We start from the raw sequence: 72089 nt of genomic DNA on the forward strand, positions 1-72089 counted from the left end.
TCTCTCAAACCGCCCGGATGGGACCGCTTTGACTTTGCGTTTTCTCTTTTTTTCCCCAACCTTACTCCCTTCCGTTTCTATTTTCTTTTAAAACTACAGGACGGATATAGGATGCTCCAAACCACTTTCCTAAATGTCCCTTCACCTCACCGAAGGCAGATAGTTAAGGTGGCCCCCTCCCCTCCAATGGCGCTTTAATTTTAAATATGGAAGCAGAATAAAATTCCTACCCATCTGAGGGCAACTTACCTGCTTCTAGTTTTTTAAAAGAAATCATTTGCTTTAGCTTTTCAAATACCTCTCTTCTGCCCTCTCATCCCCGCCCAGAGCTGCCTCCGACCTTCCCAGCTCCTGGGTATCATGAATGTGTTTTCGTTTATAAAATATCTCTTAATGTCTTCAGAGCCCCGAGAGAGAAGGGAAGAGACCGGCTCCAGATCGAGCCTGGGAAGAGCGAAGCGCGATTCTTACCCATTGCTGTTTTAGCCATTGTAGGGATGTGCACGGCGCGGAGCGGTGGCGAAGGCAAAGAAGAAGGGTCCAGCTGTAGCCGCGGAGAGAGCGAGAGAGGAGTCTGAGTAAGGCACTGAGTCTGCAGAGGGGGACCGTGCTAGAGAAAGAGCAAGAGGCAGGAGCCCATGAATAATTATCACGCAGAAGCTCAAGCAGATTGGCTCCCAGGGTCCCCTGACATGACTCCCGCAGAGTCAGAATCTCCAAGCATTAAATATTGATCGGCCAATGGTGCTGGAGCACAAAGTACCAGAATGCAGTTTGAAATGGAAATCAAGACTTGCTTGGAAGCTCCCCCCCAGTTTGGAGCCGGATAGTACAGTCCAAGTGGAGTGGTGCCTTAGCCTGGGAGCCTCCTAGGAGCTAAGGATTGGGCTGTATCTACCTGTACCCAAGAGGCTATACTCTGCTCACACTTGTGCCATTGCATAGAGTGACAAAGAGAAGGAAAAGACCCAGGGGCCTGAGAAGTCACCCCAGTGTGCTGAGTGGTGGAGAAATGTGTTTGAAGTGTGTGTGATTACTGTTCCTTGTTTTTTTTCTTCCACCTTTGGCCCTGTCCTTGGTGCATGCTGGACTCTCTCATAGATGATGGATTTCCCAAAGCAGCCGAGGTCTGGCTGTGCTGGCAGCTCAGAAGTGATGACCAGGGCTGCTGTTTTTCCTTCTAGCATAGCTGGGCTTCAAAGTCCATGAACTCAGGAGGGTCTCAGAGGAGAGGGAGGCCTAGCTTTACCTCTTCTTAGCACAGAGGAGGGAACTGTTGGCTACTTGGGCACGCATATATGTTCCATCTATGGACGAAATGCAGGAGAGTAAGAGAACCTGGCCTACGGATGACTTTCCTGCATTCACAGTCAGATTAAGCAGTATGGCATGTAAGGGCCTTTGAAACAAGTCAAAAAAGGCACTCATTCATTCACTCATCTTTTCTTTTTCTTTCTTTCTTTCTTTTTTTTTTTTACATTTAGTCAATGTCCATTATTTCTCAATTCATATATTTACTGAGCATGTGCACAGCACTGAAGAAACAGCAGCAGAGATATTTTTTTGGACTTGTGTTCATGGAACTTTTTTTTTTCCAAGGCAGGGTTTCTCTGTGTAGCTGCTTTGGAAACCAGGCTGACCTCAAACTCACAGAGATCCATCTGCTTCTGCCCGCCCGAGTGCTGGCATCACAAGGCATGTACCTGGCTGCTCATGGAACTTTTAATTCACACAACTGAACTCTATTGTACTGCCATTGGATTGGCCTTAGTGCATGTAGAAATTGTGGTGGAGGTATTTAAAAATAGCAAGGAATAGCTAATTCCATCTCAGAGATAACACACACATACACACACACACATACACACACACACACACACACACACACACATACACACACACACACCACACCACACCCCAGAATATTGTTGCAGTCATGAACACGTAGGAAATACTGTCTCATTTCAAAAGTATTGAAAATTAAGATTTCTCCCATTAGCAAGTTTTTTGGTAGGTACTAAGTTACACTTTAACATTTCCTTTTAGCATCCTGCACAGTATGACATGCAAATGTATGGGGGTGAAAAAGGCAGAGCACTCTCCGTGGTGCTGAAATGGCTCTGCACTTCCTATAAACTTGTACAGGCATTTTAATACTCTGGATGACTTGCTGAATGAGATACGAAGCTACTGGAACAGCACCCTTTCTGACCTGCTGAATCACGGAAAAAATAAAAAAAATAAAGTGAAGATCAATAAAATTATTTCTTGAACGGGAAGATCAGAAATTATTGTTCCTGTCATCAAATAGGCCCATGGTTATGATACAGCGAGAGTACAGTATAGAAATTGGCAGGGTCTGGAAATAAATTACCATTTTCTCCCCCTCAAAAGCCATTTCCAGTATAAATGTGAGAGCTTCTTCCTTCTCAGTAGAGTAGTTAGAAGCTACAAGATGAGGAATCTTCAGCATGCCTGTGTGACTAATGTTTCCCCAGCACCACACCCCTTTTCCCCAGGCTGTGTGTCATGTCTATACATTCTTCAATATCCTTGGAGGATAGGGCCTTCAGACATGACATCATGTCTTTAACAGCTACGATTGGCAGTTCAGGGAGATCTATTGCACTTGTGGGCACAAAACAAAACACTTCTTTTACTGTCCTCATTTATTTGTTTTAAGTCTCTGGTGAGCATTCTTTCCAGATGGACAGGAATGTGAGAAGGAGGTCAGTGTTTGCAGGGGTCGTTCTTAGATGAGTGCCTCTTTAAAAGAAAACTTTTGGCTTTTTGGGTGCTAGCCACTTCACCGCAGCCCTATATGGATTTTCCAGTAATGCCAAGCAGAATGATGATAGGTTAATATAAATTACTGTAAAACAGAAAGATAGTGAGTTATTGTCAACTGGATAAGAGGGTGAAATGAATCAAAAGATCTGGTTCTATGTCAATTAATGCCTTTTGTTTTATTCTGACATTGCAATGTGCTATCGTGCTTCTTGTTCTGGGAAATTATAGCAAAATGGGAACAGGAAAATTATTTCATATCTGTACTTTGTCCATTAACTCACTTATTCAGCCAGTTCATCTAGTCAACAGCTACTTATTCAATGAAGTTTGGGCTGTTTATAATACCACCTCAACTAAGTGTCTCCTTATTGTATAAAAAGTGTAAAGAAAAGCATAGACCCATCTCCTGCCATACAACAGTAAACTTTGGAAGACAATGACTATCTTTTGAATCAGTTAGGGCACATTTAGTTGTAAATAATACAAATAAGACCACAACCGAACAACCACACATTACCTCTGAAAATAAAGTGGCTCATGTAGCTTTAAAAACAGAGTGAGCTCTAGTCATCCTTTCCAGAAGCAAATGCTTTTCATGGTTGTTGATAATCACTCAGATTAAAGAGCAGGCACCCTAAAATTCCACTGTAGAATAAGGAAAGCGGCACAGGGATTTGGGTTAATGGGCAGATTATCATATATAAGTGTCCTGCATCACCATAGATGTACAACAAATTATAGGTTCTGTGACTGTCTTATAGCTTCTAACACATTTAAACATTTTAAGAGCAAAGGCTGAGTTGTGGATGTCTTTTGTTTCCTAATTTCACTTGGATTCATGATTCGCTTGCTATGTCAATAAATGCTTAAATAATAATAATAACAACAATAATAAAAACACATTGCTGAGCTCTATGAAGCCATATCAGTGTTTATAATCACTTTTGCTGAGTCCATGTTGAAAGCATGTACCAGACCATCCGCTGTTGTCTAATTATGTCTTGCCCATTCTTTAAAGGGCAGAAGTGGTTAGGACTCACATCAGTAGGAAACCAATGGCAATTTTTTGTTTCCTTCAATGGTAAAAACCTGAAGCAGTGGAAGCCAAAGTTGTATTAACGATATTTAATATTTTTCTAGTTCCTATTGCACATTGTCTCTGAGAGGAGGTCTGAGGGGTTGGATTCCTTCCAAACTGGAGGATAACAGTTGCTTTGGATGCTGATGTCATCTGATACAGTCATATGATTTTGCTATTAATAAACCAAATGTCTGGGAAAAATCTTATGCTAATTATTAAAAGGCACCAATATAGGAAAATCATTACCACTCTTGAATTGTTTTGATTTGACTTAATCTGACTACAAAGAAAACTTGAAAGGAAAGAGCCACAGAGGTTTTCTAGGTGGTTAGAAATTTAGTTTTTTTTATAGTTAACAAAAAGAATACATGAAGAAATAGTTGGCTAGAAGGTTTATTTTGTAGCATATTTATAGCCTCATAGATTAGTAGGAAACAAAAAGTATATCTTTTAATAGAAATGTACAATATGGCTTATTTGATAAGAACGTCAAGCCAAGGAGAGAGGTCTGCTGTTCCTTGTTAACAATCTGTATTGTTTAGCATTATTCTTCCTCATTTTTGTTAGCCCTTTAAGAATTTAATACATTATATTTTGCTTATATTTACTCCTCCACCACTTTTTTCAGATCCACCCCTTTCCTTCTTACCCAACTCTGTGTCCCCCACCTCCTTTTTTGTTTTAACACACTGAGTTCTATTGTGCTGCTCAAGTACTCTTGGGTGTGTGACCACCCACTGGACCTTGGTTGACCTATGAGGAGCCACATCGCTAAAGAAAAATGATACTCCCTTTTCAAGAAGCTATCAATTGTCAATGGCTCCTCATCTAAGGGTGGGACTCTGTGCCTACCCCCTCTCTCTGCACTGATATTCCATCTAGTTTAGGCTTTTGTAGATCTTCTTTATGCTGTCAGTTGACCTGTGAGTTTTTATATAAACTTCCTTGCTTTGTCCAGAAAACATGTTTAATTATCCTCCATCTCTGGTTTACGCACTTTCACTGTTTGCCTTAGAACTATTTTGACATGCAGAATAAGTGACATTTTATTGTTTTCTTCAGAAATTACCTATCTACAACTGAAGGATATATAGTTATCTTCTTAGCTACTTTCTGTATCCAAAGTTTTCTTTATGTTTATGTGGGAGTTGTACATATTAATAATTAATATAATCCACCCCAGAAGCAAAGGGCCTTACTGAAATTAGTAAATCTTACTGCTGATTTTATATTTGAACTTCTGGGGATGAACTTGCTCTAATCATAAGAAACTGGCAGAAATTTAATAAGCTTAATATACATTAAATTGATGATGTTGAAAAATTGTTTGCCATCTTGTCAGTCATTGCTGGTACATTTTTCCCCTCTCTTTTGAGTTGCTTTACAGCTTACAATCCAGGGAGAATATTAGTTGGACATTATTGAAGCTAAGAAGTTGGTTACGCTAGGAATTCCACTCAGCTTCTTAGTTTAGAAGCCTTGAGTGAGCACATGAGTGTGATGGTTCTTAAAGTGCCTAGAAAAGAAATCTGGAAATATGACCCAGTCTATTTTGTTCTTTAAAATAGGAGCCCTACTATAAATGCCATGATATTTAACTAGCACTAGTTGTTAGTTGCTTAAAAACTCCCCTGTGTCACAGTATGGGGGAAAGAGGAGACTTAGAGAAAAGGACCCTAAGCCTAAAAGGGCTGCATGGTACTGGCTTCCAGATAGACTTTCCTGTGAGAACTTTATTAACTCATTTTTGACCCTTTCAAACTCTCCACTCATTCTTAGTCTATTATCAAATAGGATTAAATTAACAGACATAAGCGGTAGTTTGAAAAATTCCTTGATAAAAAATTCAACTCAATAATAACATAGTCTCAAATGAAACTGCAGAACATAGAATATCATCCCAATTTTCCTTGTCTCTTCATATCTTGAAAAACTCTTTTCTTTCACCTTAAAAAAATTGTTCGTTGTTTTTGAATTATAGGCTGAGAAACATTCCTAAAGTTTTTAGGATTCCATTCAGCAAAATGAGAGCAATGTGCCACTCTCTCCCACTTATTGTAGTATCTATATTGCCGCTGTATTTACCAGATACATTGTTGAGTTTTTAATGAAAGGTGTGCTTCTGAAAGAACACGTCAAAAGAACTGTGAGCTGTCAAATATTTATATCAAAGCATAAAGGCATCACACTTAAAATTTTGTCACAGTCTATTTGAACTGATCCGACGAAGGGCAGAAGGGCAGTATTGGCAAAGTCAAAAGGTTGCCAAGGTGACTCAGATGACCTTTGCCCAAAGCCACAGGGTATGGGGTAGAGCAGAGGACACTCAGAGGCCTGGGAGCCATGAAGATGAGCAAGTAAGTGGTGGAGAGAAGGGAGAGAAAAAGAAGCGGAATAGTGTATGCACAATGAAGAGAGGCCGAACTGGAGACTTGAGGGTAGAGCAGGACAGCCGGATGTGAGTAGCCTGCCCTGACATCTGAGGCCATGATGATGTCCTTTGCTGCCAGTGAGGACCAGGTCTGGCTCTGTGGCCTTGCAGTAGCAGTGGAAAGCAAGAATCTGTTTCGACATTACCACCATAGGCCATGAAGATGTCCCTGGTCTGGTCCGCTGCCTGGGGTCAGGTTGATGTCTGTGGGCAGTGCAGAACTAGCTATGGCACTCAGGAGATCAGCAGGTGAACTGGCCCCACCACTTGATGTGGCAGTGCTGGAGCGCTTCTCCGAAGGTCATGAGAGCTGGAGATCTGGCCCTGCATCTCACCAGCTGCAGCACTCAAGAGAGTGGGCCCCACACCTTTCCTGGACAGCTCTGGAGAGATGGCCTTGATGGTGTGAGTATTGGAAATCTGGCTGGCTGACCTGCTCAGGCCTAGATCTAGGCCTAATTCTACGCAGGTCTAGATCTAGAGGTTTGAGTTGGCCCAACCCAACACTTATGCCATCTATGAACTGCTGGAGCATGTGAATGGCCTGGTCCTGCAGAACCAAAGCTGCAGGATCTCCATGACATAGGGCAACAGCAAGGTATCTGAGTGGAATCCCAGCGAGGATCCAGTTTTGATAGTGTAGCAGAAACCAGAGGCCTCGAACCAGACCAATGACTCATTGCTATTAAATATTTGCAAGTAAATGATGTGATACACCATGACATGCCACTGCTTCCACAGCTCAGTTTTGTTAATTTTAATTTTTTGTTTTCTTTTGTGGAAGAGGTTGCAAAGGCAAAGGGTGGATATGGAGGGGCGGGGAAGATGAGTGGGATGGGCGTGCATGATGTGAAATTCACAAATAATCAAAAAGGCAAAAAAAAAAAAAAAAAAAAGTCACCAAAGTTTCCTTGCTCTCATTAATTTTCTTTCTTATCTTTACAGCATCCTTTAAAAGAAAACTTCAGGACTGGGCCTAGGTCATCTACATAGATGTAGGCAATGGCAGCTCAGGCTTCACGTGGGTCCACTAGTAAGGGGAGTGGGAGCTGACTCTGGATAGAGTCTATTGCCTGCTTTTTGATCAATCCCTCCTAACAGGACTGCCTTGCCGGGCCACAGGGGAAGAGGACCTGCTTAGTCCTGGTGCAACTTGTTGGGCTGGGGTGGGTGCATGGGGGGGGCTCCCATTTTCCAAGGACTAGGGGAGAGGGGATGAGGGAGGGTGGGTGGGACTGGGAGGAGAGTGGGGGCTACAACCTGGATATAAAGTGAATAAATAAGTAAATTAAAAAAAAAAACTCAGACACCATTTAAGTTAATTCCTAATTTATATCCTTAACATACCCACCTTTCTGATACAAAGTATAATTTATTGATAACATCTAACACCCAGTCCACAACCACCTTTCTGTGATGATTTCAACAATGCTATTCTGTAGAAGCCTTGTTTGGTACAGGATCCAAATACCACCCAGTGTACATCTCAAATCATGTTATTCTGTAACACAGACCCCTTATTTTTTAGATTTCTGTCAGTTGTTTACTACAGCAAGTAGGTTTACTGAAACTTTTTATACTTTGGATGTGTCTGTTTGCACATCTAATTTGTCGCCATTTAATTTGTTTCAATGCTTTTTGTAAGTGGAAGCCAACCATTGAGGTTTTAGAGTCAAGATCATTTTATTAAAGAATGACTCAGGTGTATTGAACTTAATTAAAATACAGCTGACATTTAGTCACATGTGCCAAAAGTCGGCTGTGCTAAAGGAATCAAGGAAAGGGATTATAATGCAAAACTCACTGCAGACATAGGAACACTGAGGTGTGCTTTTGTGCATGGGCAAGCTGGTGAGTGCAAACTGATTAGGGGAAGTGCTTTCTATGAACTCCCTGCATTTATCAGGGAGTTGACTGCAAAAGACTGTGACACAAAGTAATGGCTTATTCCAAAATGTGGTTACTGTTGAATTTCCTGTTAGAACTCTGCTGAATACTTTCTCTCTTTCAATTGAAGACTACCATTTCTGCATTGTGATGATTTTGGTCCTCTTTGGGTCAGAGTCTGCATGTGGAGCCATGAAGTCTTAGTATCTTCGCTGTGGCACTATGATGAACTGAAGTTTCCACACATCTCCAGTTTATCTGCTGAAGCCCTGTGACGATAGAGTTAGCAAGTGATGTTTCAGAGAGTGAATAGGTCATGACAGTGGACCCTTGTAAATGGGATCGGTGCCCCAGCAAAGAGACCCTAGTGATTGCTCTTGCTCTTTTATGTGTGATGACACAGCTAGAAATCTGCACCTTGGTCTTTAACCTCTTAGTTTTCAGAACTCTTGGAAACAAATTCTGAATGTTGATAAGCAGTCAATTTATGGTGTGTTTGTAACAGCAGCACAGTGAGACCACACCGCAATGTGCTCAGGATGGCATCATGTCAGTGTACTAATTTTCAGCATCTTCATTATTCAGTAGAAAAATGAGCACATTAAGAAATATCTAGGCTGGCTCTGGCGGTGTCAGCCTATAATCTCAGCTACTTTGGAGGCTTGCGGGAAAATTTCCAAGCTCAAGAGCTACCTGATCTAGAAAGCCAGTTGAAGATCAGACTGGATAACTTAGTGATAATGTTTTCAATATAAAAAATAAAATGAATGAGGCAGTGGTGGTGGTATACACGTTTAGTTCCAGCACTCAGAAGGCAAAGGGAGGCAGATCTCTGTGAGTTCAAGGCCAGCCTGGTCTACAAAGTGAACCCAGGACAACCAAGGCTACACAGAGAAACCCTATCTCGAAAAGCCAAAAAGAAAAAAAAAAAAAAAAAAAAAAAGTAAAGCCAGCACTAGGGATATAATTCAATGGTAGAGCCCTCACCTAGTTTGAGGCCTAAATTCAATCCCCAGTATGACACACACATGCACTTGGCATGCGAACAGGAAGGCATGCAGGTGCCTTTGCACCTTGGATTTCCAGTTTGTATCTAGTTTTCAATTGACCTAGAACTAACTAGGAGAACAAAGATCAGTCCAGCCAACCTTGAGTAAGTGTCTTACTTTTCCCTTTCTAATTAACTCTTCAGCTTTCTTTAAAGTTTTTTTTTTTTTAAATACAGGTGTTATTGTATTGACTTAATAGATGGTTGGTCTATAAATAGTCTGAGACAATATTTTTATTAGGTAAGACTATCTTAAGCAATACATTTATGTGATTGGGTTTCTGAACTTTGGCCTGTTTATTTGTCTTCAGTCACAGTCGGTTATAAATTGTGCACAACGTATTTCACTGTGAAGAAGAATTTCTAGCAAATATATGGTGTTTTGAATCCTTTCTGATGAATCCCCATACAGTCTTCCTCCATATACACAAAACAGAAAGTTTCCTTTCAATCTGTGCAAAGGCAGAGTGCTCTTGACCAGGCATAGGTCACACTTTGATGACAGTAGCCTGGGAAGATCATGCAATTTTGCAGGGAAAGTGATGCCTTGGGGGAGTGTGTTGAGAGAACATAAAGATGACCATCAGTTGGTGTCGGTTGCTAACTGCATGTGTTTTGGTCTAATTCCAAAAAACAAGCAGCTAGGTCTGCTTCAGCAAATCAGGGCATGGTTCTGAATTGATTGATTGATGGGAAAATAGTGACCACAATTTGGAGTATTAATCATCCTTCTCTTCCTGTACCCCTACATTCCATGCCGAATTTGAGGCTCCTAATCATTAAATAATATTAGTAAATCTGGGTGAGGCCAGTGTATGAGTTAGATGGGATGAAGTCAATACTTTTTAGAAGGGCATGGGCTGTACTTGACAAGTTGGCTGCTATAGCAGTTGCCTGTTTATTCCTGTCAACCTCTTGCTTCTGTAGGTCTTTAGGTGAGTTGAGGACTAGATCTACGCAGCTGATACATGTTCACCCATTAAGGGTCTTACTGTGTTTGCATTGAGAAGGGTCAGCCCCAAGCTTGTGTTTGCTGGAGTGTGAGAGCTAATGGCACTAGTGATTAGAAACACTTGCCATTTTTTTTTCTGTCTAGTTCTAAGGCCCCAGTGGTGTCTCCGCATATAACCACTTGATGAATATCATATAGACAATCTCTGGAGGAAATGTGACAATAACTGTTTGGTATGATTTTGTATCTGATCACAGGCTTTAAAATCAATCAAATAGACGAGAAGATAAAAGACAATACTGGCTAGTAAAGGAGTGAGAAGTTTTGAGGAGTTTATAATGTATTTTACATCATCAGTAATGTCAGGGTAAGGAATATTAAATCTTTTTGTAAATAAAACCATGCTGATTTTAAGTAACAATGTGTAACACTTAAACTCACTGATTGGTTTTCTGTCTTTAAATAAAATATTTAATATTTCCTAAAAACTTCTTGTTTGTATAATACAGTGAATTGCATACATTATAAGGTTAAAAAATTAACTAATGTAATCTCATTTTTCGGAACCAGACTTCTTACTGTGGGATAATAGAGAATGTATGTGGAGTTGGAAAAACTAGCAAAGAATTCTTTCATGTCAATAGAGCTAGAGTTACATGAATCCATGGTATATATGCTTTATACATATATACATATATTTCTTTTATTAAGACTTATTTTTGATCTTTGAGAATTATGTATATGTATGTGTGTTTGTGAAGGGCTATATTCATGTGATTACTGTTGCCTGAGGACAGAGAGGGTGTCAGAGCTCCTGGAGCTGGAGTTATAGGTGGCTGTGAGCCACCTGACATGGATGCTAGGAACTTAACTCTGGTCCTCTGCAAGAGCACTGTGCACCCTTAACTGCTGAGTCATCTTTTCATCTATGAAAGCCTATATTTCCTAAGAAACATGGAAACTTAGCCTATGCCCTAAATGAACTTGGGAGCAATTATACCATGCTCTAATGAACACAGAGAGCACCCAAGTTATGTTTTGAAATAACCAGATATTGTCCTAGAGTGTAAAGGACTTGGATCAAATAAAAACTTGGAGAGAAGATACTGTCAAGTGAAGGTAATATGGCCTACCTGCATAGGACAAAGTTTTCCCGCAGCTGCATTGGGGTTTTCTTTCTTTCTTTTTAAAATTATATTTCATTTTTATATTACTTGTATTACTTAATTATCCTAAACAGCCTGCAATATCACTTTCAAGGTATTGGAAGTAAACCTTGTATTATGATGGAGTTGTATGGGTACCTAATATTAAAGTAGAAATATATATATATATATATATATATATATATATATATATATATATATATATATATATATATATACATACATACATATACACACACATACACATATATATACACACACATATATACATTTATACACACACACACACACATATATATATAATTCTATATATATACACACATATACATATATACACACACATATATACATATATACACACACACATATATATAATTCTATTCTCTATTTAATCTTAAATTTGTATTCTATATCAATGTATCAAACTTAAACTTATTTTGCATCAATATACAAAATTCTATACTAATGAATTAAAAAGAACCTTATTTGCGAGTAACAAGACCTTCAGTTGAGGAGTAGATTCAGCAATCTGCTTTTTCTCCTATCATCCCTATATATTTCTATATCTCCTTTCTTTCTTTTCAACTCCTATCTTCATATCTATGAAAGAAGGATAAAGGAAAAGAGAGACATAGCTTAGTTCAACCTCATTTTTTATCTGAATAAGACCAATAATAACTTATAACCAACTCTCAATGAAAATAAGCATCCGTACCCCAAAAGAGCGAACAAAAACCTACCCAGTCCCCACTAGGGGAAATGGGGCATCATTCTCTTAAGGTTTCTTCTAGATAATTTGGGGAGAATAATACCTTTGTAGGGGCTCAACTAAAATTGGGGAAAATGGATGAAAAAACCAGGAATAGCATTTGTGGTTTAGTTTGTAAATGTTGGGAAATTTCAGGCTTAATAGGAGTCCTATGTGGGACAGTCTGAAATGCAGGACCAATTGGAATTGGAAGCTTTCTTCGAAGCTGTCCTGTTCTGATGAGTAACAGCAACTGAAGCACTTGGTGCTGGAATATGAAGGATGCAGGACGTCAGCATCTAGAATGCTGAGAGGAATGCATCCTCAGGTCTGATCTGGAGTCAGGCATTGGGGTTTTTATTTGGCAACTCATGGCTTCTTGTGGGGTTGTGAGTCTTGTACTGTCTTTGTTGTTCCTTCATATTTATGCTAATTACAGAAAAAACAATGTTTATTCACTTGTTAAAAACTCTACAGAAAGTTTCCTAGAGAAAATATGTGCATATATGACATACACATATTATGTCTTACATATTGTTAATACTTGGTGCCGGGGTTTGAACTTATGGCTGTGTACATGTACAGCAAGTGTTTTACTACTGAGATACATCCTTTTCTCTGACACTCTGTCCTCAGGCAAGTGGAATCAAAGGAATATAGCCCACACAGGCATACACAATTCTCAAAGAACAAATTTTTGAGATATTTGGACCAATCTGCCTTTGACATGGTGAGTATTTCTTGTAGTGCTGGACATTTATTTGGGTATCCCTGAATGAGTAAATAATTTGGGAATATCTAAATTTATCCTTATACAACAGGCAATGATGACATACCTTCTCCTTCTTAAAAGGACAGATATATTTGATAAAGTTCTTGCGGTTACAAGGACTCAGAAAGGAAACTTTTGTATAACACCACAAGTAACAAAATCAACGAGTAGTATTAATTAAGCTTCTCTAGATAAATAGAGTGAATGCTTACCGATACGCATATGTGTAAGGTTGATTTATTTACTTATCTTAAGGAGTTGACTTGTATAGTTTTATAAGCTGAGCAGATTCTCAAATCAGCAGTTCAGAGGCCCAAGAACCAAAACAGCTGCTGGTTTAAGGTCTAGTCTAAGTTTAAGGGTACAAGGCTGAGACTGAAGCTGGAAGACCTTGGACAGAAACAGAGCAGCTTGTCATCATGTTTAGACCTTTAGGTGATTAGATGATGCCCGGGGATACTGGAGAAGATGCCCCACCCTCCATAGTCTATGGCTTCAAGTGATAATCTCACTCAGGAATTCATAAACACACTCAGAAATCAGGCTTGCTGTGGTAGTTTGAATGAGAATGCCCCATAGGCTCTTACATTTGAATGCTTGGTCCTCTCTTGGTGGAACAGTTTGGGAAGGATTAGGAGGTGTGGCCTTGTTGGAGGAGGTGTGTCACTTAGGGATGAGCATTGAGGTTTCAGTTGCCCATGCCACTCCCAGTTAGTGCTCTTTCTGTCTTGTGCTTATGGATCAAATGTAAGCTTTCAATGACTGCTCCAGTGTTATGCATGTCCACTGCCGTACTCCCTGCTGTGATAGTCATGGACCCACCCTCTGAACTGTAAGTGAGCTCCAACTAAATGCTTTCTTTAATAAGTTGTCTTGGTCATGCTGTCTCTTGCTAAATATCAGGCTATGTCAAGTTGACACATATATCTAAGCATTAGAAAGGAGTTTGTGCTCCCATGCTTCTCTCATCTAGAGTCCCAATAGGATGTCTTCCCCTCTGTCCCAGTTTCCTGGTAAGTGAAGACTTTCATGGGACATGTAGAAGGATCCAGAGGGTCCTAGAAACCTACAAGTAGAACATTATGATAGGCAGATTTGGGCCCAGGGGTCCCGCTCAAACTATGGCACCAGCCAAGGATAATACAGGCCATAAACTTCGAACCCCTACCCAGATCTAGCCAATGGACAGGACATTCTCCACAGTTGAGTGGAGAGTGGAGCATGACTTTCACACGTACTCTGGTGCCTCATATTTGACCACATCCCTTGGATGGGAAGACCTGGTGGCACTCAGAGGAAGGATAGCAGACTACCAAGAAGAGACTTGGTACCCTATGAGCAAATAAAGGGGGAAGAAGTCCCCCTCAGTCACAGTCATAGAGGGGAGTAAGGGGAAAATGGGATGGAGGGAGGGAGGAATTGGAGGATACAAGGAATGGGATAACCATTGAGATGTAATATGAATAAATTAATAAAATAAAAAAGGAGTTTGTGTAACACAGTCTATGAACAGACTGAATTTTTTTCTCTGCCTCAGCAATGTGAGCTTTAGTTTCTAAAAAAAGATTTCTTTTGTACACTGAGCTCAGGTAAATAATTTCTTTCTTCTTTATGATTGATTATAGTATTTTAGAAATTTAGAAAACCTCCTTGCTTGTATGCCTTGTCTATAGAACTGTGTATGAATGCTGAATTTCCCTTCTGTATAGAAGGATCTAGTGTCTTCTTATCATTGGTTCTAAAAATTATTTCCAGTTGTTTTGTCCAAATTGTGTCATTCCCTGCACTCCCACCCTGAGATTCCTATACTTGGAACCTGGCTGTTTGTGAGTAAAATACCAGCTGTTCCTTCCTATCATGGGTCCCAGTTATCAAAAGTCACCCTCGCTCCAGAGATCCACACAGTGTGGTCGGAGGTCCTGTTTTATGATGGGGAACAGTTCATTAGTATGCCCTGCAAAACTTGCTTCATTTTTTCACTTTCAGAGATATTGCACTGCATTGCACAGCATCTCACAAGTTGAGGTTCCATGTGTGTGCTATCATGTCTGGTGTTTCTGTTGCATTCCTTTCATTTTTTAAAGCACGTATGGGGAACATTCACAGCTGTATGAAATAATGGCTACGTTAATTTGTTTTATCTTAGTAACTATTTTACTATATAACCATCTTATAACATCAGGTCATATATCTTAATTTATTTTAAAAGAGTTTTATTCTTATTTTATGGCCTATTCTGAAGTCCGGGAAGGGATTATCAAAAGGATTTTTATAGGAAACTTGTCATTATATCAGCATAGAGGCATATGTTCTGGTACTTAAATCTAAGCTTTTTAAAAAATTGCTTTTGAACAGACAATAAATTTAAAACGAAAGTAATAGCAAGTTCATACAGATATTAGCAACCATGACCTTTTCAGAAGCAAAGGTTGTTTCAGTAGAAATGCTATGCTATACGAAATTTTGCTGTTGAGTCCTTGGCTTTTCTCCAAACCTGGACTATGCAAGGAGCCTGCAGATGCAGATCTCTTTGACATGCTGAGTCCATTGCCAGGATACAAGCTCAGAGGGTGGCTGTGCTACAGAGCATTTTAAACTTTTGAGGCACTTACTGTTTTCCCATAGTTGCCCCACTGCTAATACCACACTTAGATTCTCTTCCAACACTCGGTCTCTTTGTCTTTTGGAAATAACCCTATGGATAAGTTTTCCGTGGTACCTCATAGTGTGTTGGATTTTCCTGATGACTAGTGATGAGTAGCAACTCTCCCCACCTGATGGTCATTGTGTGAGTTTTTCCCCCTTGATCTCTCTATTCCGTTTCACTGGTCTGTATGACTGATTTTTCTGCCACTACCAAGCTATTTGCTTTCCATAGCAATGATAGTTAATTGTGGGTGACAGTTTGGCTGAATTAAGGGGCACCTAGACTGCCGAACTGATCTCATTTTGCAGGGATGTTCTTAGGGGTAGACTGAGATGCAAGTTGATGGGCTGAGTGGGGAAGAACTTCTTTCTGAGTGGTTGCACCATGCACTTGCTGGAGGTTCGGAGAGTAGAGGCACCATTTTAGTTTTGTTTCCTGTTGCTATGATAAAGCACCCTGACCAGAGGCACTTAAGGGAGAAAGGGTTTATCTGTCTCACAGTTCTAGGCTGCAGCCTTCATTGCAGGGAAGTCAAGGCAGTAGGGACCTGCAGCAGCTGGTCGTATCTGGTTCATAGTCAAGAGCAGAGAGCAATGCATTAATGCACATGTGCTAATGCTCAGCATACTTCTCCACTCTTATTCACATCAGAGTCCTCTTCTAGGGAGATGGTCTTCACACTTTAATGGGAGTAGCTAAATGTTATTTTATTTTTAACACACACACTCTCTCCCCCTCTCCCCCCTCTCTGTATGTGTGTGTGTGAAGGCAAGTGCCCATAGTAGATAGAAGAGGGCTTCAGATTTCCTGATGTTGGAGTTAAGAGGTCATTTCGAACTGCCTGATGTGGGTGCTGACAACAGAATTTAGGTCCTCTGCAAGAGCAGTACCTGCAGTCTTAAGCAGTGAGCCACCTCTACAGCCCAAATTAAAAAGGAATTCCCCAAATGTGTGGACAAATGGATTGAACTAGAAATTATCATAATGAGTGAGTTCACCCAGAAGCAGAAAGAGTCAAATGGTATATACTCATTCTGGACACTAGCCTAAGGGGCATGTCCCATGAAAGTCTTAACTTACCAGGAAAGTGGGTCAGAGGGGAGGACATCCTATTGGGACTTTAGGTGAAAGAAGCATGGGAGAATGGGGAAATAGAAGGATCCAGAGGGTCCTAGAAACCTACAAGAAGAACATTATGACACTCAGATCTGTGTCCAGGGGTCCTGCTCAAACTATGGCACCAGCCAAGACAATACATGGAGTAAACTTTGAACCCCTACCCAGATCTAGCCGATGGACAGGACATTCTCCACTGCTGAGTGGGGTCTGACTTTCATGCAAACTCTGGTGCCCCATTTTTGGCCACGTCCCCTTGATGGGGAGGCCTGGCACTCAGAGGAAGAATAGCAGGCTACCAAGGAGAGACTTGATACCCTATGAACATATACAGGGGGAGGAGGTCCCCTTCAGTCACAGACGTAGGGGAAGGGAGTAAGGGAAAAGCGGGAGGAAGGGAGGAATGGGAGGATACAAGGGATGGGATAACAATTGAGATGTAATAGGAATAAATTAATAAAATATTAAAAAAAAACAAAATGAAGACAATCACCCACAGGCTAACTTAATCTACACCTTTACTCATTGAGGTTCTAGGTGATTCTGAATTGAGTCAAGGTGACAACTGAGACTAACCATCAGAGCTGGGAAAATTGTTTCTTCTATTCCTAGACACCAGAATTCCAGATTCTTCCAACTTCAAACTTTGGGGCTTGCACAGTATACTGCTAGACTCTCAGTTTTTACTTATAGACTGGTAGTTATGTTGTGCACTTCTGTTTCTATAGACTTCAAGCTGGGACAACCATTTTCTTGGCCTTCTTGTTCTTCCAGCTTTAAACAGTCTACTGTGTGACTTCTCAAATTTGCATAATCACAATAATTATTACTTTTTTTTTTTTTTGAGACAATGTCTCTCTATGTAGTGCTAACTGTTCTGGGACTCTCTGTGTAGTCTATGCTGGCCTTTAACTCACTGAGATCTGCCTGCTTCTGCCTCCCAAATGCTGGGATTAAAGACATGTGACCTGATGCCTGGTCTTTACATTAATTAATTTAAAAAACAAGTAATCAACTACTATCTTACTTTTCTATTATATATGTATCATTTATCTATCATCTATCTACCTTCTGTTTGCTAACCTGTATGTATGTATGTATGTATGTATGTATGTATGTATGTATGTATGATCTATCTATGTATCCACTATCTATGTATCTATCTATGTATCTATGTATCTATCTATCTATCTATCTATCATCTATCTATCTATCTATCTATCTATCTATCTATCTATCCACCTACCTAGCTACCTACCTACCTATTATCTATCTACCTACCATCTATTTAATCTATTATCTACCATCAATCTATCTACCTACTTATTATCTATCTATCTATCTATCTATCTATCTATCTATCTATCTATCATCAATGTATCACTATATTCTACTTGTCAACCTATTCTTTCTTTCTTTCTATCTATCTATCTATCTATCTATCTATCTACCTATCTATCATCTGTCTATCAATCATCATCTTCACTTGGTTAGTTTTCTCTTGGCAATCGTGATTAGTACAGTAGCTTTGTAGGTAGCAACAGATGTACCCTGGTATCTGTAGAGGATTTTCCACAGATACCAAAATATGGGGTTGCATAAGCTCCTTATGTAGGGTAATGCATTATTTAAATATAACCTACAAACAGTAATATATATATAAGGGCTAATAAACTGTGGGCCGTGGTTCTATATGTGGGCATATAACTGAATGTGGGGTTTGTGAAAAATATGGCAATGGTGAAGTCTTTATGAGTGTGCAATAGCCCAAAATTATTTCAAAATCAAACATGTAATGAATCCAAGGTATTTTGTAGGTTAGTTTTATGCCAGCTTGACATGAGCTAGAGTAATTTAGAAAGAGGAAAATCTCAATTGAGAAAATGCCTCATCACAGTGGGTTTTGGATAATCCTGTTGTCCATTTTCTTCTCTTTTCTTTGTTTCTGCCCTTCACTTGTTTAGTAGACCAGACTGGCTTTGAACTCACAGAGATCTGCTTGCCTCTGCCTCCCTGAGTGCTGGGATTACAAGTGTGCACCACTGTTCCCAGCTATGGTGCACTTTCTTGATTAGTGATTGATATGAGAGGGCAGCTCACTGTGGGTGGTGTCACAGCTGGGTAGGTGGTCCTAGCATGTATAGGAAAGCAGGCTGAGAAATCCTGGAGGAGCAAGCTCTTCCATGGCTTTTGCTTCAGTTCCTGCCTTGAGTTCCTGCTCTGACTTTCCGCAGAGATCACATGTGACCTGGATGTTGTAAGCTAAAATAAACAATTTCCTTCCCAAGTATCTTTAGGTCATGATGTTTCATCACAGTATTAAAAACCCAAAGATAGAAATTGGTACCAGGCATTGGGTATTGCCATAACAGACACGAACATGTTTTCGGGAGGACAGTGGAAGAAGTTTGGGAGTTTGAGGTGGGAAAGCCGCTGAGTACTCCAAGTTTAATGAACTATTGTGGAAACATCAGAAGCTGGGGAATATGCCAAGAGCAGTGCAGATGATGGAGTCTTAGTCGGTGACGACACTTCAGAGGTGAGTAATGGCTCTAATAAGGCCATATGAGAGATATTTTAAAGGAAGAGTCTGTGGCTCTGGTCAGCTGGGCCTGAAGCATTGTTAAGTTACAAGATAGTAGAGCCACTAAAGGACATTTTTTTTTCTTTACTGGGACAATTGGCACTGCTCAGCTAGAGTTGAATAATCAGCTGTGACTAAGAAGGGACAAGCATCATTCAGGCAGACATCAGCAAAGTGTATCCTTGGCATCAGTACCCAGAAAGCTGTATGTCTTGCAGAGCTTATCCGTGATTCACATAGTATCCTGTAGCCTTGGTTCTGAACACAGAGTATAGCACTATGGTTGCTGTCAAGTTGGGTTACACCAGTGCATGGCTCAGCTCAGATTTGACTATTGTGTGTTGTGAACTGCAGTGTTTTTACTATATATTCCAATTTTCCTGCTCTCATAGAAACATAATGGTTTAATTATAGGAAATAACAGCATTCTTCTCTTCTCATTCTTTTGAATGTAATTATCAAACTGATAAATCTTTAGACTGTGCTAGAATGTTAGATTTTTAAAAAAGCTGTTTGAATTATTTGGGTTTTTTTTTGAGTTGATTGTGTATCCAACCACTTTGCTAAAGGTGTTTATCAGTCTAGGAGTTCCTTGGTAGAATTTTTGGGGTCCCTTGTTTATAATATCATATCATTCCTGAATAGTGATACTTTGGCTGCTTCCTTTCCGATTTGCATCCCTTTGATCTCCTTTGTTGTCTTACTTTTGTCAAGTACTATATTGAAGAGATGTGGAGAGAGTAGACAGTCTTGTTGTGTCCCTGATTTCAGTGGGATTGATTTAAGTTTCCATTTATTTTGGTGTTGGCTATAGGCTTGTTGTATATTACATTTACTTTGTTTAGGCATGTGCTTTGCATCTTTTCTCTCTTCAAGACTTTTGAATTGGTGCTGGATTTTGTCACATGCTTTTTCAGCATTTAAGGAGATGATCACATGTTTTTTCTTTCAGTTTGTTTATATGGTGGGTTACAGTGATGAATTTCCATACATTGAACCATTCCTGCATGTCTGGGATGAAGCCTACTTGCTCACAGTGGATGATATTTTTGATGTGTTCTTAGTTTTGTGAGTATTTTATTGAGTATTTTTAAATCAATGTTGATGAGGGAAATTCATCTGAAATTATTTTTCTTTGTTGGGTCTTTGTGTGTTTTAGGTATCACAGTGACCGTGGCCTCATAGAATGAGTTTGGTAACATTCCTTCCATTTCTATTTTGTGGAATAGTGTGAAGAGAATTGGTGTTAGCTTTTATTTGAATGTCTGTTAGAATTCTGTGCTGACACTTGGATCACTTGGCTTTTGACTTGCCACTCATTAAATGAGGTCATGTTATAGGCCTGCTAATGATACTTTGCAATTGCTTTAGATCTTGAATTTTGGATATTATAAAATAAAAATTTCACAACAAATTGAAAAAAAAAAGAATTTTGTGCTGAAAACATATGGCTCTGGGCTTTTTTTTTGGTTGGGAGACTTTTGAAGACTGCTTTTTATTTCCTTAGGAAATATAGGACCATTTAATTTGTTTACCTGATCTGGATTCAATTTTGGTAAGTGGAACCTATCAAGAAAATTTTCCTTTTTTTTTTTAGATTTTTCATATTTTGTGGCATATAGTTTTTTAAAGTATGACCTAATGATTCTTTTAATTTCCTCCATGTCTGTTATTGCATCTCCCTTTTACTTTCTTTTTTTAAATTTTATTTTCATTTCTTTATTTTAGATTTTTTTCTTTCTTCTTTTTTGATTAATTTATTCTTGTTACATCTCAATGGTAATCCCATCCCTTGTATCCTCCCATTCTTCCCTCCCTCCAATTTTCCCTTTATTCCTCTCCGTTATGACTGTTCCTGAGGGGGATTTCCTCCCCCTGTATATGCTCATAGGGTATCAAGTCTCTTCTTGGTAACCTGCTGTCCTTCCTCTGAGTGCCACCAGGTCTCCCCCTCCAGGAGCATGGTCAAATGTGAGGTACCAGAGTACGTGAGAAAGTCATATCCCACTCTCCACTCAACAGTGGAGAATGTTCTGTCCATTGGCTATATCTGGGTAGGGGTTTAAAGTTTACCGCCTGTATTGTCCTTGGCTGGTGCCTTAGTTTGAGCGGGACCCCTGGGCCCAAATCTGCCTATCATAATGTTCTACTTGTAGGTTTCTAGGACTCTCTGGATCCTTCTACTTTGCTATTCTCCCATGCTTCTCTCATCTAGAGTCCCAATAGGATGTCCTCCCTTCTGTCCCAGTTTCCTGGTAAGTGAAGGCTTTCGTGGGACATGCCCCTTGGGCTAGTATGCAGATATAAGTGAGTATATACCATTTGATTCTTTCTGCTTCTGGGTTAACTCACTCATTATGAGCATTTCTAGCTCAATCCATTTATCTACAAATTTCGGAAATTCCTTGTTTTTAATAGCTGAGTAGTATTCCATAGTGTATATGCACCACAGTTTCTTTATCCATTCTTCTACTGATGAACACTTAGGCTGTTTCCATGTTCTGGCTATTATGAATAAGGCTGCTATGAACATGGCTGAGCAAATTTTCTTGTTGTGTGCTGGAGCATCTTCTGGGTATATTCCAAGGAGTGGAATAGCTGGGTCTTGAGGATACCCTATCCCCTTTTTTTCTGAGATAGCACCAGATAGATTTCCAAAGTGGCTGTACTAGTTTGCATTCTCACCAGCAATGAAGGAGTGTTCCTCTCTCTCCACATCCTCGCCAGCATGTGGTGTCGCTTGAATTTTTGATCTTAGCCATTCTGATGGGTGTAAGATGGAATCTCAGAGTTGTTTTGATTTGCATTTCCCTGATGACTAAAGAGGTTGAGCATTTCTTTAAGTGTTTCTCAGCCATTTGATATTCCTCTGTTGAGAATTCTCTGTTTAGTTCCAAGCCCCATTTCTCAATTGGGTTATTCGGTTTGGTGGTGTTTAATTTCTTGAGTTCTTTATATATTTTGGATATTAGACCTTTGTCACATGTAGGGTTGGTGAAGATCTTTTCCCAGTCTGTAGACTGTTGCTTTGTTCTCTTGACAGTGTCTCCTGCCTTACAGAAGCTTCTCAGCCTTATGAGGTCCCATTTAGTAACTGTTGACATTAAGGCCTGGGCTGTTGGTGTTCTGTTCAGGAAGTTGTCTCCTATGCCAATATGTTTCAGGCTCTTCCCAACTTTTTCTTCTAAGTGACTTAGTGTCTCTGGTTTTATGTTGAGGTCTTTAATCCACTTGGATTTGGGTTTTGTGAAGGTGACAAATAGGGTCCAGTTGCATTTTTGTACACATAGACCTCCAGTTAGACCAGCATCATTTCTTGAAGATGCTATCCTTTTTCCATTGAATGGATTTGGCTTCTTTGTCAAAAATCAAGTGACCATATGTGTGTGGATTCATATCTGGGTCTTCGATTCGATTCCACTGATCAACCAGCCTGTTGCTGTGCCAGTACCATGCTGTTTTAATTACTATTGCTTTATAGTACAGTTTGAGATCAGGTATGGAGATTCTTCCGGAGCACCTTTTATTGTACAAGATTGTTTTAGCTATTCTGGGTTTTTTTGTTTTTCCATATGAAGTTCAGAATTGAACTTTCAATGTCTTTAAAAAATTGTATAGGTATTTTGATAGGGATTGCATTGAATCTGTAGATTGCTTTTGGTAGGATGGCCATTTTTACTATGTTAATTCTCCTGATCTATGAGCAAGGAAGATCATTCCATCTTCTCATGTCATCTTTAATCTCTTTCTTCAGAGTTTTGAAATTGTTTTCAAACAAGTCCTTCACTTGCTTAGTTAGAGTAACTCCTAGATATTTTTTATTGCTTGTGGCTAAGGTGAAGGGTGTGGCGTTCCTAATTTCTTCCTCTACAAGCTTGTCATTTGTGTATAGGAAGGCTACAGACTTTTTTGAGTTAATTTTGTATCCAGCCAATTTGCTGAAGGTGTTTATCAGCTGTAGGAGTTCTCTGGAGGAATTTTGAGGGTCACTTATGTACACTATCATATCATCTGCAAATAGGGATAATTTGACTTCCTCCTTCCCCATTTGGATACCCTTGATCTCCTTTTGTTGTCTTATTGCTCTGGCTAAAACTTCGAGTACTATATTGAAGAGATATGGAGAGAGTGGGCAGCCTTGCCTTGTTCCCGATTTTAGAGGAATTTCCTTGAGTATCTCATCATTTACTTTGATTTTGGCTATTGGCTTGCTGTATATAGCCTTTATTATGTTGAGGAAAGTGCCTTGTATCTCCGATCTCTCGAAAACTTTAAACATGAATGGGCGTTGGATTTTATCAAATGCTTTCTCTGCATCTAAAGGGATGATCATGTGGTTTTTTTATTTTCAGTTTGTTTATATAGTGGATTACATTGATGGATTTCCGTATATTAAACCATCCCTGCATGTCTGGAATGAAGCCTACTTGGTCATGATGAATGATATCTTTGATGTGTTCTTGTAATCGTTTTGCCAGTATTTTACTTAGTATATTTGCATCGATGTTCATAAGATAAATTTGTCTGAAATTCTCTTTCTTTGTTGAGTCTTTGTGAGGTTTAGGTATCAATGAGACTATGGCCTCATAGAATGAATTTGGTAATGTTACATCCCTTTCTATCTTTTGGAGTAGCTTGAATAGTATCAGTATTAGCTCGCCCTTGAAGGTCTGGTAGAATTCTGCACTGAAACCATCTGGCCCTGGGCTTTTTTTGGTAGGGAGACTATCAATGATTGCTTCTATTTCTGTAGGGGAAATGGGACTATTTAGTTTGTTTATCTGTTCTTCACTCAACTTTGGCAAGTGAAATTGATCAAGAAAATCATCCATTTCTCATAGATTTTCAAATTTTGTGGCATATATGCCTTCAAAGTAGGATCTTAGGATTCTTTGTATTTCTTCAGTGTTTGTTGTTATGTCTCCCTTTTCATTTCTGATTTTGTTGATTTCAATACTGTCTCTCTGCCTTTTAGTTAGTTTGGCTAACGGTCTGTCTATTTTGTTGATTTTCTCAAAGAACCAGCTCTTGGTTTTGTTGATTCTTTGGACTGTTTTCTTAGTTTCTAATTTGTTAATTTCAGCCCTGAGTTTGATTATTTCCAGACGTCTACTTTTGGGTGTTTGTGCTTCTTTTTTTTCTAGGGCTTCCAGTTGTGTCGTTAAGATGCTTATGTGCGATGTTTCCAATTTCTTTTTAAAGGCACTTAGTGCTATGAATTTTCCTCTTAGCACTGCTTTCAATGTATCCCACAAATTTGGGTATGTTGTTCCTTCATTTTCATTGAATTTCAGTAACTCCTTGATTTCTTTCTTTATTTCTTCCCTGACCCAGGTGTCATTTAGTAGAGAGTTGTTTAGTTTCCACGTACGTGTAGGCTTTTTGTTATTTCTGTTGTTGGTGAATTGCAGCCTAAAAGAATGGTGATCTGATAGGATACAAGGTATTATTTCAATCCTCTTGTATCTGTTGAGGCTTGTGTTGTGACCTACGATGTGATCAATTTTGGAGAAGGTTCCATGGGGTGCAGAGAAGAAGGTGTATTCTTTCTTGTTTGGGTGAAAGGTTCTATAGATATCTGTTAGATCCATTTGACCCATGGCATTGGTTAATGATGTTATTTCTCGGCTTAGTTTCTGTTTCCATGACTTATCCTTCAGTGAGAGTGGGGTGTTGAAGTCTCCCACTATTATTGTGTCGGGATCGGTGTGTGGTTTAAGCTTTTTTAGCAGATCTTTTACAAATGTGGGTGCCCTTGTATTGGTAGCATAGACGTTCAGAATTGTGATGTCATCTTGGTTGACTTTACCTTTGATGTGTATGAAGTGTCATTCTTCATTCCTTTTGATTAATTTTGGTTGAAAGTCTATTTTGTTCGATAATAAAATGGCTTCACCTGCTTGCTTCTTGTGACCATTTGCTTGGAGTATTTTTTCCAACCTTTTACCCTGAGGTAATGCCTATCATTATGGGTGAGTTGTGTTTCTTGAATGCAGAAGAATGTTGGATCTTGTTTGAGTCTGTGTCTTTTTATTGGAGAATTGAGGCCATTGATGTTGAGAGATATTAATGACCAGTGACTGTTAAGAGTCTTAGTTTTGATTTTGGTTCCAGTCGAGCGTTTGTGTAGTTGTGTTTTTGCCATGGTATAGTTATCTATTCCCTGAGTAGTTTTGGTTGTAGCTTGACCCTTTGGGATGGAGTTTTCCTTCTAGTACCTTCAGTAAAGCTGGATTCGTGGATAGGTACTGTTTGAATTTGTTGTTGTCATGAAATATTTTGTTTTCTCCCTCAATGGTTATTGATATTTTTGCTGGTAAAGTAGTCTGGCCTGGCATCTGTGGTCTCTTAGGGTTTGCAGGATCTCTGTCCAGGCCCTTCTGGCTTTTATGGTCTCTGCTGAGAAGTCAGGTTTAATTCTGATAGGTTTGCCATTAAATTTTATTTGGCCCTTTTCCCTTACAGCTTTTAAAATTTTTTCTTTGTTCTGTATGTTTTGTGTTTTGATTATTATGTGAGGGGCAGTTTTTCTTTTCTGATCAATTCTATTTGGTGTTCTGTAGGCCTCTTGTATGTTTGTAGGCATCTCTTTCTTTAGATTGGGGAAATTTTCTTCTATGATTTTGTTGAGAATAGTTTCTGGGCCTTGGAGTCTGATATCTTCTCTTTCTTCAATGCCTGTTATCCTCAGCTTTCTTCTTTTCATGGTGTCCTTAATTTCTTGGATGTTTTGTGTCAGGAGTTTTCCAGATTTGGCATTTTCTTTAATGGTTGCTTCAAGATCTGTGAGTGTATCTTCTAGACCTGAGATTCGTTCTTCCAACTCTTGGGTTCTGTTAGAGAAGCTCACCTCTGTGTTGCTCGCCTTCTTCTCTGAGGTCTCACATTCTCGTTTTTTTTTCTGTCTGTGTGTTTATCATTGAATCCATTTTCATTTTCAGACCTTGAACTGAGTTTTGATTTCTTTCATCTGATTGTTTGTATATTCCTGAGTTTCTTCCATTGCCTCTTTATAGGTCTTCAGAGCTTGAACCATTTTATTTATTTCTTTCATCTGGTTGTTTGCATTTTCCTGCAATTTTTCCAGTTCCACTCTATGTGCTTCTTTTATGTCTCTCACCTGTTTGTCTGCATCTTCCTGCATTTGATTATGAATTTTATTTGTTTCCTCCATTATCATCCTCATTACTAAGGATTTGAGGTCATATACTTGTATTTCCATTGTGTTTGAGTTCTCTGGGTTGTTTTCTTTGTGATAGCTGGATACTGGAGATGCCATGTTGTTTTGGTTTTTTTTTGCGTAGGTTTTTACACTGTCCTTTAGACATCTTGCTGTCTTTGTTTTTGTTAGGTAGCTTCCAGAGTTGGATGGAGGGAGACTGATGACAGATTCACTTGTTTTCTCATGATTTCTGTAGGCTGAAAGCTCTGATGCTTTACCGGTATGGATGGCAGGAGGTTAGCCCTGTCGTTTTGGACTCTCACAGCCAGTGATCCTCAGCTCCCCTGTGCTGTGGGTCCTGCAATCGTTCTGGGTCTCTGAATGAGAGTTGGGTCAGGCCAAGGTATCCACAGCCTTCTGTGTCCCCTGCCAAGTCCAGCCAGGGACACTGGGGCTGAACCACTGGCTTAGCTTAGCTAGATTCTCAGGGCCTGAACCATCTGTCGAGCTCAGCTAGGAATCTGGGCCCAAAATGCACACAGGGTCCAGCCAGAATTTTTGGGCTGGGACTGTGCACCAAGCTCAGCTAGGGGCTTTTGCCCCAAAGTGCATGCTGTGGTCAGTTATTGACTCGGGCTTGAACCGTCTGCCAATCTCAGCCAGGAATTCTGGATTCAAACTACACAGTGTTTTTAACCAGAGTCTTAGAGCCGGGACTGCCAAAAGCTCAGCTAGAGTCTCTGGGCCCAAACTGTCTGCCAAGCACAGTTAGGGACTCTGGCCCCAAACTGCACGCCAAGCTCCACCGGAGTCTCCGGGGCGGAATTGTGCACCGATCTCAGCCAGGGACTCTGGACTCACACTGCATGCTGAGTTCAGTCCAGGACTCTGGGCCTAAACTGCGTGGATAGTCCAGCCAGAGTCTTAGGGCCACCGAGCCTGTGCGCACAGCTCAGCTACAGTCTCTGGGCCCCATCTGCCTGGCAAGTCTAGCTAGGGCCTCTGGGCTGAATCTGTGTGCTGACCTCAGCCTGCATCAGTGCCCTAGAACTGCCCACTGAGCTGAGCTAGTGTCTCGGGCAGAACTGCTCGCTGAGCTGAGCCAGCACCTCTGGTGGAACTGAGCGCTCTGCCCAGCCTGCGTCACAGCAGGGGAGCTGCCGCTGAGCTGAGCTGGTGCCTAGGGTGGAACTGAGTGCTCTGCCTAGCCTGTGTCACAGCAGGAGAACTGTGGCTGCACTGAGCTAGTGCCTCTGGTGGAACTGAGCACTCCGCCCAGCCTGCATCACAGTAGGAGAAGTGCGGCTGTGCTGAGCTGGTGCCTAGGGTGGAACTGAGCACTCTGCCCAGCCTGCGTCATAGCAGGGGAGCTGTGGCTGAGCTGAGCTAGTGCCTCGGGCAGAATTGCTTGCTGAGCTGAGCCAGAGTCTCCAAGGCACTGCACACTGAGCTGAATCTGGGACTCTGGGGCTGAACTGTCCACCGAGTCCAGTTTGGGTCTCAAGGCACCACATGACCCAAATCCTGTCCAGAGTCCCCTGTCTTGCAGCAACTCCCACTGGCCAGCACACCAATCGCCTCCACCGGAAGGCTCTGAGCTGCAAACCTCAGACACCATCGCTGCTGAAGCTGCTGATGCTGGTGCCGCTGCTGCCTCTGCTGCTGCTGCTCCGATCTGAGAAAAACCATGCTCCTCCTGAGTGCAGGGGCACGCAGGTCCTCTGCATCCTGGTCCCTGCAAACCGTGGAGCACTCCTGATGCCATGGTGTGGGGACCTTGGTGTTCCTGGCTCAGAAATCTGTGCAATTCCCTGAATTGTTCACTGGAACTACCAAACATGGTCCACACTGCTCACCGCCATCTTGGATCCCCCCTTTTAATTTCTTATTTTTGTTGATTTGAATACTCTCCCTCTGCTTTTTAGTTAGTTTGGCTAAGGGGTTGTCTATCTTGTCCATTTTTTCAGAGAACCAGCCCTTGGTTTTTTTGATTCTTTGAGTTTTTTCTTTTTTTCTAATTTATTGATTTTAGCCTTGAGTTTTATGATTTCTTGCCATCTACTCCTCTTTGGTGTGTTTCATTCTTTTTGTTCTAGAGTGTTCAGGTATTCTGGTAAGTTGCTAGTATCGTATCTCTCCAATATCTTTATGAAGGTACTTAATGCTATGAACTTTTCTATTAGAATTGCTTTCACTATATCCCATAAGTTTGGGTATGCTGTTCCTTCATTTTCATTGAATTCAAGGAAGTCTTTAATTTCATCCCTGACCCAGACATTATTGATTAGGGAGTTGTTCAGTTTCCATGAGTTTGTATGTTTTCTGTTGTTTCTATTGTTATTGAGTTCCAGCTTTAATCCACGATGGTCTGATAAAATGCAGGGTGTTATTTTGGTCTTCTTGTATCTGTTGAGATTTTCTATGTGACCGAATATATGGTCAGTTTTGGAGAAGGTTCCTTGAGGTGCTGGGAAGAATGTGTATTCTTTTGTGTTTGTGTGAAATGTTCTGTAGTTATCAGTTAGGTCCATTTGATTCATGATGTCTAGTAGTTTCATTATTTCTTCACATAGTTTATGTTTTGATGATCTGTCTATTGGTAAGAGTGGGGTGTTGAAGTCTCCCACTATTAATATGTGGCATTCAATGTGTGATTTAAGCTTTAGTAGTGTTTTCTATATGAATGTGGGTGTTCCTGATTTTGGGGCATAGATGTTCAGGATTGAGACACAATATTGGTGTGTTTTTCCTTTGATGAGTATGAAGTGTCCTTTCCTGTAGCTTTTGATTAGTTTTGGTTGATTAATTTGGTTTTATTAGATACTAGAATGGCTACTCCAGCTTGCTTCTTGGGTCTCTTTGCTTGGAATACCTTTCTCCAGCCCTTCACCCTGAGGTAATGACTGTTTTTGTTGATCAGATATGTTTCTCGTATGCAGCAGAATGCTGGGTCCTGTTTTCACATTGGCCACACTGGTGAGGAGCAGGGGGGGGGGGCCGAGATCCAAGCCCAAAGCTGTTCACATGCCCCGCAGGCCTCCTCTGCTGAGTTCTGTCAGGCTTCCTTGGGATGGCAGTTAACGTGGGTTTTGGTCCATGCCCATCTCTGTTGGTTTGATGTTTCCCAGATGGGCCAGGCAGGTGGGAGCAGGTGGAGAGAGATCCGAGTCCAAAGCTATCTGTCTCCCTCTTGGGCCTCCTCTTGTGTTATTTTATTTTTTAATATCATTAAAAGTGCAATTGTTTTCCTTGCTGATATTATTTACTAGTATAGAATATTACTGATTTGCACGTCTTCTCTCATGTGTGGGATATGTATTTAAGTTTATACATAATATATATATACTCATTTAATTTTCTATTGCTGTGAAGAAACACCATGATCATGCCAACTTATAAAATAAAGTATTTAATTGAGGCTGGCTTACAGTTGCAGAGGGTGATTCCATGATCATCATCGTGGGGAGCATGGCAGAAGACAGGCATGGTGCTGAACAGTAGTTGAGAGCTTACATCTGATCCACAGGTACTTGACAGAAAGAGACCTAACTTGAATGACATGTCTCTTGAATCTTCAAAGGTTGCCCCTAGTGACACATCTCTTTCTACAAAGTCACACCTTTTAATGTTTCCTAAACAGTCCATTAGCTGCAGACCAAACATGAAAATATCGGAGCCTATGGGGGACATCCTCATTCAAATGACATACAATATATACACACAGACAGACACAAACACACACAGACAGACACAAATGCACATATACAAATAGACATGTGCACACATACATACAGACACACACATGCACACACACAGACATATACACACACAGACACAAGCATGCACACAGACAGACAGACAGATAGACAGATACATACATACTCAACTTGATTTCATATGAGATCAACTAAGAGACATGGGTCTGGGTGGGCATCTCTAAGATAAACTGTGGGGAAAAATTTCCCCCAGAATAGGCCAAACTTTCTGGTGTGGTCCAGATATGAAGAGGGAAAAGCAGAGCTGCTTTTTTTCTTACTTGCCACTGTCCTTGATTGTAAATGAATTTACTTTTCTGCTGCTATTGCTGTCATTCTTTGTGACATGAAAAGTCAGCCTCATCCTCTTCCAGTATGGACTGAAGTTGATCTCCAGGAATCTTCCAAAATTTAGCACTGGATTGGAACTGGTAAGGTAACCAGTCTTGTTGACTGAGCTCCACTGGGTCCTCAACCTCTTTGGTGAATACACAGGCATTGTGTGATTACTAATTCTACACTGTTCAATCCAATCTACTAAGTCCCCCTTGGAATACATATTTATTCTGTTGGATTATTTTCCTTTAGAGAATCATGATTAATAAGCTTATAAAAGACAAATTTCATATAGTCTGTCACATATACAGAACACACACACGCACACACACACACACACAAACTCATATACACACATACATGCATTGATACGTGACATGAAAGCAGAGGAGGAGGAAGACTCTTTGGGGAAAGAGAGGAATTAGTGTCTGTGGAGAGGTGGGTCAAGAGCAGCGAATAGAGACTGAATATGGTTAATGTTATTTATGTATCAAATGCCACTATTTTGTATACTTACAAACAATAATGCCAGTGATTTTTGTATACATGTTGGCTTCCTATAACTACTGAATTCATGTAATAGTTTTAAGTGTTTCACTGGAGACTTTAAGGTCTTGAATAAAGAAAATTATGACATCTGTGAAATAATAGGAGAACTTGATTTTTTCCTTTCCTTTTTGGATACATGTTATTTCTTTTTCTCGTTTAGTTGCTCTGGCTACGATGACCTGTACTATGTAGAACTGAAGTCATGATGATGGTCATGTTCATTTCAATTCTGATCTCAAATGAAAATCTGAAAGCTTCTCACCATCGATGGGTATTAGCTGTGGGTTTGCCATACATGGCCTTTGTTGTGTTGAGGACAATTCTTCTATATCCAATTGCCAAGAGTTTCAATTATGAGGGAATGTTGAATTTCATCAAATGCTTTTTTATGTATCATTTGAAAGGCTCATATGATTTGCCATTTGTTTGGTAGCTATTTTGTTTTGTTTGGTTTTTGTTTTTGTTTTTGGTCAGATTGACACAAGCTAGAGTCATTTGGGAAGCAAAAACCTCCACTGAGAAAATGACCCCACCAGGAACATTTTCTTGATTAATGATTGAGGTGGGTGGCCCTTGGCCATTGGGGTGTTGCCACCCTGGGCAGATAACCATGGGTGGTATGAGAAAACAGACTAAGTAAGCCATGAGAAGCAAGTCAATAAGCTACACTCCTCCATGGCTTTCGCTTCAGTACCTCCCTCCAGGCTCCTGCCCTTACTTCCTTCAACCTGAGAGTTGTAATCTGAAATAAACCTTTGCCTCCCCAAGATACTTTTGGATGGGTCCTCCAACCCTCATACAGCAATATAAACCTTAAGACATAAATTGGTACTAGGAGTAGAGTATTGCCATGTCAGACTTGACCATGCTTTTGGGAGAACTGTAGAAGGACTTTGGTACTTTTGGGCTAGAAAAGCCATTCAGTGTTCAGAACTTAATGAACATATGGGTCCTTATAAGATAATGCTGGAGCTGAGAAATTGTGATGATTAAGAAGAGAACAGTGCCAGACTGCTTTCCAAAGTGGCTGTGCAAGTTTACACTCCCACCACCCATGGAGGGGTGTTCTCTCTTTTCCATATCCTCACCAGCATGTGCTGCCCCTTGAACTTAGCCATTCTGATGGGTATAAGGTGGAATCTCAGAGTCCTTTCGATTTGCATTTCCCTGATGACTAAAGATGTTGAACATTTTCTTAAGCGTTTCTTGTCCATTTGACTTTGCTCCAGTCTATTAATCCTGGAGTAAGAAATGATGTATTTTGTTTTTTGATTTTGTGGGAACCCACAATTATAAGACTTTGCATGTTTTAGAGAAACTTTGAAATTTTGAGGAGACTTTGGATATTTTAGAGATGCTTTCATCTTCGAAAGAGACCTTGAATGTTTAAAGAGATTGACCTTTCAAAGCGTTTAAAAAATTTAAGAACTGTGTGACTCTAAAAAGTTGGAGTGTTTATATTGTGATATTAATTTTAATATATCATCATGGAGACAAATGCAAAAAAGGTTGTAGTTAAAGTAGTGATGTGTTTGTGTATCAAGTTGCCAAAGTGTCAATTATGCTGCATAGTTTTATGTTAACTTGACATGAACTAGAGTAATTTGGCAGAGGTAACCTCAAATGAGCAATTGTCTCTATCAGACCAGCCTGTGGGGCATTTTCTTGATTTATAATTGATGAGGTGGGCCCAGCTCACTTCAGGCAGTGACATGCCTGGGCAGTTGGTTTTAGGAATCAGTCTTACCAAGCTGTGAGGAACAAGCCAGTTAGAAACACTCTTCCACGGCTTCTGAATCAGTTCCTGCCTCTAAATTCCTACCTAACATGGAGTTCCAGCCTTCCTTTCATTCCCCCTGTGCTTCTGCTTCTTTTTCCCTTCCTTTCCTTTAATTCATTTTGATTATCTGAGACAGACTCTTTCTACATAGGTCAAGTGGGCCTTGAATACCAGGCAAGTGGTATTATCCTGACACCATCTGAGCTGTGTGTGGCCATGCATACCTGTAATCTCAGCACTGAAGACCCTGAGAGAAGATGCTCAGTAAGACCACAGCTGGCCTGGGTTACCTAATGGGTTTGAGGCCAGCCTGGCTATACTGTGAAAGGATATTTTTTCTTAAAATAAAACCAAGACAATGTTTAAATGTGTGTTGACAGTGTTGTAAATCTGATTACATCATGATGATGTTAGAGAACAAAAATTCTTCCCAAATTGGGCAAAAATACATATTGGTAGTTTGTCAAATTGCAAGACCATCGCAGGGATTTTTGGAGGAGCATTTTTCTTATATTCACTTTTGTTCATGGCCTCTTTTTCTTTAAACGTTGCTACATATCTTCCTAATATAAAAACAACACGTTCAGTCTGTGCAATGTTACTTGTGTGTACATGTTCTCAAGGCTGGCCACTGAGGACTGGATAGCCAATTAGCACACTCTTTCCCAGGGAGCTGGGGAGGACTCCTTCTGCTCTCAGTGCTCCTTCTTGTCTGTTCCCTGTGTGCAGATGCGGCTTCCTCTCGTTAACATTAACATATCAATTAATGTCTTCCTTGTTCAGGTCAAGGCTAGCTAGGCATGTTGGGGAACCTTCATGGGTGCAGTTTCTCTGACATTTTTTAGGAGACATGATCTCACAGTAAATTTCTTCTTCCTTTATCTTTTAGATCTTTGATGTTAGTGTGAAAAACATAATGTTTTCTAATCCCATTTGACAGGATCCATGTTTTTCTCACTGATTTACAGCGCTACCTTCATTACACAAAATGATGCACTTTGAAGGTCCTGATATGAGAAGTAGATAAGACTTTAATATTCGACAGAAACAACATGCCTTTATTTTTAAATAACACCATCTTAAACTCACTCTCAAATTTAGCTGCAGACATTTCATGCTGGGTCTTACTGAAAAGCAAACACAGTGGATTAAAAACAGAAGTACAGTTTCCAAGGCAATGTCATGCCTAATACTTCCAAGATGCTTTTGGCATAGAGCTCTGCTTAGGAGCTTGTACTTGAAAGAGAGATTTACAGACAGTAGTTCATTTTGATATAGTTTCAACATAAAGGCTGCTACCAATCTATGCTCAGGACCTGGAAAGATATATTTGTTGGTGTTCATTCTTCAAAAAATGTAAATAAACAAAGAATGCAAAGGAATATAATTCTATGTATTATATTGTCTTTGATTATTAAGTTATTTGCTCTAATTTTTATTTTTATTTTTTTTCTTTTTCTTTTTCTTTTTTTTTTAATTAATTTATTCTTGTTACATCTCAATGTTTATCCCATCCCTTGTATCCTCCCATTCCTCCCCCCCCCCATTTTCCCATTATTCCCCTCCCCTATGACTGTTCCTGAGGGGGATTACATCCCCCTATATATTCTCATAGGGTATCAAGTCTCTTCTTGCCTACTTGCTGTCCTTCCTCTGAGTGCCACCAGGTCTCCCCCTCCAGGGGACATGGTCAAATGTGAGGCACCAGAGTACGTGAGAAAGTCGTATCACACTCTCCACTAATTTTTAAAATAGACCTAAATGACAGGAAATCAGTGCTGACAAGAAGAAAAAACAATGTTCAGACACCAAGGAGGGAGAAATGACTTGTGCAGGGGAGAGCATGGTGCTTGTGGAGCCTTTGGGCTCTTGGGGAGGAGCTAAGAGTTTTATGTTTCATATTTCAGCCAGGGCACATTTTGGCATCCTAGATACTTCCAACTCTTCCTGTGTTTAGTATCTGAAAGTCTAACCGTTTGATGGAGAGTCTTCCTTTTTGAGAACTGGCATCCCCAGCGCAGGAAATGTCCGAGGGGCTTGGAATGGTTTTTAACCAAGTGGCAGATGCACCTGCTTTGTGCCCGAGGCTGTAATATTAATGGACTTTCCAAGACTTATTTTCCAGGGTTCAGAGTCCTTTGATGTTGAAGAAGGGTAGCTCCAGCCTTCACCAGCAGGCTAATTAGACTGCAATTTTTCTTGTTTCTTGCTTGGAATTTGAACGATTGGAAGAACTTTCCCTCATTTGTCAGATGCTGAGGAAACTAACTGGAAAATGAATTCCTGGGACAAAGACATATGAGCCTGTTTTTTCACTGCAGCAGCTTTTCAGGAAGTGCCTGGGGTGAATGTATTTCTCCTTCGGAACAAGCTGCAGTCCCAGACTGGCACTGTATGTTGGAACGCTACCCTGGGGAGCAAGGGGATAGAAGGCACTGTTAAAGAGACGCCTTGACTAATAGCCTTTGTGAATAATAGCCTGCCATTTCTCAATCAATGTCATTCATGACTCCTGCAAGGAAATTATTTGTGGGGAGTGGTTATCTGACAATTCATCTATCATTTGGATATGCAATTGCCCCCCTGGATTTGGTCAGAGGGATTTGGGGTTTTAATTAAAAACAGGTACAAATTGAGGTGTGGCTTTTGAGTTGGCTGAAATGATCACATGCACTCACAAGCCTAGGTTGTATTTTCATTTATAGGACCACTGTATTTACTTTCTTAAAATTATGTAAAAAGAAGTATTTGGACACACATCATGGGGCATGATAAAATTAAGTGTCAGAGATACAAAGAAAAGCAAAATTGAATACCTAATAAACAAGCTATGCCTCTTCTCACTCTCGAGTGGACTGCTGTCTGGAGAAGACCTGGAAGCTTGGGTTTCCTTCAGAGTATCTGTGTAAATTAATTCTTTTAGATAGTTGGCTAACAGAATCAGTAAGTCCAACCATTTATATTAGTAATTTTACTTAGTGTGTGTTAGTGGTATAATATACACTTTTGCTTTGTTTAACTGTCACGTGGATCTTATGAGATGGTCCCATAGTCTCCACTTTGCAACTATGAAATTTTAGGCCTAAGGGGGCTAATTGCTTGTATAAATTGCCAAAACCAGTAACATTTGGACCCAGGCTGATCTGATTCCATAGTGCAGTAGCTCAGTGGTGGGTTTTTTTTTTTTTTACTTATGCAAAACTCCTGTGTTTAGACTTGAAACTATATTTTAGATAAAAATGTATTTAAAATTTGGTGTGGTTTATTAGATAATAATGAGAAGTTTATGAGCAGCAGTTTGAGGTCTGCCCATTTGGTATAGCACATGGTTACTAGGGATGTATGGTTTTGCTATGTGTCTATGAATGAATGGATGAACTAAACCAGTGGTTCTTAACTTTCCTAATGCTACGACCCTTTAATACAGTTCTTCATGTTGTGGTGACTCCAACCACATAAATATTTTCATTGCTACTTCATAACTGTAATTTTTTACTATTATGAATTTTAATGTAAATATTTATATTTTCTTATAGTCTTAGGCTACTCCCATGAAAAAAAATCATTCAACTCTCCATAGGTGTTGAGACTCATAGTTGAACCATTGAACTAAACTTTTGATAAGGAATTTAGTATTTACATACTAGATGCATAAACCTAGGGATTTCTGAGCTAACTGATGGGAGTTTCATGCTGCAAGTTGCTTTTCAGAAATTTATTATATAATTTTCCATGAAACCAATGTTCACATCATGCTTATCTATCAGGGACAGCCCATAAAAATCCGTTATTTTGAGTTGTTAAAAACTGATACTAGAAGCTGAAGAGATGGCTCAGCAATTAAGAGCACTGTCTGCTAGGAGTCCCAGCATCTGTCCCAATCCCCTGCTGAGTGGAGTACTGCAGAATACATCTATGTTAGGATAATATCCACTGTCTGGGTGGAGTGCTGAAAATGGTATGGAAGAGTGGGGGAATGGAAGGACCCAGAGGACTCAGGAGCCCCACAGAGAAACCATCAACGCCAGTGGATCTAGACCCAGGGGGAGCCTGAACCAACCAAGGACAATGCATGCAGTAAACCTAGACCCCTGTTCAGATCTAGCCAACGGACAGCTCATTCTCAATTATTGTAGGGGGAGCAGGGATTGCCTCTGGCAGGAACTCTGTTGCCTGCTATTTGATCACTTCCCCTTGGCAGGGAGACTCTGAGAGCACACAGGACAGGGATGCAGGCTAGCCAGATGAGACCTGATAGGCTGTGACCATATGGTGGGGGAGGAGGTCTCCTTCTGCCAGAGGTCTAGGGAACTAGAATAGGACAGAAGAGGGAGGGAGAGGGGGAACACGAAGATACAACCGAGGGGATAACAATCGGGATGTAAGATGATGAAATTATAGTAAATAATTTAAAAAAGAGCACTGTCTGCTCTTCCAGAATTGGGGTTTGACATCTTACCCTTATACAGAAAACAAAAGTTCTAACTCCAGTGCCAGGGTAGACAATACCCTCCTCTTCTGGTCTCTGCAGGAACTGCATGCACATGGATTATAAATACATGCAGGCAAAACACCTGTACACATAAAACCAAAATAAAAAATATAAATGTTCTTTAAAAAGGTACAGATACTACATTTTATCTGAGACACAAATCCAGAAAGAGCCTCTTCTATGGGCAGTGCATAGATGCACTAAGAATGGTCCAGTGTTTGACATAACATCGTAGGCTCTCCTACAATACAGCCTCTAACCGAACTAGGCTGTCTCGAACCACTGGCAACAGGATTGTTTACCTGTATACCAAGAAGATTGGGAAAGCACCTAAATCTGCATGTGGTGTGTGCCCAGGCAGACTGTGAGGGAGACATGCTGTGAAGCCTAAAATCATTATGAGGCTGCCTGAGACAAAGGAGCATGCCAGCAGGGTCATGGTGGCTCCATGTGTGCCAGGTGTATCCGTAACAAAGTCAAGAGGGCTTTCCTTATTGAGAAGCTGAAAATTGTTGTGAAAGTGTTGAAGGCACAAACACAGAAAGTGAAAGAAATATGCAGATTTTTAAGTAATAAAAGCCAAGCATCGGTCGAAAATAATCTAGAAATAAATCCCTTATTTTATGTCTGTTTATGGTCAAGAATATTTTATAGAACAAATAAATGAATGAATAAATAAGTAAAAAAAACCTGAAGAATAATATCAAGCATTGAAAAGATTAAATAATTATTTAAATGATTTCTTTTGCACGTGCATTCAGATTCTAGGCTTTGGATCCATGTCCTGCCCCAGAGCACACTAGGTCATTTCTCCCAGGTTGGAGTTAGGCATCTGTCAGGCCTGGGATCATTGTTAAGGTGCAGGATTGAGAAGGGGCTCCTCATGAGGAGGACTTTGGATAGGAGCAAGCATGGGTGGTAGGGATGAAAAAAGGGTCAGTGTGAAAGGAACACAGGGCAAAGTAGAGGGAAATGGTTTCCATGTTGTGTCATGTCTATATCAAATAGAAAGAAATCTTGCACCCTGGCTAAGGTGGCCATAGCATCTCACAATTACATGTAAATAAGGATTCATGTGCATGCACACATGTGCAGTGGGTCTAACAATTATGTGTAAATCAAGATGCATGTGCATGTACACAAATGCAATGGGAAGAAGACTGTAGGCTTTGGTCTTCTAAAAACCTACTTTATTTGGGGTTCCTTAATGCCTCTATTTCCCTTCCAACCAACCTCCCCTAGATAGGAGAGGAAAAGGTTAATAGGGACAGAAGAAGTAGAGTTTTTAGATTTAGTCCCTTGGGAAGATTCCATTTTTTGCTATCAGGATTATAACAGACTCCATTAAACACCAAACCCTGAAATTCAGCAAAAGCAACTGCAATTACAGCTGCTGGAACCTAGAAGTATTCTCTGGAGTGTTTCTTTCAAGGAGTGTATCAAAGTGATGGACAGCCAAGTGACGTGAAGTGATGCAAAACCCAAAAAGCTAAGCCTATGTTTTGGGGCTCAAATTTATCTCCTCTCAGAGTCCATACCAGGATCTTTGTCAACTGGCAGAGACCATGTCCCCCACATGAGGCAGTTCTTCTTCCAGTAGACAAACATCACATGCTCTCTCACAAGTCTGTTTCTAGTGGACAAACATCACACTCCCTCACACATGTCTGTTTCACAGCCTACACTTGGGATCAAAACAAAAGCATGTTATATCCACTACAGAAGATTGATTTTTCTTGCACAAATGGAGATGATCATACTAAGTAAGTTACGCCAGACCCACAAAGACAAATATCACATATTTTCTCTCACTTGTGGTTCCTAGACTCTCTGTAGATACATAAAATTGTGCTGTGTATATGACATCGAAGTACAGATGAAACTGTCTAGGGATGCAGGGGACTAATGGGAAGGAGAAGGAGAAAAGGGAAAGATGCCTAATGTAAAATGGATATTTGTATGAAAGTTAAAATATCAAGATAAAAAGGAGCAGCATCTGGAGAGATGGCTTTTTGCTTGAGAGCACTGGCTGCTCATGCAGTGGCCAGCTCAGTTCCCATGCCCCACATGGTGGCTCATGATCATCTCTAACTCCGGTCTCAGGAGCTGACTCCCTCTCCTGGTCTCTTGTGGGTGTCAAGCATACATGTGATATACATAAATATATACAGGCAGGCAAGACACCCACACATGTAAAATGAAAATTAAGTAAATGCTAGACCAAAAGGAACAAGGCACAAAGAACAAAGAAAATGGTTAATAACTACATAATGGACCATTAAGTGCAGCCAAGAAACAAAATAGTTCTGAAAAATTTTGAATGTCTCCTTCCATAAAGCAAAGTTTTTTAAAAAATCATTTGTTTTTACATGTACAAGTGTTTTTTCTTGCTTGTATGTCTGTGCACCACCTGGGCATGCTCAGGAAGGCAAGGAGAGGGCATCATATCCCCTGGGGCTGAAGTTACAGACAACAATTGTGAGGTGCCATCTGAATGCTGAGAACCAAACCTGAGTTCTTTGGAAAAGCAGCAAGTGCCCTTAATTGCTGAGCCATTTCTCCAGCCCAGGCTGCTGTTTTTAACATGTGAAGCATCTTTTCACAAATTAACAGTTCTTAAGGGAGATGCTATGTGTAGGTGAATCTGGGAAAAGGTAGGAGTAGGGAAGTGAATGATCAAAACACATTACATCCAAGTATGAAAATCTCAAAGAATGAATACTATATTATTCTCAGTAAGAAATATTGACAGTAAAGAGAACTCTTTAATCTTTTTCATCCACCAAGGCACAGCTTTATTTAGACTGTAGAGCTATTTACAGAAAAATGGGCAGGTAGCCTTCCAAGAAGAGCTCACGTCTATTTCTAAGTGCAGAAGTGTCCCTGGGGGCTGGGAACATGGGGTCTGCTGAAGCAAGCGAATAGACTTAGTATTCTCTTTCCTTTGGAATATATTTCTGTTGTAATCAGTGATCATTTCACTGCCAGCTAGAAACTTTCAAATTGTTTAAGTGAAAGCAGCAGGGTTTTTTTTTTTTCCCTTTGTTTTCGTTTTTAACTACTGTATCTAAAATTAAACTTATTTTTCATCTAAATACAAATTCTATTCCAGTGAATTAAGAATAACCTTGTGAATGATAATTAAGGCATTAAGTTGAGAAGTAGATTCACTAATCTGCCTTTTGTTCTATCTTCCCTATATATTTTTATATTTCTTCTTTTTTTCAACCCCATTTCTAAACCTAAGAATGGAAGATAAAGAAAAAGAGAGACATCACTGAGTCCAACCTTGTTGTCTCTCTAAATAAGACCAATAATAACTAATAATCACCTCCCATTGAAAATAACTCTCTACAGCCTAAGAAAGCAACCAAAATCGTACCCGACCCCCTTAAAGGAAATGGGATGCCATTCTCTTAAGGTTTCTTTCAGCTGGTTTGGGATGAATAATACCTTTGTAGGGGCCCAAATAAAATTGGGGAAGTGGTTAAATATGCTAATAATAGCATTTGTAGTCCAGTTATAAATGTTGAGACATTCCAGGCTTAATTAAAGTCCTGTGTGGGTCAGTCTGAAATGCTGGACCAATTGGGATTGGAGGCTTTCTTTGAAGGTGTCTTGGGAGCTGTCCTGTTCTGATGAGTAACAGCAACTGAAGCACTTGGTGATGGGAATCAGTAGCACTAGTGTTTTGTAGATCTCAGTTTGGTCTTTAGGTCACTGTGCAATCCTGTTGTCCTGTTACCCAGAAGCAGTGTGCGATCGGAGCCACCATCTTGGATCTCCTCCTTGTTTTGTTTTTCAAGACAGGGTTTCTCAGGTCTCATCCTGGTAGCCTGCTATTCTTCCTCTGAGTGCCACCAGGCCTCCCTACCAAGGGGAAATGGCCAAATAGGGGGCACCAGAGTTCATGTCAGAGTCAGTCTGTGCTTTCCACATAACTGTGGAGAATGTGCTGTCCATTGGCTAGATGTGGATAGGGGTTCTAGGTTTACTGCACACATTGTCCTTGGTTGGTACAGTAGTTTGAGCAGATCCCCCTGGGTCCAGATCTGCCAGCCTTAATGGTCTTCTTGTAGGTATCTAGAACCCTCTGGATCCTTTTATTTTCCCATTATCCCTTACATCTCTCACTTGGAGTCCCAATAGGATGTCCCAGTGTTTACCCCAATCTTCTACTAAGTGAAGACTTTCAGGAGACATCTCTGTTGAGCGAGTGTCCAATTATAAGTGAGTATATACCATGTGTATCTTTCTGGGTCTGGGTTAACTCACTTAGGATGATCATTTCTAGTTCCATCCATTTACCTGCAAATTTCAGGATTTCCTTGTTTTTAGTAGCTGAGTAGTATTCCATAGTATAAATGCACCACAGTTTCTTTATCCATTCTTTGACTGAGGGACTTCTAGATTGTTTCCAGGTTCTGGCTATTATGAATAAGGCTGATATGAACATAGTGGAGCATATGTCCTTATTGTGTGGTGGAGCGTGTTTTTGGGTATATTCCAAAGAAGTGGAATAGCTGGGTCTTGAGGAAGCCCTATTCCCAGTTTTCTGAGATAGCACCAGATTGATATCCAAAGCGGTTGTTGAAGTTTGCACTCCCATCAGCAATGAAGGAATGTTTCCCTTTCTCCACATCCTCACCAGCATGTGCTGTCACTTGAGTTTTTGATTTTAGCCAGTATGATGAGAATCATTTTGATTTGCATTTCCCTGATGGCTAAAGACATTGAGCGTTTCTTTAAGTGTTTCTCAGCCATCCAATATTCCTCTTTTGAGAATTCTCTGTTTAGTTCTGAGACCCATTTCTTAATTGGGTTATTTGGTTTGGTGGTGTTAAAGTTTTGAGCTCTTTATATACTTTGGATAGTAGTCCTCTGCCAGATATAGGGTTAGTGAAGATTTTTTCCCAGTCTGTAGGCTGCTGCTTTGTTCTGTTGACAGTGTCTTCTGCCTTACAGAAGCTTCTGAGCCTCATGAGGTCCCATTTATTAATTGTTGACCTTAGAGCCTGGGCTGTTGAAGTACTGTTCAGAAAGATGTCTCCTGTGCCAATGAGTTCCAGGCTCTTCCCCACTTTTTTTTCTCTCAGATTTAGTTTTTCTGGTTTTATGTTGAGGTCTTTAATCCACTTGGACTTGAGTTTTGTGTTTTATGGTGTGGGAGGAATTCCCCTTCTATTACAGACCCAAGGGAGGGAAATAAGATGAAAGAGGGAGGGAGGGAGGGGGGAAAGGGAAGATACAAGTGAGGGCATAACAATTCATGTGTAATCTGAATAAATTACTTAAAATTTAAAAAAAAGCAGAAAAAGATAGTGTTTCTCTGTGTACCCTTGATTGTCCTGGACTTCCTTTATAGACCAGGCTGGCTTTGAACTCACAGAGATCCACCTGCCTCTGTTTCCCCCTATACTGGGAGTAAAGGCATAATTAAAAGTAATATTTAAAGCAATGCCAGGATGCGCATAACTGCAATTCTAGTTATGTGGGGACTGAGGTCAGAGGATTACAAGTTCAAGGCTTACCTGGGCTACAAAGTCAATTGAAGTTTAACATAGATAACCAAGTGAGAATATATTTCAAAATAAAAAGTGGAAAAAGGAAGATGGAGACATACTTCAATGATAAAGCCAAACACACTTACCAAAGCAATAGTTAATGAAATGATTTCTGATGATACTGTGCTGTACCTATATGTCAGTGCCTAGACCAATCATCATTAGAGAAGCTTCCTTTAAAAAAATTATTCAGATTACAACTCAATTGTTATCCCATCACTTGTATCCTTCCATTCCTTCCTCCCTCCCATTTTCACCCTATTCACCTCCCTAAGTCTATGACTGAGGGGGACCTCCTCCTCCACTATATGGTCATAGGCTATCAAGTCTCATCTTGGTAGCCTGCTTAATCTTCCTTTGAGTGCCGTCAGGCCTCCCCACCAAGAGGAAGTGGTCCAATATGGGGCACCAGAGTTCATGTCAGAGTCAGTCCCTGCTCTCCACATAACTGTGGAGAATGTCCTGTCCATTGGCTAGATCAGAGTAGGGGTTCAATGCTTACTACTTGTATTGTCCTTGGTTAGTGCAAAAGTTAGAGCAGAGCCCCCTGGGCCCCAATTCATCTGTCATGATGTTCTTCTTGTAGATTTCTAGGACTCTCTGGGTCCTTCTATTTCCCCATCTCCTATATTTGTCTTACCTAGAGTCCCAGTGGGATGTCCTCACATTTATCCCAAGAGAGAAGGTTCCTTAAGCAGCTAATGGGAGTAGTATGTTAATTTTCATAAAATATATGTAGTGATATTTCTCATGACGGTCACATGTTTCTTGACTTACGATGGTGTTATATTCCAATAAATTACTTGTAAATTGAAATTATTTAAGTTAAAATTATTTTTTATAACTCACCTACTGATCATCACACTTTATCACTATAGAACAGTGTTTTCAAGTTTTTCCTTTTGGAGAACATTGAAACTCTGAAAACAAGAGCATGCTGTCTAGGAAAAGGTCCTCAGATAACATTCTAAAAAACTTTCAGTAAACCCAAAGTAAAGAGAAGAAACTTCCTTCTGTAGCAGGAAAGCAGATGAACCATAGAATCAGAATAAAATGAATCTGGCCCTTTTGAAGGCACCAACTCCCTGATAAAAATATAAGTCACAAAATCAAGCAGGTCATGAAGGTCCCTTCAGTCCAGGGAGGTCCACAGTGAGGCGATGCCTTTGTGAGCATGGTTCTTCTGTTTGGAACAGGTTCATCACTTACAGAAAGGGTGGAGGCCCAGCTTCCAGGACAGGTATTGATTATCCATACATCTCACTGAGTGAGTGAATATTATCATTCCCAAATTCATGCTTAAAGACAAATCTGTTCTCAGGAGAGAGGCGTGCTGATATTTTGACAACATCTGGTTTCAATCAGAATCCTTGCTTGCTCTCTCACCATAGTTGCATGGAGGTACAGAGCCATCTTGAAGAGACAGGGATTCCTGCTCCGGATCTTTCTTTTTCTTCATTTTTCTAAGTTCCTTAGCCGTAGCCACTGAACTACATAGCATAGCCGTAGCCACTGAACTACATAGCATAGGTGTCACACACTTTATCCTCTGGAGGTCCTTTCTGTTTTCAGTGGGCTGCAGAGGACATTGACTAAAAACATCTCTCTGAAGACCAGTCTTACCTTGACCCTCCTGGTTGTCAGCACCTAATTTGTTTCCAGCATCCAGCTTATGTCTTCTCAGAAGAAGATCCCTGCCTTGTTCCACTAAAACTTCAGGTATATTATTTTCTCCTTTGTGCTGGGTTTCTTCTGGTTCTATAGCCTTGCTTTGTCTCATCTCATCATGCCCAGGAACTGGAGTGCTGACCCAGAATCACAGTGACCCTGGCTACATAGTTATGAACTGCAAAACTCCCAAGGACCATGCTCCATGGTGCTATGAGAATTTACTGTATGATCCTTAAGTATTGTCTTTTTGTGTTCAGCATTGCTCCTTCAGGATCCTGGATGGGCCTGGCCCGTGCTAGGTGTTTATAAAATTTTTTCTTATTTTGTTTTGTTGTTAAAAATTGCTCTTGTCACTTGCTCTGCCTTAACGAAATCTCATTATCTGGTTTTAGTCATCAGATGTCTGACCCTCTCTCTGCTGATTGATTCCCAATACTGACATGCATAATTCAGTTAGAGTACCACGTTAATGCTAATTATTATTCATAGGACTACTTCGCACTTTTCATCATCTAAATGTCTTCCAATTTTAGTTAATTAATCAACCACAGATTTGTGTGGAGGTGACTATAAAGTCTGATGTGATGATAAATCAGTGCCAGGTATCATGGTCCTTTTTAATAGGGAGAGATAAATGTGAGGAGGATTCCAGATGACCTGCTCTGGAGCCTCTGATTTCTCTTCCTGAAGCCTCCTAGCATTGCGAGGTCTCCCTGTAACATTGCTTGCTTTATCTCCTCAGTGACTGGGGTACTATTTGGAAAGTCCTTTCTCACACTTCTATCTTCAAGGTTCTTCACGCATTTTTTCCCATGAGAGGTTCTGGGTTTTAGGTTATGGTCTTCAATCCACTTGGAGTTGATTTTTTGTGCAGGGTGAGGCTTAATAATCTAGTTTCATGCTTCTACACTTGGCTGTTCAATGTTCCATGTACAGTTAGATTTAATGTCAGTTTTAGCTAAGGAATTTTAAAGTGTTTTGTTTTTAACTTGGTTTTGAAATGAAACCATTGTGGTCAGATGTAAGAAGCCTTGAAAATTGTCTTTTACTTTATGAAACCTACAAAATATTGTTGAGGTAAAGGCTTTTTTATCCAGTGTTCAGTTTTTTCCTTTTTGCATTTGGAGGTCTGTTTCCCATGAGCCTCTCCCCATTTCGAGTGTCCAGATTTTTCTTTCATTCAGGATTTACTTATTGTTATTTAAGTTTTCCCATACAACATATTTCACTCATATTCTTTCACTTCCTTCATTGCTTCTCAGATCTTTCCAACTTCCCTTTCCACCCAACTTCTCTCTTCTCTCTCTGTCTCTGTCTCTGTCTGTCTCTATCTCTCTGTCTCTCTGTCTCTCTGTGTCTGTGTCTCTGTGTCTCTGTCTCTGTCTCCCTCCCATACGAACTCTTAAACCAAAATGAAACAAAAAAACAGAATAAGGCAAACAATACCAGGCACTCCTCCAGATGGGTAGTGCCACTGTACAAGTCTCTGTCTTTAAATGCAGGCACAACTTCTAATTTGTGCCCAGAGAGTCATATGTGGCAGAGACATCTGTGGTGGGAGAGGTACTCCAGCCATCACACAGTTCTACAAGATGCTGTCTTGGCACATGAGGAGGGATATGCTTCATATGGTTTCAGAGGACTGAGCTGCTTTGTTGCAACAGAGCTTGTTAGGAAGCAAGGATAGTGAGCAGTCTCCAGGAGCAGAGAGCCACCCCAGGCTCATGTGCAGTGGTGAAAACAGATGCATCATGGCAAGGAACAGCTCTCCCAACACTGGTATGGGCTTTGATGAACACTGGAAGCTGCAGTTAGGGATGTAGGCTGGAACCTGGCTTTTAGCATCATAATGCCCTGAACAGAGGAGTCAGCTGACTTTTAGCTGGGACTCATGTTCCATAGAGAGTGACAGAAGATGAATAGACATTGACTTTGTCTGCTAACTTTGTGGTACAGTAAGAGAAAACTAATACGTACTTCTTTCATTGGATGTGCCACACATCACTGAGTGCCCTCATCATGTTCAATAACATTGTTTAACTATTCTAACATGCTCCTCTTAGTAGAGATCATATCATCTTGTCATTTATTGTGGCTTGTCTATTTATTGTGTCACATTTAGTGATTTCCAACTATTTTCTTTCTGCTTTTTGGGACGAAGTCTTGCTGGGTTCCCAAAGCTGGCCTCAGGCTTGCAATCACGCCGCCTTAGTCTCACAAGTGTTAGGATTACAGCTCTATACCATAGTGTTCAGTTGATCCTAGGCAATTTACAAACAGCTAGACAGACTGTAAGCCCAGATATATGCTACATATTTACAGAGTGACCTCAGGCCAGACAACTACTTGGAAAGATTTGTGTGTCCTGGACACATTTAAATTGTCAGTCTTTCGACTCAGAGAGTAGGACCACAAATCCTGGTCGTCTCAAGAAATCGTTTGCCGTCAGTCCATAAGGAAAGAGCACACATCATTGTGTCTGCTGCAGGAGAAAGGGTGAATGCTTAGTAGGCTTTGGGGTAAAGAAATATAAGGAACGGAGATGAGCTTAAAAATAACCTTGACCTTGTTATGAAGTTTCTCTTAGAGGAAAGGTGCATAACTTTTAATTTTATACATGAAAAAATACGAGTTGTCAGATTTTCCTCAAGTTGGTATCTTATCCCATTAAAAGTGAATGCACAGATATTGCCTTCACATATTTTTCCAAACTTGAGATGAAGAAATTTTACTTGTGCTGTTTAGCATTATTTTAATATTCAAATTCTTCTTTAATGCCTGAATGACTTTTGAAGTTCTTTGTTTTGAATGTTTTGGTCTCAATAAATTAACCTAAGTCATTACTACCAAAAGAAAAGATTTCACCACAGAATTAAAATAAAAAGCCATGAACTATTAATGATATAAGCCAAATCTGTAAAAGCAGTTCATTTTTATTTTATTTTATTTTATTTTATTGTTTTTTTTCCCCTTGAGTCAGGGTTTCTCTGTGTTGCCCCGGCTGTCCTGGACTTGCTTTGTAGACCAGATTGCCCTCAAACTCAAGAGATCTGCCTGCCTCTCTCTCCCTGAGTGTTGGGCAACAGAAAGGGGTGGATCTGGATGGAGGGGAGGTGGGGAGGAATTGGAAGGAGTAGAGGGGGGAGGAAACCATAATGAGGATATATTATATTGAAAAATCTATTTTCAATAAAACAAAAAACGAACTTTTTGTGAAAACAACAACAACAACAACAAAAAAAACCTGACACAATCAACATAAAAGGAAATATTTGTTCTAGCATACAGTTTTGAAAGAAATTTTAGTCTACATGTCAGACCAGGCTTGGGGTCAAAGGTTCAGGACACTGTGGCTTGAGTTCTATGTTTTCTTAGACAATTGGCCAGAAATTAAGCTGATTCAATTAAAAAAAAAAAAAGAAGACACTTAAAGCTTATTTTTCCCTAGGATGTGTAATATTGCCTTGTTATAAGATGTAATTTTATAATTGGCTGAATACCACCCTATACACACTAGTAATTCAGAAAGTAGCTATTTCTTTACCTTTGTCAGAGGAAAGGATGGGTGAATGAGGTTGAGAAATTAGGAGAGAGGCCTGGGCTTTGATTTTGGGCCTTTTCTCTTTCTCCTTTCATTTCCCTAGCTATGGGTGATCCATTCCAAGCCAAAGAAGACAGGTGTAATTCCAGACACTTTGGAAGTGCTGTTCTATCCTCCCAGCCCTGTTACTCCTCAGACCCTCAGTTTGTATACGTTCCCGTCTTTACTGTTTTTTCTTAGCACTGTGTGTGACAATCATCTGTGATGGTAAACAAAACCAAACATGCTGGTACCTCATCTCAGACCAAATCAGCTAATGTTTCCTGTAGACAAGGGAAAAACTTGGTTGTATAAAAATGTTTACACATGTTTATCACTCTCATCCCTCGTTAACAGTTGTCAGGAATGGACTTCTGCTCATATTTTGGGGACAAGGACTAAATAAGTCTCTTGCTGTGACCTTTCCTATGGGAGATCCAGTGTCAATGATGGAACGGTGGCTGCCTTCTGCTCTGTTGAAGCAGACAGTGAGATGGGACCCGACATGTAGGTTGCTTCCCAGAATGCTGCCATCAACAAATATGGATCAAAGGAAGTAGAAAAGTTTCTAGAAAACCATATGGAAGTTAATTATTTACACAGACTTTGAGTACTCAGCTGAGGAGAGTGAGAGTTTGGGCAGTGGGATGGGCGGTGACTAAACTAAACTGGTGATTGGCACACAGATACTCTGTTTATCTGTTCAGTCAGATAGTTCCCCTTTGTTTTCTCTAAACGGATGGAGACTATTTATTTCAGTATACTAGCATACATATTGTCAATAGCAAATCATATAAATGCTACTAACAAAACAGCAATCTATTTGCTTATGCTTCTGAGAGTCAGCAATCTGGGCTGAGGCTCCTGGGTCAATCAAGTTCATGGGCTAAAGTAGGACTGGATTATTGAAAACAGCTTCATGTGGAGTGGCTAGTGCGTTGTCAAGCTGAAACATGCTGTGTTACTTCAAATGGTCCACACTATGGATGAGATTCATCACACTGTCCCACTTGAAGTCAGTGACTTGAGTGTCTTCAAAGTCTTTGTCCATTGCATGCATGCTTGCTGTTGGGATTTGAATAAAAAATCTATCTCTTGGGTTCATGATTTTGAACACTTTATCCTCAGCCAGTAGAGATGTTTTGAGAGGTAGTGGGGCTGTTAGGAGATGGGGCCTCACTGGTGATGTGAGCCAAGAGAGGAGGATAGGCCTTGAAGTTTATAGCTGAACCTACTATCTGTCCAAGCTCTGCTTTCAGGTCCACGGAGATGTGAGGAATCACGAACACATGCGCAGCCACCACTGTGGACTTCATTTTATTTAATCTACCGTGATGGATGGTACCATCTCTAGCTAGGTAAAGTGAACCTGCCCTTCCTTAGGTTGCCTCTTGTCAGGCATTGATCCACAGTGATGGGAGAAAAGTCACTAGCGCACTTACTCATACCATGCTGTCCACAGCCAGTTAAATACCCAAGCTTAAATTCAAAGAATGGAAAAAGCCTGTGCTTCTTCACAGGAGGCGAGCAAAGGGCTTTTTGTGTAGTGACGGTTGAGCTTATTCAAGTCGCCGCTGGAAGGGGAGCTGTGCTAGAAAATAAACACTGATGTTTTGCATGGGCTCAGAGAAATGTAAATGAAAAATACCCTAGCAATTGAAATGGCAGAGTATTGAAACAATGGAGTAGAAGATACAAAATGGAACGGAATGAGGCAGTTATTCTAAGTATTGAGCAAATTTAGATTTAAGCAAACATTTTATTAGTATTACACATTCTTATATTCCACTCTCATTTTTCCATACATGTTTTACCCATTGGGGAAGATTATAACGACTGTCATTGACTTAAGCTTTGAGGCATACCAGGCTGTGAATTATACTAGTTTTCACCAAATGAAAGCTTGCATAAATGCCCAAGAATAACTTCTAAAGTTTCTTAATTAAACACTGAACATGTCACTAGTTCAGAATTCTGCCTGGGAAGTGAGCAGCAGCTACTCTTGAAAACTCTCGAGTAATGAGACGCATTAATTCTGAGCAGAGATTCAGTTATTGCTCTGAACTCAATATGATCTTTTAATTCTTCTCTGCCAATAAAGCATTCATGGACTAGGGCTTGATGTAGCCCATGTTTCTGTAAGGACACATCTCTCTTCTAATCTGAAGTGTGTTTAAGAACAAAACAGGCAGGGAAAATGTTTGATTTTTGTTCTAAAGCACAAAATGCAGGACCAAAGAGCGATAACAGTCAGAAATACCTTGTGCAAAATTTCATGGGCGTTTCTGCCTAAGGCTACAGGACAGTCCACTTTCTAACAAAGCAAAACACCACAAGGTGCTTCTCTCTCTTTTATTTTCCACATTGGGTTGGCTGTGACTTGAATATTTCCCCCAAAGTTTCATGTGCTAGAAGCTTGGCCCTCGTGTAATTAATGGTGCTGAACCTTTAAGGGGAGGGACCCCATGGGAAGTGATGAGGTCGTGCATTGTGAGCTTTAAAGGATGTTAATGTAGTTCCAGTAGATTGGATTTGTTCCTAACAAAATGGGTTGTAAAAACGCAGCCAGCCTGCAAGCTCAGCCTTCTTAGGTACCTCTGCTCCTTTTCACATCTTTGTCTCTGCCATAATGTGATGCTGGGAAGGTAGCACTTGTTGCTGGCACTCTGCTGCTTGGACTGCCAAGTCACCCGAACTCTGACCCAAATAAACCCCTCTTCTTTATAGATTACCAAGAGTTAGACACTTGTTTTTAAAAACACCAAACAGATTAAGGTTCGTCCTAAACTCTCATTTCATCTATGCCTGTTTGTATGGTTTATTCTCTCTCCTGCTTTCTCCAAACCTTAAACTTCATTCCAATTTACTCTCCCTGTCAGTTCTGTCCATCGGATACTCAGACATCCCATTAACTGAACTCTTCCATATTTTTAATGTAACATTTAGTTCACTGTTACAAACTTAGCTTCATCTTCAGACATCTACTCTCTAAGTAGGAATATGACATTTATAAATAACACACACACTCTCAAATATGGATATACTTACATTTGTATAATTATAATGCAAATATATGTGTTTTCTGATTGTCTTAGGACACCCTATTAAAGGGTCTTTCCACCTCCAAAGAGATTGAGGCCCACAGGTTGAGAACGACTGTTCTAGAAAATCTGACCAGACAGACTTGGCTTAGAATCTACTGTACAAACTAGAATTAGTAAATGAGTTACTGTTGGGACAATAGTTGGGCATAGAAAGTTCTTTACATTGTTGCCTGTGCTTCTTCTTTCAGGGTAGGGGTCTTCCTTCAGTAACTGTTTAACTGTTTTCTTTATGAGCCATAGAATGTTGATGAGGAAACACCCTCCTAGTGAGGAGACATCCTCTGTATAAATAACTACTTTCAACCAGGCTTGCATCCTTCCCGAATATTCCCTTTTATATCCCTTCTTTTGCATATTTGTTTCATTGTATTCTCTCTCCCATATGTATGTATATGCATATGGAGAAGGGAGGACAGTCTTGGTCTTCATTACTTAGGATAAATCTAGCTTTTTTTCTTGAGACCTGGTTTTCAGTGACCTGAAACTCACTGACCAGGCTGACTGGCCAGTGAGCACCAAGAATCAGCCTGTCTCTGCCTCTGCAGCACGGAGATTGAGACTGCAAATGCATGTCATCAAGCCTGACTATTTTTGCTAAAACCCAGAGAGAGTTTCTTCATCACTATCATCGTCGCCACTACCATCATCCTCCAGCATCATCATCATCATCATCATCATCATCATCATCATCATCATCATCATCATTTTATAGTCTGCAGACTTTTCCAAAGACTTAACATATAAGTTGATGAAATAGCCACTAGAGACTAAACCACAGAGACTAAAGTGAAAATACCAACAGGCACCCAGAAAGTAGTATGTTACACAGTCTTACCTTATTGGTGGGAATAGGCAGATGTCATTTATCAGCTTTACTAGACAAATAAGGCAGAGCTCTGAGAGAGAAAACATCCTAATTGTGAGAGTAGACTCTGGTCTACTTTTTATAAGCAACTTTGCATCCCATGTCATTTGAGTAATTTTTAGAAGAGTAATGACTTTGTTGCATAAAAACATGAAACTCTCTGGATACACCTGTGTAAACATGCTTGGCATTTTTATGTGGGTTCCGGGGTCAAACTCAGGTCCTTCTACATACAAGACAAGCACTTCATCACCAGCAGTTTCTCAGCCACACGATGGCTTAAATAAAGCTTTAAAACATTGTTTGATAATTTCATATGCATATAATGCACTTTGATTAAATACACTTCCCATTATCAGCCCCCTCAAGATATTCCCTATCTTCCTCACTACACTTCCCTCCCAACTTCATGTGCTGTTTCTTTTAAAACCCACTGAGTCCTACACCCATATATCCACAGAGACCATTAATGTGGTTGAACACTCCTATAACATTTTTACCATTATTGCTCCAAGGGGCTTAGCTTCCAGGCCAGTTGTTGGTGTAGCTTGCAGAGTTCACTGGTAGGTAAAAATCATTGATTATTTTTCTCATCCAACAGCATGCATAGAAACATTTACAGTACAAAAGTCAGTAGAGATGAAAGTTTCAGGTCAGTATCAGCTTCCTTTTCCTGTGTCCTGTGACCAATGTGTGCCTTCAGGATTAAAGTCAAGGTCAGAAGGGTAATGCAGAGCAATTACAGCAGCTCTGGCAACAGGGGTGGGTGTTATGGGACTCCATGGATGAACAATTCAAAAAGAAGTAATCCCTTCCAGAATATCTGGTAACTCTATCTATCCATTAAAGAAATGAAAATTGGGACTTCTTTCAGATTTCACCTCACCCAAGTCAGAATGGCTGAGATGAAAAACAAACAAAATAATGAACAGAATCCAAAAGACAGCAGATGATGACATGAGTGTGGGGAAGGGTAGCACTTACTCTCTGTTGGTGGGAATTCGAACTGTGGCAGCCACTGTGGAAGTCAGAGCAGATGCTCCTCCCTAAGCTGGAAACAGAGCTACCGCATGATCTAACTACACTACTACTGAGTATATCCCCAAAGTGCCCTGTATCTTACTACAGAGAAATTTGCATATTTGCTGCTGTTCTATTTATTACACCCAGGGAGTGGAAACAGTCTAAATGTCTACCAGTTAGTGAATGGATAATGAAAATGTGATACAGAAACACAACGCCACCAGGCAGAATGTAGATTAATATAAAGGGGTTAATTTAAGTTAAAAGGCAGTTGAGGAACAAACCTAAGCTAGGGCCAAACTTTAATAATTAATAAAACATCACTGTCATTATTTGGGAGCTGGCAGTCCAAAGAAAGTCCCATTTTATATTTGTCAATTTTATTCAAAATATGCATTGTTTGTCTGTTCTAAATCTGGCAAAAAAGCCAGTAGGTGACTAAACCGAATTTTGTGTTGTCTTTGTTTTTTAAAAAATATAACATTTTTATTAATTCTTTGAGAATTTCATAGATGCATACAAGTGGTTTTACCTTATGCATCGCTCATCACTATTGTCCTTAACTCAGATTTTCTGTAACAGACTTGATCAAGTGGAAGAAAGAATGGGAGAACTGAAAGACAGCTCATTTGAAGTTGTGAGTCAGAGAACAGCACAACACCCCTCCACCACATCACAAAAATCCACCAATAAGTGAACAAATCTGAGGAAATGAAGAAAGAAACAAAACGAGAAAGAAAAGATCATTGAGATAAGCTGGAACAACTTAACAGGACACATCAGGTGACCAGAGTGTGTATTGTTGGTTTCTCAGAAAGACAAGACAGGCAGAAAATGAGGAAAAAGCTATAAAGTCTCGGCTCGCATTTCCTAAATCTGGAGGTGGAATGGGCAAGCTGTGGGTGAGAACAACAAAGCGCTTGACAAGAAACAATGCGATGAAAGTGAAAGCTATCCTTTAGACACACAGGAGAAAGAAACCTCAGGGAAGTAAAAGCTTAGAGTGGTCATTCCCAGTAGACCTGCAACAAATAAAGAGGACCTGCTCCATCTGGGGCAGTGGGCAGGTGTGAAACATTGCTACGTTATTGTCAAAATCTTTAAAGGTCACGGTTAGTGTTAAAGATTAATTCTTTAAGTTCTTACTGTCAAGGCTCATCAGATGCTCATTTTCTTTTTAAATAAGCAGAAATTATTAAGGATTGAGGTAATTTGATTCCTTAATTAGCAACTGTTGGGGCCTCCCTGTTGGCCTGGCTGTCTTGACCAAAATGACTGCCAATCAAACAGTTAAATGGATTACCTTTATGGCTGCACCAGCTGCTCTGAGCACATCGTGGAGACTTCAAGGAAACCACACAAGGACTGCACCGCTCCAGATCCTGAAACTATATCTTCAGCTGCCACCTATTTAACCCACTGCCACTGGATCTTTTGCCATCACAAGTGTTGCTCAACTTTAGATGACCTTGAAACCATTTTCTGAGTGAGGCACTTTTGATGCATTACTAGAGGGAGTGCTATGACTGGGGCAAAAGTGACCACACTGTGGTCATCATCAATGTAAGCTTTCATTTGCATGTAAGGCTGTGATGGGTGCTACTTTCTATATCTATTTTATTGAAGTTTCTTATACCTCTACCTTCCTTCCAACAACCCCCCAACGCTAGGTAGGAGTGAAAGAAAGTCAGTGGGGAGAGGCAGTGGAGTTCTCTTTAGCTACTTTCAGCTGGTTAAGGTTGTTGGGTTCTTTGGGGCAATACCAGTCTCAGCCATCCAATTATCCAATAGTTCAGCAAAAAGCAAATAGCAAATGAACCAGGAGTTTTCTTTCTCCTCTGACCATCTCTGTCTTCTCAAAGCCTCCTTTTCTCTCTGGGATTTGGTATTTATATCCTCTCTGAGTCTTCAGAGTTACAATAACTATACCTGGCAAAGACCACACCCCTCCTGGAGCCCCATAAGGCAATTCTCATCTGTGGACACATGAAAAGCAGCTCTATATCCCATACTTAGGATTAAACCCAAAACCTGTGTACATAATATAACTAAGTTTTTTTTTTTTTTTTAAAGAAACCAAATCTTCCATTATAGGTGCCTGGTTATCTGAGGATTCTGTTGTCTCACTTGGTAAGCAGACAAGGGGATGCCATGTTAAGGCTTATAAAAGGCTTCTCCTGTATTGTCCTTGGCTGGTGCCTTAGTTTGAGCGGGACCCCTGGGCCCAAATCTGCCTATCATATTGTTCTCCTTGTAGATTTCTAGGACCCTCTGGATCCTTTTATTTTGCTGTTCTCCCATGTGTCTCTCATTTAGAGTCCCAATAGGATGCCTTCCCCTCTGTCCCAGTTTCCTGGTAAGTGAAGGCTTTCGTGGGACATGCCCCTTGGGCTAGTATGCAGATATAAGTGAGTATATACCATTTGATTCTTTCTGCTTCTGGGTTAACTCACTCATTATGATCATTTCTAGCTCAATCCATTTATCCACAAATTTCGGGAATTCCTTGTTTTTAATAGCTGAGTAGTATTCCATAGTGTATATGTACCACAGTTTCTTTATCCACTCTTCTACTGAGGGACACTTAGGCTGTTTCCATGTTCTGGCTATTATGAATAAGGCTGCTATGAACATGGTTTAGCCAATGGTCAGAATATTCTCCACAGTTGAGTGGAGAGTGTGATACGACTTTCTCACATACTCTGGTGCCTCACATTTGACCATGTCCCCTGGAGGGGGAGACCTGGTGGCACTCAGAGGAAGGACAGCAAGTAGCCAAGAAGAGACTTGATACCCTATGAGAATATATAGGGGGACGTAATCCCCCTCAGGAACAGTCATAGGGGAGGGGAATAATGGGAAAATGGGGGGGGGGGAGGAATGGGAGGATACAAGGGATGGGATAAACATTGAGATGTAACAAGAATAAATTAATAAAAAAAAAAAAAAAAAACAAAAAAAAAAAAAACAAAACAAAAAAAAAAAAAAAAAAAAAAAAAAAAAAAAAAAAAAAAAAGGCTTCTCTTATGTGCTTGTAATAGAGTGGACAAAACTTCTAACATAAAAAAAAAGTGTAATAGAGTGGCTTCTCTTATGTGCTTGTAATAGAGTGGACAAAACTTCTAACATAAAAAAAAAGTAATAACAGCATTGGGAACAGCTTCAGGGGCAGCAGTACATCAGAGCGGCCTTGAACTCCTGAGTGCTAGGATTGTAGACATGTACCACCATACTCAGACAGATAAAACAATATTAGTCTTGGTATGAAACTTAAAACACAAAAGCATCAAGAGTGACTCTAATTGTAAAAGTTTTTTTTTTTCCCAAGTGATTATACCACAGAGATATATTTAAATTGTATCATCTGTATCATGGGATGCATGTGGGAAGTTAAGTGCTATAAATATCAATATCAAAAGAAGATATAAATAGCCTATGTTTATAGTTCAAGGAATTAGGAAATTAAAGGAAAAACAAACCAAGCCCAAAGTTAGCAAATGGGAGAAAAAAGATCATTTTTTAAGGCTTGGATAAGCACTATCACTCCAACAGGTTCATATATTGAAGGCATGATCATCTGTTGATCCGTTGATGGTATTGTTGAGGGTAAGTAAGTCATGAACTGGTGGCAGAATGCTAACTTCTACCAACTGATAAATGCTTTGATGAATTTAAAGCTGAATAGGCTATTAGAAGGAGGGCTTGCTTGGAGGGTTGGCTTACTGGAGGCGTGTTATTACAGGGCATGTTTGTCCATAAGTGCCTTGTACTTTACTGTGACGAGTGCAGCTCCTCTCTGCCATATCCACCTAGTATAGTGTTTTATCCTTATCTCATGCCTATCGTGAACTATGGTCTCAAACCTCTAAAGTCATAAAACAAAGGAAAATTTCCTTTTAAATTGTGTCTCTCATGTATTTTGTTATAACAATGTGAACCAAGTACAACAATAATTGCTGGTACACAAATAAAAAAGGAAAGGAAAAATAATGGCAAAATCAATGAAATTGAAGTATATTTTTAAAAATTGGCTAAACTAAATTGACACTCTTTGGTAGATAAAAACTTCTAACTTTAAAAAGCATAAGAAACATTAATTTTTCTAAAACAATTTCAAAAGGAGATGTTACTTGATTTCAATGCCAGGGAACTATAAGACAAGGAAACTCTAGTCCAATATCTCTATGACAATAGAAGAAAATATTTTCAACAAAATATTTCAAATTGAGTCCAGCATCATATCAAAAAAGTATGTACTATAACCATATAATGGGGATTTATACAAGGATGGTTCCACATGCACAAATACATTAAAGATATATAGTATAGTAACAGAATAAAAATACCTATATAGTGATCCCAATAGGGCCAGAAAAAGCACTTGATACAATTTCAAAATTATTTAAAGATCAAAAACACCAAATTTGGTAAAGGGTGTGTTTCAACATAACAAAGGCAATTTGTGATGAGTGATCCACCATAAGACAAACTGAAAGACAAAAATCACATGATCATCTCATTAGATTCAGAAAAGACCTTTGACAAACCCCAACACTGTTTCATAATAAAAGTCTTGGAGAGATCAGGGATGCAAGGGACATAGCTAAACATAATAAAGGCAGTTTACTGCAAGCCCGTAATCTAACATCAACTTAAATGGAGAGAAACTCAAAGAAATTCCACTAAAATCAGAAATAAGACAAGGCTGTTCACTTTCTCCATAACTATTCAATATAGTACTTGAAGTCTTATCTAGAGAAATACCACTACTAATTGGGGTCAAGAGGACACAAATTGAAAATGGAGTCAAAGTATCTTTATTTGCAGATGGTATGATATACAGAAGTGTTTTAATCAGTGTTCTATTGCTGTGAAGAGACACAATGACCAAAGCAATTCTTAGGAAAGAAAGCATCTAATTGGGCCTTTTCTTACAGTTTCAGAAGGTTAGTCCACTGTCATCATGGTAGAAGGCAGAAGGGCATAGCATTGGATATAAAGCTGAGAGCTTTACATCTTGGGCCAATAGCAGCAGGAAAAATGAGACACAGCCTGATATGGGCTTTTAAAAATCTCAAATCTCATCCTCATTGACACACTTATTCCAACAAATTCACACAAAAGGCAAAAAGACCACAGCTACTAATCCTTCTCAAATAGTGCCATTCCCTGGTGACTAAGCACTGAAATATATGAGCCTATAGGGACATTCTTATTCAACTCACCACAGTAAGCAATTCAAAAAATTCTATCAGGAAACTCCCATACATGATAAACACACAAGCTTGATACAAGCAGAGTCAATGGCCAAACAATGCCAAGACAGGATAAAACCAGATAGTTTAGTTTTACAGTTAAGCAGTTGTTTAGGGGTTAAGATGTTTTTGGGTCTAGATAGATGTTTTAAGCTGGTAATAATGAGATATGATAGCTATTGATTTACGTTCCGAATTTTAGATCCACCAAGATAGGGATGGTGTTTTCTTCAAGGCTGCCAAATAGCCAAAACACTATGAATGTAATATTTATATAATTCCTGATTGTTTCTGGTTCTTCTTGCTGGAGGCAGTTTATTGAATATATGTGTAATAATATAAATGTATATGTAAAACAAGAAAAAAAGAAAAACAGCTGTATACAATATTAAAAATTTAAAAACCCAGTAGCTTCCTATATACAAATAACAAACAAACTGAGAAAAAAGTGGAGAAATAACACCTTTCACAATACCATCAAACAATATAAAACATCTTGGGAGTACTTTAGCCAAACAAACGAAAGACTTCTATGATATAAACTTTAACACAGTCAAGAAAGGAATTGCAGGATGTATCAGAAGATGGAAAGATCCCCCATTCTCATGAATGAATAGGATTAAGACAGTAAATATGGTTATCCTACCAAAAACATCTACAGATTCAATGCAATACCCATTATATTTCCAATACAAATTTTGACAGATATTGAAAGGAAAAATTTCAGTTTCATATAAAAAACACACAGACACACACACAGACACAGGCACACACAGACACAGACACACACACACACACACACACACACACACACACACACACACACACCAGGATAGCTAAAAATGCTGGAGGTATCATTATCCCTCATCTCAAATTTTACTACAGAGCTATCATAATAAAAAACTGCATAATATTGATACAAAAACAGACACATTGATTAATGAAATCAAATTGAAGACCCAGACATAAATCCATACACCCATGGACACCTGATTTTTGGTATGGGTGTGAGTTAGGTTTTCTGCATAGCTGTTGTGGTTGTGTAGCTTGGCGTTCTTGTGAGACTCCAAAGAGTGAGAGTTGGGGTGTCTCTGACTCTTTTGTCTGTACATGGGACACTTTCCCCCCAACTGGGTTGCTTCATCCAGTCTTTATAAGAGAGTTTGTCCCTAATCTTATTGAAACTTGTTAAGGCATGCTTGGTTGATATCCCTGGGAAGCCTATTCTTTGTTCTGAAGGGAAATGGAGGAGGAATGGATCTGGGAGACAGTGGAGAGGGAGACTGGGAAGAGTGGAGGGAAGGGAAACTATAATTAAGATATAATCTATGAGGGAAACGTAAAAATAAATGGAACCCCAAGGTTTACTTCCAATACCTTGAAAGTGCTATTGTTAGTTGACCAAATCATGGTCATATCAAGTACTAATCTATATTTATCACAAGAATATACATCCTAGGTGTAACAGATAGACATGATTCTATAGAAAGGTAAGTTAAAATAGATAAGGTATTCAAAAACCTCTGAGACATTCAGAATATGGCTTTTAATGATGCTTTTTATTATTTTAAAGATACATTTACAATGAGACAGGTTAACTCCTGGCAACACCCAGCCTACCTCAAAGAAGATAATGAACATCAAAGAACCTCATTATGGAGATGGCTTCAAATGTGGCAAACAAGCCACTGGGCAAAATGTCCTCATTTCTACCACAGAAAGAATTATGCTAAAAATGGGTAAGTTTGGGTGCAGATGGAGTCAACAGGCAAACTCTGCCAAGACAGGGTAAGCAAGTCCTCAATAATTCCTGCCTCACAAATGTGTCTGTCAGATGTACTTGGCCAGAAGGCTGAAGAAGATGCTCCAACATTATAGAGAGTTTGGGTGACTGTTCAGCCAGCAAACTGTCTCTGCCATGTTCTCATTTTGGAAGCAACTAAGCTGCACTCCCTGTAAATTCAGGTAAGCATTTTTATTCCTTCTTAAGTCTCTGATGGGGTTGAAGACCAGATAGTTTAGTTTTACAGTTAAGCTTAGTTGTTTAGGGGTTAAGATGTTTTTAGGTCTAGATAGATGTTTTAAGTGATAATAATGAGATATGATAGATATGAATTTACATTCAGAATTTTAGACTCACTCAGATAGGAAAGATGTTTTCTTCAAGGCTGTGAAATACAAATAGCCAAAATACTATGAATGTAACATTTATATAATTCCTGATTGTTTTGCGGTTCTTCTTGCTGTAGGTAGTTAATTGTATGTATGTGTAATAATATAAATGCATATGTAAAATATAATAAAACATTAAAAATTAAAAAAAGAAGCAATGGCTTCTACAAAGCAAAGGATACAACATTTTGACAAGGCTATATCTTATAGAATAGGAAAAGACTTCTAGGAAGTACACATCCAATAGAGGTCTAGTATCTAAAACATTTAAAGAACTCAAAAATAGATATCAAGAAAACGAACCAATTAAAAATGGGGTTCAGATCTAAGCAGAATTCTCAAAAGAGGAAATTCAAATGGATAAGAAACACTTAGAGAGAAATGTTCAACATCCTTAGTGATCAGAGAAATGCAAATCAAAACTACTTTGGGATTTCATTTTATATCCACTAAAATGACTAAGATCAATAAAACAAATGACAGATTATGGTGGAGGATGTAGAGTAAGGGGAACACTTCATTGCTTCTGGGAATATAAACCTGTACAGCTACTGTAACAATCCATGTGGCAGTTCTTCAGGAAGATGGAAATTAATATACCCGTTGTACTCTTGGGTATATGCCCAAAGGATACTTCATCTTACCACACAGACACCTCTCAACCATTCCACTAATGCTACATTCATAATAACCAGAAATCGGAAACAACCTAGATGTCCCTTAACAGAAGAATGATACATTTACACCACAGAAGCATTAAAAAAAAAAAAAAACAGAAATCATGAAATCACAAATGAATGGATGGAAGTAAGAAAAAAAAAAAATCCCAAGTGAGTTATCCCAGACCCAGAAAGATAAATATGGTATATATTTTCTTATATGTGGATATTTTCTATTAAATCAATGATAACCAAGATACATTTTGTAGAATCACAGGTTAAGTACAGAGTAAGGGACTAGAGAGGACAGGTATGTCTTGCTAGGAGAGGGAAATTGAATAGATAGTTATGGATAGAATTGGAGGGGCTGAAATGGCAAGTCAAATTGGAAAAAGGGAAGGGAGATGGCAGAGGGTATATTGTGAGAGACAGCTAAACATTAGGGCCTTTTGAAGGATAGAATGAAACTTAATACAACAGAAGCTTCCTAAACTATATACATACATGAAGGCAATCTAAATGAAATTGCCAAATAACGGAGGAAGACAAAGCCTCGCTGGCCTGCCTTCTTTACGTGATAGAATGTACCTAAAAACTGTGAGCCAAAAACCACCCTTCCTTTCCTCTCACTTCTGTCTGTTATTTTGTCACAGCAGTGAGGAAAGCCACCATTGCACTGTTTGTTGTTGTTGTTGGTTTTTTATTTGTATTTCTTTCTTTCTTTATTTTTTTTACTTTTACTTCTATTGCTATTTTCTCCACAGCTCTTTGCTCCAGTTTCAATCCATTCCTTACCTTTCATTTCGCCCAAATCAGTGTTATAGAAGGGTCAATGGAAGCTGAAGTTTCTTTCTGGTATTTTCCTCCTCAGAAGCTTTCGCCATAGGAAAAAGGAGCCTGGATCTCAGTTCAAATTTGGTGGATTCCAGTTGGTGGAATACACATCATGCTGAGTGAAAGTGCTTTTCCCATTACCTCCTTGAAAATTCATTATTTCTTTAATCAAAATTATTTTCATTACAGTGTTGTGTAAGTAACAGTTTTATTCTAAATGGATGTCTAACTGAATTCTTCATGACCAAAGTCTGTTAGTTGTCAGCTTTGCTAAGTTATCATGCCTACTGTTGCTTTCCACTAATATTATTTTTTTAAAAATGTAAGCAGGAGATGACATTATGGCGAACTGTTGATATTTGCACCGGGCTTAAAGTGAAGTGAAAATGTCAAAGCAAAGGAAATACAATGTAATAGCCACGGCTATTGGTTTTATTTTTTTAACCACAAATGTTAGGAGACATGAAGGCTCAGATATTTCTCAGTCTTCCATAATGGAAGCACAAAGCCCTTAGAACCATCGGACCAGTTATATCGCTCAATCAAAGACTGATGGGAGAGAGATGAGCTTTGGAAGACAGGTCGGTTTGAAGTCTGGAAACTTTGCCAACATTTAGGCCTTTCCATTCTAGTCTTTTTATTATATTACATAACATTGCTTTTTTTTTTTCCGGGTTAAGTAAGAGAAAACTTTGTAATAAGTACTCTAGTATATGCATGTGCCCTGGCAGTGGGTGGATATTACTTGTAGCCTGGAGCAAAGTAAAACTTAACTAGTTTTTGAAGATGAGTCTGATGGTGCAGGCCTACAATCCCAGCTACCCAGCAAGCGGAGGCAGAAGGATTGCAAGCTTACAGAGTGCCTAGGCTATCTGGAAAGTTCAAGGGAATTTGAGGCAACTCCATGAGACATTGCTTGGAAAAATTAAAAACAAAAAGTGAAAAAGAGGTCAGTGACTGTAAGTCAGTGTGAGAGTGCTTATTTAGTGTACACAAGGTTGTAGGTTCAACACTAATTACAAATAAGTAAATCACTAGATAAAAACTAGTTCCTGTTAGATGATGTAATGTAGTACAGAGTTGCAAGCATTCTTTTAATTTGCAGTGTACAAAGGAGGGAACAGAAGCGATTCTATTTCCCTTCAACATACAATTCAAAAGAAGCTCTAAATATGGGTGAAATTGCAGATGCTGCACTGACTTCAGTTTTTTGCTTTTGGCATATTTTTATTGTTGATGTCAGAGGATAATATTAATTTCTTGTGCCTCTTTAGATATCACAGGGTTGAAATCATAAAAATGTAATAAAAGTGCTTCTTTACCAAGAAGAAGTTCATTTGAAAGAAAAAATCCCATCTACCCTGCTTACTAAGCTTGTTAACACCTTGCTTTGCTGATTTGTTGAGGAATAGTAGTCACTGCCTCCAGTAGTAAACACGCCACTAAAGATTCTTAGAACGCCAACAATGTCTGTTTTACATGTAATGAGCATTATTCACTTTAGAAAATCCAATTTTTTGAATCATATATTGTCTGTGAACTTATCAGAAAATGGTAGCAGGATAGAAATGTATCTTTAGATTAATTCTTCAAATGTCTGAAAAAGTCATGATGAATCATACTATTTACCTAAAAAATGAAAACCTATGATACATACATACATACACACATATATTGTAAGTCTATATAAATACACATACATAGTTTATTTTTCATCATTTATTTATTTAATTAATCACTTTACAGCCTGATCCGAGGCCCCTCCCTCCTCCCCTCCCAGTCTCACCCTTAGCCATTTACCCCAACTTCCCCCTTTCCTTTCTCTCAGAGAAAGGGAGGCTCGCAAGGAGTACCAACCGTGGTACCTCAAGTTGTAGCAATACTAAGCATATCATCTCCCACTGAGGCCAGACAAGGTAACCCAGCTAGTAGGAAGAGGTCCAAAGGCAGGCAACAGTAGGGGAGTCAGAGACATCCCCTACTCCAATTGTTAGGGTACCCACATAATGACCAAGATGCATATCTGCTACATATGTGTAGGGCCCCTAGGTCAGTCCAATGCATGCTCTTTGGTTGGTGGTTCAGTCTTTGTGTGGCCCCATGGGTGTAGGTTAGTTTACTCTATAGGTCTTGTTGTGGTGTTCTTGATGTCTCTGGCTCCCTCAATTCTTCCTCCCATTCTTCCACAAAACTCCCTAAGCTTAGTCTACTGTTTGGCTGTGGGTATTTGCATTTGTTTCCATCAGTTGCTGGATGAAGCCTCTCAGAAGACAGGTATGCTATGCTCCTGTCTTCAAGCATAGCAGAGTATCATTAATAGTGTCAGGGAATGGCAAAGAAGTGACTGGCCCAACCTGAGACCCACCTCATGGGAGAGAGCCCATGACACATATATAGTTTAAATGAAAAATTTTCATCTGGTTCATAATATTCCCTCAGGGAGGCAAAGACTATCTAACAAAATTCTCAACATTAGGTACAAGAAGCCCTCTTTAAGTTGTTGGTCAGGGATGTCTAAGAAATTCCTTGTGTATAACAAACTATTGCTATTTTCCTTTGTTGCTCCTAGAGGTAGAAGATATGTCCCTATAGGTGAAGACACTGTGCCTTTCAGGCACAGGGCCTAGGGGCCCCTGAGCTGAAACTGAGCTGAATGCCTCCTGCTTAAGGACTAAGATTCATGGTATCATAAGGAGACATGCAAGGTTCCAAAGGAGGGAAGCAATTAACAGTCCTGTCTAACTGTGGTGCCTATGAACTACAACAGTGACCAGCAAGGTGGTATACATACCTTGCCAGTAGCCAACCAACCAACCAACCAACCAACCAACCAACCAACCAATAGCTCACTAATTAGATTTGAGATCTTCTCAACTAAAGAAAAATATTGCCTGGTTTTGAAAACTTAGCCAACTATCCAAGCCTAGTGAAATCATGGATCTTAGAGAGAACCTACAGCCACTACCTTACTAGACCAACATAATCCCTGACTGCATTGTAAATATTTGTCCTTATGTCCATTGGTAAGTGCATTTCTCACCTCTTTTCAAGGAATCTTCTCTCTGAAACAGATGGAGACCATTAGAGAAACCACACCCAATCAAAATGCACAGTTGTGGAGCCCAGTCCCAATGGAAACACCTACAAAATAGCTCCCTCACATAAGGCTTACGGAGAATTGTGAAAGATGGGGTGGAATGATTGAAGAGCAAAGAATCGGAGAGTTTGCTGTGGGATTATGTCTTCAAAGACTGTCAGAAGCTACGCCCATAAGGCCTCATCAACACCACTGCCTAAACGTGAGCTAAGGAGAGCAATAGACATTCTAAAGTGGATGAAGGACAGAGTGCAAGGCCTAAGCCCTACACAAAGAACTACAGGCAACTAAGGAATGCTAAGTGGGAGAAATAGCTTGGCAGGGAAGAGCCCGCTGACTGGTTATCTATTGCCAAGTAGTCAGCCCTGAAAACATATACATACTTAGTCTGTATACTATACAGAGTAAGCCCATTTTATTTAAGGATGTATGTAACATATGCATGTGACAACAATAAATAAAAAAGAGGCTATAAATTTGAAAGAGAGCAAGCAGTGGTATATGAGTTTGGAGGGAGAAAAGGGATGCAATTATAATACAAAAAATCAAAAAAGTAATATAATATAAAATGAATTCCTAAAAATACTTAGTTTATATACATATTGATATGCATGTTATGTTAATTATCAATTATTTGATTATATAGCTTTTTCTTTTTTATAACTTGATAATTTGTCTTTTTGTGTTAATTTCCAGCCCATATGTTATAAATTTAATATGAGAGTGTCCATCTTTTGGCTAATATGTAGATGCCAGTGTGTAGTGTAAATAATAAGCCTCTCTCTGTCCTATTATTTTTTGAATCTTAATGTATTTTGAATAATTTTTGTCTCATCTAAAGAGAAATCATCTAGAATTTTTCAGATTTAACATTTTCTTTGGTGTTTGTTTCAAGTTCCTATCGGGACTCTAAGTGAGAGAGGTAAGGAAGAATCAGGAAATAGAAGGATTCAGAGGGTCCTAGAAACCTACAAGAAGAACATTAAGGCTGGTGGATCTGGACCCAGCAGTAAACCTAGAACCCCTATCCAGATCTAGCCAATGGACACCACATTCTCCACAGTTGTGTGGAGAGTAGGGACATGAACTCTGGTGCCCCCTATTTGATACTTCCCCTTGGTGGGGAGACCTGGTGACATTCAGAGGAAGAGTAAGCAGGCTACCATAATGAGACCTGATAGGCTGTGCTATTATAGTGGGAGATGAAGTCCCCTTCTGCCACAGACCTATGGGAGGGGAATAGGATGAAAGAGAGAGGGAGGGGGGAATGGGAGGATACAAGTGAGGGGATAACAATTGAGATGTTATCTGAATAAATTACTTAAATAAAAATTTAAAAAAGACAAATCATCTAAATAAATAGATGGTATATAGTCTCTTACCAATATCAGTATAAAAATAAACCCACACTCAGTATCTGCTGACTCTCCCCAGCACACAATCCCCGGGGGAAGGCCTGTTCCAGTTCCTCCCAACACATTCATGTTGTCTGAACATAGCTCGGAGCTCATTCTGTGCAAAGGAAGGGATCTTGTGCTGAGACCTGGCGGCCAGGTCTGGTCCACTCACCACTTATAAAGCAAAACTGATGCCATCTTACTGACACTGAGCTCCTTCCTCAGTGGGCAGGAGATGGAAGGAGCTTGGCGATGAGAGCACCATCTTGCCAGATGATGACCACACAGCCCAAACGGGCCCAACTGTGGCACTGTGAGTGTCCACAGCAGAAGCCCAGGCACATCTTCACCCTAACAACCCCCAGGGAGGGAGAGTACCACCCAACCTCTACATTCAAATGGGTAGAGCCAGGGGAAAGATGGATAGGTGGCTACCACTCTGAGTTTTGGGCTTGTAGGGGGTTAGTGTGTGTGTGTGTGTGTGTGTGTGTGTGTGTGTGTGTGTGTGTGTGTGTGTGTGTATAGCTTCTGGCTAGAGGCCCGTGTAGCCACTCAAAGCCTGTAGCCATTCTCTCTAGGTGGCCAGCTCCCAGCAGTCCAGAGCCACATAACTGCCCTGAGGGATATCCAGCTGAGGCCACAACCTCCCCTGCGGGTGGGTGTCATAAGGTCCCCCGTGAAACCTCGTGATCTAAGCTGCACAGACATTTTAGTCTCATGCCCTAGGGCTCAGGAGCATGCCATCCACTGCATGATGTCCCCCAATATTGTGGACCACCAAACCTGGCAGCAAATGAAAGCTTCAGCTCCCACCTTTACCTCAAGAACAACCTAAGCCTCTCCGCACTCCCAGGCTCCTACAGCCCGTTGGCTTTGGCTCCTCCTGTTCTCTCTTCTTCTGGGCCCACCCTGACATCCTCCAGATTCAGGTCCCAGGATGGAGGGGAAGCAGGTCACCCACAGGAGACTGGCCCCCCATGGAAGCACTGAGTTAACCCTGGACAACTGAGATTTGAGGAGGAGATGGAGACCAGGGACTTGAGAGGCTTGAGGACAGAACCCCAGACAGACATAGGATACAGGCTCTTTGGGTTGGAAAAGGGGGAGTCTAGGAGTGAGTCACACTACCCTTGTTCACGCATTCTAATGGCCTCCTAAAGACACAGCAGATTTCGGGGCTGCTGGGACCCAGCCACATAGTGGCAGGGGATGAGAGAGCAATGCGTCTTCGACAAGAAAGGTGTCAATCCATAGGGTACCTGTGCAAACTAGCAAACTGCTTCTCTCATCAGGACCACACTTGTGTATGTACAGCCTGACTCCCCACATGTCAGTTCAGTCCCCACAGGGTATGAGGGGTCATCCTCAGCTATGCCAGGCAGGTTGGGTGGGGGAGGGAACACAAAACACAAGGGCTGTCCTGAGAAAGTGGTGGAACACTTCCTCCCTGACTGCTCACACCCACTGGCATCCATAGGTGCCCAGATTGGCTGAGCTTCAGGAGAAGGCAGAGGAGAGCTGGAAAGTCACCTGAGTCAGAAAGAACGTGAACTCCTGTGGGAGGAAGGAAGGGCCAAGTGTCTGTGAGCCTGCGTGGAAGCATCTGCACCTTGCACACCTGACACCTGGTCCTTTCTGTGCCTTGGAGACCAGATGCCACCAGGCCTAGGCCAGACCCCAGATGTTTGCTGATGGCTGCAAAGCAACAGAGACCAATCCTGTCACATGACATCTGTGCAAGGTGGAGTGAGGGTGCCATGGCAAATTCATCTGTGTTGTGAGTCACACCATGTTCACCTAGTCAGTTACTAAAGGTGTGCAAGGTCCATGTGGAAAGGTCTATAGACACAGGGCAGGTGTGAACACACACATACACACACACACAGGCAGCAAGTTTACACTGGGGTGGCTGGACATATTCACAGGCATCTCTACACAGGCCAGTGATGGGGAGACAACACTCAGAAGAGGCTTGGTGGGTAGCCTTTTCCCTGGTCCAGGCCATGCTTTTTGTCCTGATCCTGTCCCTGGTGGCCAAAGCCAGCCTTCATGTCCTACCACAAAGCTGGAGTTGGAAGATCATAGTAAAGCCCCAAGTCAGGGAACACCACCAGAAAGCTGGGGTGACTGCTTGAGGCAAGGTGTGGACCTCTTGGGCTCCTTTGATTCCTAGGATCAGCCTCTGAAAGAAAATAACATAGGTGTACTGGGCAGGGTAGCCCAACCCCATCTGCCCTGGAGATGAGACCCAAACAACACTGGCCTTCCCACCCTGTTCCAGAGGCCTCTTTGCAAACAACCCTCACTGAGCAAGGGGAGGGGAGTAGGGTCGTCTCATGCTTTTGCTTTTTTAAAAATTAAAATATTTGCCCTGTTCCCAGCCCCTCCTGTCTCTGGAATACCTCACTCAAACCCCCAAGGAACACAAATTTAAGAGGGGAAGCCACTGTTCACAGCTTCCCACTGCGGTCTCAGAAGAAGCGAGCCTCGAGGAAGGTGGCAGTAATGGAGTTGGCAGTGATGTCGGTCACAGTAACTTCATTTGACGGGAGCATGGGTGTCCAGGGAGGGGCCCATTGGCCAGGTAGACTTTTGCCTCCTCCTCAGGAGGTTGCTCCACAGGCTCACAGTGGCTGGTGGCCTCAGCAGCAGAAGCTTCTTGAGTTTCAGATCTCTCTTCCTATACCCTGATGCTCTCTCTCTCTCCTCCTTCTCCTTAGAGGCCATGACAAGGCAAGTGTTCAGGATGTGCTCCTCTGGCTCCCATGTGCTGTACTTGGGGTGGGGTCATCCTTTCCACTTCACCAAATATTCGACTTTGCCCTTCCTCACACGCTTCTTCCAGATGCTCTCCACCGCAAACACCCGTTCGCCCATGGCTAACAGCTCCACGCAGGAAGGCAGGTGTGTGATCCCGGGGCAGGGCTCTGTCAGATATCTTGCGTGGTTGTGTTTCATCAACTTATTGGTTTACAACTTTATGATGGAGCATTTGTTTAAAAATGCTTTTATCTCCTTAAAAAAATCTGTAGGTCCCCTTTTGAAAATGTCATATGGAAACCTACTGCTTTAGAAGCTTCCTAAAATAAATACATACACACCTAGAAAAGAGTTTAGTCAAGTTAACCTATATTATGGTGACATTGTACATACTGGACATGCTGCGACACAAACAAAAAAATCTATAGGTCATTTAGTTCAACAGGACAATGGAAAAAGAATGATATATTTGACGTAGTGTGACCCTGACACATGGAATCTTATAGAATTTGGATTTTGAAGCAGAAATACAAAGGGATGAGTTATTGCATGCATGTTAGTGTCTCTGGCCTCTTCTCTCTCACTATCTATGTTACAATATCTGCGTGCAGAGGGTGATGCAAGTGCACATGGCTCCAGCTCTTTCACTGCATACATTTCCTTTAACTGCAGGATTTTTAGGGAAAGGTAGCCAAAGGCTTATTTTAGTGAATGCTGTTCATCTGCTTTGGCAAGCAATACATGCCCTATGCAGTCCGGTTTTCTCAGAACATTTTGACATTTTTCAAGGACTGTAAACTATCTACTCTCTGTACTACACTGGTGAATGACTCTTTTCAAGGTAAACACATACAGGAAAAATAGAGCTTGGAGTCTAGTTCTTGCTTTTTGAGTGTTTCTCATGTTTAATACAGACCTGATTTCTCTTTACTTATTCATTTTTTATTCTGGTTTTTGAGATAAAGTCTTACTGTGCTGTCCTTTTATTCTTTATCTTCTGTCTCTGACACCTAAATTTTGGGACAACAGGCCTGCTTTAGAACTTGGTCTTACAGGCATTAACTCTACGGCACAAGCAATGATGTAATAGGAACAGAAGAGTGCATAGGCTAAAAAATGAAGAAAAGACTGGAATTTAACTAAAAATTTACTTAAGAAAAGAGTGGAAATTTCCAGTGGACATAATTCTCTGTCCATGGGAAGTGTAATGATACAGCTCCCTGTGCAAGGGAGCTGCACTTATGCAGAAGAAACAAGGAATGACTAAGGACAAAGCTTGCATTCTTCTTCTTTTCTCCAAGGCAGAGAACAGTCATTCTCTCTGGAGACTGTTACAGGAAGCTCCTGACATAAGTATTTAAGGGAAGAGGTCAGGTCACTGGCAAAACACAACTCCCTGTAAAAGTGTCAGCAAAGGGATACTGGATAAGAACTGGCAAGGAAAGGTACAGTTATAGATAGAAAATTTATAGCAGATTTGTATCTGGTCCAGATCCACATGAAGTTGTTGGGATCTTTTGTCCTTCAGATGGCTGGCCTTTGATACAGCATCTTCAAATGATGCCTGGGAAGAAGGGTTGATTCTGTGTGGGCTGGAAGATTACTCTGTGATGCCATGGTGTTTAAGAGACTAGAATAATGAAGGAGAAAATTTCTCTGTTCTTACATCTTTCTTTCCTTCAAGGGATAGGCATGAGTTTTATGGTTGCTTATAATTGCAGGGCATAGATCTGGAACTAGCAGTTTACATATCACAAAGAAATCCTATGCAGCCCTTTTATCACCACGTTTATGTCTCAGGCCATGGTTTTATTGTTCTCTATCACATTCCAGAGATTTTGTAAATTAAGGTTTGATAGAGACACTGTTATAAAATGTACTGTATTAATCAAGAGGGAGGACCCAAGATGCAATTAACTAAAATTCTCTCTCAATAATGAAGCTATGGTTGAATAATAATATTTGGAATAAGATAATAGTTACTATATGCACACTGACCAATAAAGAACTTTGTTTTTTAAATACATTCTCAAGATAGGAACTGTATCTATAAAATTTTAAAATCATAGCCTACTAGAACCATATAAAATTGTATTTTTCTTGTACAATTATAAGAGTTTTAAAATGACCAAGAAGGACACTGCACTGTTAGTGTATCTGCTAATAAGATATTGGAATGTAGGCTTTCGGTGGATAAAAAGAGGAAGAGGAGAAGAAAGCCACTGGTTTGAAAGCGAATGGTCTCCATAGGCTCATATATTTGAATGCATAGTTTGTAGTTGGTGGAACATTTGGGAAGGATTAGGGAGTGTGGCCTTGTTAGAGGTGTGCCGGTGGGGGAGAACTTTGAGAATTCAAAAGCCTTCACATTTCCTAGTTATCTCTCCCTCCTGCTGGCTTGTGGTTGTGTCTCAATATGTAATTTCCTAGCTACCATTCCAGTACCATTACAACTCCTTCCCTTTAGTTTTCCAAAATCCACTCCCACCTCCATACCCTAGTATTTTCTTTCCTAAATTCAATAACCCACCCACTCCAGTTTGTGCTGTTCATATACTGCTAGATGTGCGGTCATCAACTGGAGCATGGTTGACCTACCAGAAGCCACGCCTTTAAAGAAAACTGATTCTCCACCTCTTCATTGCTGGTAGGAATGCAAACTTGTACAACCACTTTGGAGACCTATCTGGCACTTTCTCAGAAAACTGGGAACAGGGTTTCCTCAAGACCCAGCTATTCCATTCCTTGGAATATACCCAGAAAATGCTCCGCCACACAACAAGGACATATGCTCAACCATGTTCATAGCAGC

General features: G+C 40.2%; 2 pseudogenes; one reads left to right on the forward strand and one right to left on the reverse strand.

The window, feature by feature from the left end:
* Positions 1–37502: 37502 nt before the first annotated feature.
* LOC127206001 (60S ribosomal protein L34-like) lies at positions 37503–44830 on the forward strand (annotated as a pseudogene).
* A 24137-nt stretch (positions 44831–68967) lies between these two features.
* LOC127206006 (chromobox protein homolog 7-like) lies at positions 68968–69475 on the reverse strand (annotated as a pseudogene).
* Positions 69476–72089: the final 2614 nt, after the last annotated feature.

This window comes from Acomys russatus, chromosome 2 (assembly GCF_903995435.1).
Source record: "Acomys russatus chromosome 2, mAcoRus1.1, whole genome shotgun sequence".
NCBI lineage: Eukaryota > Metazoa > Chordata > Mammalia > Rodentia > Muridae > Acomys > Acomys russatus.